The sequence below is a fragment of the Rattus norvegicus genome, chromosome 12, assembly GCF_021556685.1.
Source record: "Rattus norvegicus strain SHRSP/BbbUtx chromosome 12, alternate assembly SHRSP_T2T, whole genome shotgun sequence".
In the NCBI taxonomy this organism is placed as follows: Eukaryota; Metazoa; Chordata; class Mammalia; order Rodentia; family Muridae; genus Rattus; species Rattus norvegicus.
The window spans coordinates 2,481,465-2,553,553 of NC_141545.1; the positions used below are offsets into that span (position 1 = coordinate 2,481,465).

General features: G+C 42.4%; 1 protein-coding gene across 1 annotated transcript; it reads right to left on the minus strand.

Moving 5' to 3' along the window:
* Nucleotides 1-32,043: 32,043 nt before the first annotated feature.
* Nucleotides 32,044-33,159, minus strand: LOC148001944 (igE-binding protein-like). The gene has a single exon (XM_087579479.1). The coding sequence runs from the start codon at nt 33,157-33,159 to the stop codon at nt 32,044-32,046; it is 1,116 nt and encodes a 371-aa protein (XP_087435605.1).
* Nucleotides 33,160-72,089: the final 38,930 nt, after the last annotated feature.

Genomic DNA, 72,089 nt, shown 5'->3' on the forward strand with positions numbered 1-72,089 from the left:
ATGACACATAGTATAACACATCTGCTAAACAAAATTCACCCCCAAGAAGTTCATTAAAAGATCTACATAAGGGATTTGTTAGTGTGATACCCAATTTAATACATGAGGTTGAAGCAAAATACATTAAGGGAGTATTACTTACTGCAGACGCATGCCAAGATGTGCTCTTGAGAAATGAGTACATGCAAGAGATCAGGGGTAAGAAGGTGTGTGTGGGGGTGAGGGCCTGGAGACTGGGTAGAAGCAGGCAGACAAGAGCAGAGCCATGAGGGCAGAGAAGGGAAGACAAGGTCAGAGGACAGAAAACACTGGCATTCTTAATGCAACACTTAACTGTACTATACAACACCAAGATTACCAGATCCTGGCATGTCTCAAGCTTCCAGCCTAGGGACTAACTAGTCAGCTAGTTAAGTCATTGTTGGATCAAAAGAGGCACAAAGTTAAATTTTTCTAGGTACAAGTTAGACCACCACTGTATTAACTTTCAGAAATTAATGCAACATTTACATTGCGTTCTGTAATTCTCTAAGATTATATCAAAGACTATTATATGAAGCCTTCACTATCAAAGTCAAACTAGCTTTGTTAAGATTTATAAGAATCTTTAACACTTAAAACATATTTTATCCACACACATGACTCCTACTTTTTGAAATGCCTTTTGATTTGGTTTCTCTTTCTGACATTTGTATTAACGACATATTATATACATGAAAAACGGCTAAAGACACACGGACGTTGTCAGCTAAGTACTAGGAGTGAGAAAGACAATTTAAATGTTTTAGGGGCATATGTAAAAGGCCCTGAGAATAAATTACTAATTCTGTGGACTTTCCTCTTAAATTTGCTCTTGGCAGGTACCAGGGTGTTCCATGGCGTGTTCCTTATGAAGCCCAGAATTGCCAGATGTATCTCATAAATTCTCCTTTAGAGGCTTATTTGCTAGTCTTCATTCCTTAAGAACCAAAGAAATTTCTATTGCATAATGATTGGTTTAAATAAACTCTGAATCTATACAAATACTTTTAACAGCAAATGACTTGAACATTCTGCTAATGTGTATGTGGCAGTCATTAAATGTAACAACATGAAGTCATATGCATGAGAATGTCCTCACAGACTCCGATATTGAGACACTTAGCTGGTGGTGCTGTTTGGAAGGGATTAACAGGTATGGCCTTGCTGGAAGAAGCATGTTCCAGGAGGGAATCTTTGAGAGGTAAAGAATGTTGTATATCCCGTCTGCTCTTTCTGCTTCTGCTCACCACCATGCTTCCCATCAAGATGTCTATTAAACTATAAACAAAGTTATTTCCTCATGGGAAAAGCAACAGGAAGGTCTCTTCCTCAGGTTTGCAGCTTACTTGGCAGAGCACCAGGATTCTCTGCTTGAGAAAGTCTGCTTCCTTGGACTCAGTTTGCTTAGAATGACAAAGACCCTAGGTTGCCTGCAAGCTGGCAAGCTGGGAACAGTCTCCTCGTGGCATTTCTCTACAAATAATAAAATATATATTCAAACTTAAAGCCAGGTATGGTGTATTACACCTTTAATTTCAGTGTCTGGGAGGTGCAATGAGGAGAATCAGAAGTTCAAGGCTAGCCCCTATCTATATAATGAGCTCAGGACCAACCTCAACTACAGAACCCTAGTCTCAGTTCTTAAAAAAAAAAATCAATAAAAGAAAAATAAGTGAGAAATAAAAATAATAACAATTCATTTGATTATTCATTTAAGAGCACGGTATGCTCACCAAAGTTTCTGCTGTGAAAAGCCGCTGAGAAAATCCTTATTGATGGTGTAACAAGGAGGGTATCAATCAAGTCTGACACTGAGAAAGATGCTAAGGCTATGGATACGCATCAGGGGTGCAGCACTCGCCTGTCATGGAAGAGGCTGTGGGTTTGGTGTCAATAATTAAGGAAAAATGCAAACCCAAGCAGGCCCCACAAGAAACTAAAACTATGTTTTCTATAAAAAATTGTCCCAAGGCAAAGTCAGTTCCCAAGTAGTGGACATTAGAGAAATAAATATCTGAAGAGAACAAAATTTACAAATACCTGCTACTTCTCCCAAATGGGATTCTTTCCTCTCTGAGAATAATCTGTCAACTCCAGAGGAGTGGCTGAAGAGCAGCCATAATTTTAACAAATACCACACGAAAGGAATGAGAACTGGAGTTGAAGAATCTTCCAAAAATACTGATCTCTATATCGCCAATAAGAACTGAGGCTGGAGAGATGTCTCAGAGGGTAAGAGCCCTGACTGCTCTTCCAGAGTTCCTGAGTTCAATTCCCAGCAACCACATAGTAGCTCAGATCAGCTCTGTAAGGAGATCTGATGACCTCTTCTGGTGTGTCTGAAGAGAGTGACAGTATACAAACATACATAAGATAAATAAATTAATTTATAAAAAAGAAATAAGAACAAACTAGAAGTAAACAAATCAAGTTTTCTGGAAATTAAACCCCCGACAACTTCTACTAAAAGGCCAAATACAAGGCAAGTGATACATTTCTCCACACTTGCATTGATAATCATTGCCATAGTTAGGGTTATTATCACTGTGATGAAACACTGAAGCAAGTTGCAGAGGAAAGAGTGTATTTGCCTTACACTTCCACTTGGTAATCCATCACTGAAGCAACTTGGGACAGGAACCCAAACATGGTAGCAACCTAGAAGCAGGAACTGGTACAGTGGTCAACCAGTGGTGCTGCTTACAGTCTTCCTCAGCTTGCTTTCTTATACAGCCCAGGACCACCAGGCCAGGGGTGGCCACACCCACAACAGCCTCGGCCCTTCTGTATGAATCACTGAGATAACACCCTATAAGCTTGATTACAACCTGATCTTATGGGGAAGCATTTTCTTAATCCAGGTTCCCTCCTTTATGATGACTATAGCCTAGATTGAGCTTACATAAACACGGAGAGCATATTCATATGTACAAGTTCATATTTCACTGAAACCAACAAGAATCTTGATTCACATACTCATATATTATCATGAAAATATATTAAATTGCCATTAACTGTACATGTGGTTGGGTAGCAAAGAGTGTTTCAGGTCACCCAGGACTACATAATGTTGGGGTAGAAATCTCATTTCATTTCTAGACAAACCACAACGGGACAACAAGTTTCCATGTGGAAATGTTTAATGAGAGAAGAGTAGAAGAGGAGAGGAGTAAAGACCGGTCATGAGCATGTGGAGGGAAGGGGGGAGGAGAATGGGGAGAGAAGGGACAAAGGGGAAGAGGGGAAGCAGGGCAAGAACAAGAAGCAAGAAAGGAAGAGAGTAAGAGAATGAGGAGGGGACAAGCAGCCCCTTTTATAGTGCCAGGCATACCTGGCTGTTACCAAGTAACTGTGGGAGTGGAGCTTAGACAGAAAACTAACACATAGTGAGAACCTGTTACCAAGAAAAAAAAAAAAAACAAAAACAAAAAACAAACAAGCAAAATGAACAAAAAAGTTTTTTCCAGGACTCAAGAGATGCTTCAGTAGAGAAGAGAACATAATACTCTTGCAGAGGATCAGAGTTTGGCCAAAGCAAACACATCTAGCAGCTCACAACCACCTGACTCAGCTCCAAGAGCTCAGATGCACTCTATGATGCCAGCACCTTCATTCCCATGTGTGCATACCCACCATCACCACCAAGCAGCTACTACACACACATGCATATTATTAAAATAAAATAAAACATTTTTATAGAAAAACTTCTGAAAATTCAGACTCAAACTCTGAACATATAGATCACAAATTCTCTCCTAAAAGTAGTATAGGGAAAAACTCCAGCATTTGGACCTCATTGATAGCAACAAGAACCATGTAGTATGTGGAAAATTACTACAAATCATTTAATAGGATTATAATCTATGAGGTGTCATATTATAAAAGCATAAATTTCTGCTAATCCATAACGATCACCAGAAAATTAATAGTTTATCGATGTGTCTGTGGTCTAACTATAGAGAGGTTCTCCACTCCCCAACACTTGTCTGTTTATTTAAATAAGACTTTGTCTAAAGTGAAGAGGGCAAGGGATTAGGATACAAATAACATGATGAGGAATAGTTCAAAAAGTGAGTTGTTTTCTTCCTGTTCCAAGCAACTTTTGCAATTACAATGTGTCCTCTTTACTATGCTAACTCATTAGGAAGCAATGGTTCTGTATTGACAAGTCATCAATTATAAAGCAAGACTTGTAGGTAAAAACCACCTTGTTTGAGGTGATTGGGTTTCCAAAGCTAATTGTATGGTGTTTGCTCATCTCAGGTGAGCATCAGTGAGAAACAGTGTCTAAAATACAATGCACAAAACAAATCAGCCCATAACTTCTCTGTATTCTGCAACATTAACAGAGAAACTATCAATGATGATGTCAAAAACTTAAGCTTAAAAGTAAATTAGTCATGAACTCAAATATCTACAACACATTATGCCCATCATTGGGGAATGTCCTAAAAACACTTTAGTGATTTATCAAAGGATTCTATTCTGCCAGTGCAGAACAAAAATCATACTGGAACAGACTTAGAATCCCTTTGAAAACTATACAAAACATAAAGTTACTTAAAGGTACCATCCAACCGCTGCAGAGAGACACAATGGAAAGGATTTACTAGTGAAATACCTCAGCTCAGATCTTAGTCAAAGGACTGCCACCTTAGCTATTATACAGGGTATATTCAAGAGCAGTGAGCCTCAGATGTCTTCACCTATTAACGAGAATTGTGACTCACTAGTGGTCAGAAAATCCCCATGTGGGGCCATATGTGGATATTAGGTAGAGATGTGACCAGAGTAAAGAGAACTGAACGTAAATATGTCAAGCAAAGAGGGTTCCATTGTTTAATCCTGTCTTTAGCAGTCCTTTTCTTATTTAAGTTCTAGATTTAAGTTCTGAATAGAGTCTCCTCAAGGTTTAAAAGTAAAACAGTTTTGAACAGATGAGACTGATTTAAACTAGTCAGCTAAACATAGCGTAAAATTCCTCAGTGTACGGTTGCATGGGTCCCATGTCCACTCTGCCACAGGGCAAGGCTGCAATAGGCGGGATGTGGGAGATGACTGCACTTATTCCATCGACCAGTGGTTGTATGGGAAGTCAAGGGACACTGCTCTGGGGGGGATGAAATGTAGTCTGAGGCACAGGACCACTGGAGCTGCCTGAGGGATTGGGGAGGTTCCTTGGGCCTGCAACAAAGCACGGGCTGTCTGGTTCTTATGCTCTTAGTCATCCAGGTGCCCCTGAATGCCACAGAAGAGTTGAGAATGGAGTTGGGGCCCATGGAACTGGATCTAGTCCAGGGCTGAAGGGGAAAGAAGGGGGCCTCTAGCTGGTCCTTTGAGGAGAGGCTTTGGATTTTTGATGGGGGGCTTGGTTTGGCTTGGCTGTGGTGGTTGCTGTGGCTGGGAGAGCATGGAGGCCTTCTGCAGGAGATTAGATACCGGCTCTGTAATCTAAGGCCTTCTCTGTGGCTCACCATGGCGAATCCCAATAAAAAGAGGCAGTCCATGGTTTTACGATATTTATCGGCATGGTGAAAAGTGAATGATTAAATCCGTACCCCACGTCTTAGGGTGAACTTGTGATTAAGTACCTTTTGAAGGGTTAAATATCTAGGAAGGAAAGGTTATTGGCTAAGCTTCCAGGCCTTTGGTACCTCATTAAAATGGAGATCTGTCTTGAGTCTGTGAGACCACAGGCCATTTCCTCTACCTGTGGAGGGACTTGAGGCATTACCCTTATGTGACTGATGGCCATGAATCTATGGAGGGCTGTGAGCTTGTGATCTGCCTAGTTTCCCAGGAGTCAGGAGAAATGCCTACTGTCTCTTCAGTGTCACCGGGATTTCTAGCCTTAGTTCAACCAGAAACCAGGCTGTCTTTCATGGTACCACACAGTTCTTACTTCTTGTTTTCATATGACTCTATGAAAGTTGCCCAAAGTGCCGCAATCACTGAAAGGTTCTGTAAGCTAAAACTGTAAAGAAATATTAAGGCAAAAATAATAAAGGTCAGCCAATCAGTGGCTATAAAGTATATTTATGCCCTGTTCCATTCAACATACCACAACATTCAGCCAGCTGGCTTCCCTTCTGTGGAAGGGGAATGGTAGAGCAGCATGGATTTAGAATGTTTACAATAGGCTTCTTGACTTACAGGATTACTAAAGCATGTGTCCTCCTTGCTGGGCACAGCAGTAGCAGCTCATTCTTGACTTCAATGTACATGTTAAGAGGACTCTCACACCCCATCAAAAAACTTCCTTTTTTCTGCTTAAGTGGGCATTGGTAAGCTTTACTTAATTTTGCTTATTTTTTGTTTTTTCTGACATAGGGTCTCTATAGCCCAGGATGGCCTAGAACTCAAAGTTATCCTACTGACTCAGACTGTGTCTTGGCATACACTACCACATTTGATTCTTAATTTTAATATTTGTCGAAGGAACTATCTTCATTAGGAACAATCAGGTTTTGCAAAAGTGGCATTTCACATATTTACTAAGAAAATTACTTATACAATAAATAATAAAGAGCTCATTTATCACACCCTGACAAAATGCTCCCAAATACAGCTAATGGCATTTGTAACTCCTAAAGATATGAAGTATTAATGAAAGAAACTGAAGCTTGCCTGCCCCCTACGTCCCCGTAATTTCAACACTCAGAAGACTGAGGCCGAACAGTTATGGCTGGTTTGGGCTACCTAGGAGTGGTAATGGCGATGTTGTGGGGAGGAGACATAGGAAGAACAAGCCAGGTACAGTAAGTCACACCTGTAATCCCAGAACATAGGAAGAAGCTAAGGCAAGAGGATTCTGAGTCCAAGCCAACAGAGGCTAGATAGCTATGTAGTTAGATCCTATCTCAAGCAAACCAATAAGCAAAACAAGTAAGTGCAACTGCCTTTGAGTGACCTTATTCAGTCTCAATGCTGTGGTCATATACATATACAAAGTGCTACCCTACCCTCACTTAATAGTTACTAGAAATATTTGTTAACTAAAACAAATGTACAATGAGTTCAATGTTGTGCCCATTTTAGTCATATGACATAACACATAATGTGCCAGAAATGTAGAGAAAGCAACCTGGGGCCACTCTTAGACAAGGCGAGATAAGCTGGGTTTGGGCCCACACATATCTCTCTTCTCAGTACCTTTCCCCCTTACCTTAGCCATCAGTTTCCTACTTAGGCAGTTACTTACAACTGAGGACCTTAAGGTATAGTGCAATCCAGGGACATCTGTATTTAAAGGGGCTTCTCCATAAGAAATCAATGGGACAGTCTTTTAAATGAAGAGAGTGAAACTGGGATATCACATGCAAAAGAAGATGGACCATTAGCTTACACTATATATAAATATTAATTCACAATAGATTTTAAAATGGACTTAAACATAAGACCAAAACTACTGAACTCTAGAAAAAGAAAATAGGTAAATATTTTGACAGTGGATTTGTTAATGATTTCTTGGATATGATATAAACATATACTCACAACAAAGTAGATAAACTAGAAAATACTCAGACATAATACTGTGAAAGCAGAAGGGGGTCCATGACAAGAATAAATCCCATGATTTTGTGTGCCAACTAAAACTCTTAACTAAACTTTTGGGGAGAAAAAGTAAAAACTGGAGTTGAAGAGATGGTTCAGCACTTGAGAACACTTGCTTCTATTGCATAGGACTAAGGTTTAGTATTCAGCGCACACAAGGCAACTTGGAACCATCTGTAACTGCAGTTTCAGGATATGCAACATTTTCTTGCCTCTACATGCATGCTGTAAGCATACAAACATGTAGTCAAATATTCGTATGTTGAATTAGTAATTATCAGCACTCAAATGCTGCCGCCGGTAGCAACAGCACACAATCACAATCCTCACCACCCGCCAAAATGCTCTAGATTCACAAATGAAACACACACACACACACACACACACAAAGACACACACACAGACAGACACACACACACCACATATACACACACACAGACACACAGACACAAACACACACACACCACACACACACACTGACACACACACCCAAACACATACACACACAGACACACACACACAAACACACACACACACTGACACACACACCAAACACACACAGACACACACACAGAAACACACACACAAACACACAGACACACACACACACCTAGAGCCTTCTATTTAATATACTTTATACATCGAAATGTCTGGACCCATCCAAACATCCCAGCAACTAAAACATTCTCCCCTCCCATATGCTTTAATTATTTCTTACTAAAGCCTATATTCAATACTGGCAGCCACAGACCCAAGCCTGCAGCCATCATGCGCCATGATTTCCAACTCTTACATGTTTTCAGTGTCTCTGTGTCTTTGTCTCCCTGTCCTACATTTCTTAGGCCAGGACCTTCTCTTTCCCTGGCAATGGTGATTCCCAAGTCCCGCCTCTGTCTCCCTGCCTAGCCATTGGCCACCAGCAACTTTATTACCAATCAGAGCCAACTGGGAGGAAGGACTCTCAGAGTCTTACAGGCAGACATGTGGTTCCCATGTGCTTTTGGGAGCCAAATGAACACAAATAGCATTACAACCAATCCACAACACTCATACACAATAAGAAAATAAATATTTAAGGTAAACCTGCATCAAATCACACAGCAGTGAAAAGGCAACTTACAAAATGGAAGAAAGTATGTGAAATTATATTCAATAAGACATAAAGATAGGAGAAGCCGTGGCAGGACAAAATGGCAGGTGATGTTAAGATTCTGCTCTGTGTATTTTCAGGTTGTTATTAATGTTCTCAAGAGATGGATAGTACCATGGTTTGTATGTTTAAGTGAGCAATTGTATCTTACCAATTGGATCTAAGATTATTGTGTTGTGTGTTTTTTTATGTGACGGTTTGAGAGTAGGAAAGTGTGCGGCTGGGCTGTGTTTACACCAAGATATCTGCTAGATATCTTGGGGCACCGCAGTGAGGACCTAGCAGGGTAAAGACAATTACTCTTTTTATTTTTATATTTTTACAACAACAGATGGCACGCCAAGGTGATGGGCAAGAATCCATTAGTAATCCTGAGAGTTGAGAGAAAGTTTTTATTTTCTAAGTAAGAGGAGGCCGGCGCCATGTTAAGTCATGTGATATCTTAAGCATGGGAATTCAAACAAAGAAAGTTGAAGCCACCTGGGCTGGCAGGCTCTAGGTCACCTGCTGTGTGATAAGTAATGGCAGATCAGAGAGTCAGAGATTAAAAGCTGCTTTTTAAAGAAAGTTGTTTAGAAAGTCTTTCAGGATACTCACATTCTTTTTAATGTGGGCTCCACGTGAATTTTGGGTTGAAATCCTAGTTAGACAAGCTACTTCTTAATTACAGGTATTGTTAAAAGGTGATTGAGTTTGTTTTTAGAAAGAAGAGAGTAAAGAGATTACCTGAATCAGGTGGGGATTTTCATCCAGGATTCAGAACTTAAATAGGGAAAAATTAGTCACTAACTCGAAGTAGAGAGTTGTGATGAAATGTCTGTAACACCAAGGAGAGTGAATGCAGGCATATATTTTAGAAGTTATTAAGGTTAAAGAAAAATCTGTGGCTCCGGGTAGAGAGCTTAACAGGTGGATATATTTTGGGTTAAATTCCCGAGTTTTAAGTTGTTTATTGGTATTAGAATTGATAGAAGGTGTTTAAGTTTGTTTTAAGGGGAGTAAAGAGATTACCCGAATCACAAGGAGATTTTCATCTATGGTTCGGAACTTAGATAGGGAAAAATTAGTCTCTAACTCCAAGTAGAGAGATGTGATTAATATCTGTAACACCAAGGAGAGTGAATGCAGGCATATATTTTAGAAGTTATTAAGGTTAAAGAAAAATCTGTGGCTCCGGGTAGAGAGCTTAGCAGATTGAGATATTTTGGACTAAAGTCCTGGTTTGATGTGTTGCTTATTGATACTGGAATTGATAAAAGGTATTTGGTTTGTTTTATGGATTACACCGCTAAAGGCCTTATGGCTCGTTGATGCCGGCTAGCGAGGGTTTGTGGTTACTTTTCATATATACCACAACAGGACGCTCGAATTCTCTTAACGTGGGCTCCACGGGAACTTTGGGTAATTTCCCGATATCACAGAGGACAAAAGCCTATCAGGCTCATTGTTTAGCTTACTTCCTTTTTTAAAAAATTGTTTAATATTCATGATGGGTGTGACTTTGAGTTTTATGGTTATATTATTAATCTGGGAGAGAGTGCAAGATACAAGCTTTTCTGGTTTCAGACTAAGGAACACAGTATTTTGGGAGAAAGATTTTGTCTTTGTGTTTTTAAAACCTGTGATTAGGCTCTGGAAACCTCACAGAGTCATACTGATCAGATTTGATAGAGGTAGACCACCTGAAATATTTATTCAGGAGAATCAAACAAAAAGGTATCTCGATTGTAAACTTTTTCTTGAGAGTTGTATTTTACAGAGCGTGCCTACCAACTTGGAATCCTGGTCTCAAGGACTTTCAGCTGGGTCCAGTCAGGACACATCCACTACAGCATTTGCTTCATTCTTCCTACCTCCTACCCCCAAGGATATCTCAACGCCCATGTACAGCTTGAAGAAGTTATGGAGGAGTCGTCGCCCCAATTCCCTGTACGTTGGGGGGCTGAAAGTGATATTGTTTTTATGAGGAATTTAAAATTGGTTGTAATTTAACAGGGAGGAATTAGCTAGATTGAATTGTACTGTCACAATCTCATTTGGTAACTAAGCTGAAATCATATCTTTGCTTTGGTATTAAATTTATTTTTCAAAAGAGTTTAAAGAGCCAGTCCTTCTATTGTTGTCATTACAAACTTCTGAGTTGATTACACCAGTGAGTTAAGATTCAAATAGCAGAGTCATGGCTCTGAGTTTGTGAGAGAACTTTCAAGATATTATTAAGATATAAAGACAACAGTCCAGATTGTCTTATATAGATAGGTGGTTTTCAAAAACGTCAGAAATCCACAAAATTTGAGATTTAAAGTTATTTATCTTTTGTTGAGACATATCTGCTCCTAACAGTTACCCTTTGGTAAATTTAATGAAGAATGTGAACATCTCTACCTCCAGGTGAGGCAATACTTTGTGGCTAGGCAGCCACTACACAAAACTGCCTGTTTCATCTGCAGACTAATACTGTCCGGAAAAGGACAAATTATACAGAATAGTTGACTGATAAACTCTGCCAATCAGGGTTATCAGCCCTTCAAAATCTGCATTTCAAGAGTCTGTCAGTTGATCTTGGGCCAGAAGGCTGAAGACTTGTGCTCACATGTTGCTAGCAGGGGACTGTGCTAGTGGAGATTTGTCTCTAAAACCTCTCAGTTCTGGAAGCCATGTTAGGCTTCCTATGTGTACAGATATTTGTCATTCCCAGATTTCTGATGGGGTTGAAGACATTATAGTCTCATAGCCTATCAGGCTGTGTAACTCTAAATATACATATTTTATTGGATAGTTATCAGATAGTATACAAGCTAGCCAAGATATAATGCAGATTTTAAGCCTTTCTTAAGCTGGAATGGATAACTAAATTTTCTCTTTAACTGATATAGTGTTGGATTGGGTGTTAGATATATTTTATGCTCTTAATTACAAAAAGATATTAGTTGTGCTCAGCTTATACTTGAGAGATAAGTTTTTTTTGTTTATTAGACAAAAAGGGTGAAATGTAGGATGATGTCTCAGGTGAGGCAGGTACAGGATAGAAGGAGGCCTGTCATTGGAGGAGAAGGAAGGATGGGCTGGAGAGAAGTTTGAAGGAAGAGGAACAGACTAGGGGAGAGAAGAGGAGACAGGGCGGAGGAGAGCAGACTGAGAAGCCGTGGCAGGACAAGATGGCAGGTGATGTTAAGATTCTGCTCTGTGTATTTACAGGTTGTTATTAATGTTCTCAAGAGATGGATAGTACCGGGCTTTGTATGTTTAAGTGAGCAATTATATCTTACCAATTGGATCTAAAAAAAAAAGAGAGATGAAAATATAGGCTACTTAAAACTAATTTTATCATCACTGAAAAAGTAATCTAACAGGTTTGATGTATGGATCGCCAATAAGCACAGGAAAATATGCTCCCAGTCACCAATCATACAAAACCACTAGGAGAGGCCTCCTCACACCCAAATGGATGGATACTGGGGTTCAGGGTGTTGGGCATAATCTAAGTATTGAATCAAGTGTCATGTGTGCCCTAAGCAAGTGCTCTAACACTTAACTCTTTCCTCAGCCCTTTTTTCCCTTGAGTCAGACTCTATGTAACCCAAATAGCCAGAATTCCTGATCCTCTTACTTTCATCTCCCAAGAGAGGAAATAGGCGAGAGGATATAATGATGCTCCTACTGTGGGAAAAAACATGGCAGAAATCGAAAGCATTACTACAGCACTACATTATCTATGTCCACTTTTGAGTATAGACCGAAACTCAAAGTAGATGTGGCCCTTGGTGAAAATGGGTTGAGTTCCTTCCCGGGGTCTCTGGTCTGGCAGGAAATGGGCAGAGTGTTAACAGCTCTTACAAGGAAAGCGGGGAGGTTTGGGAGGACAATACAGGAGAGCTATCCAGGGTCCTGGGTCTCCTCTGCTACTGTGGCAGTGCCAGTGCCAGTGCCAGTGCCAGGGTGGCATTAGCAGCAGTAGGCTTTGCTGATGGCAGGAGGCTGCGCCAGGTCCAGATGAAAGCTTCTGATGACAGCTTCTGGAGAGAAAGCTCTTCCCCAAGAGTTACAGCTCAGTAAAACAGACACTCTCCGATTACTCTAGGTAACGTAGCTTCTGTACTTTATTAAATGTGAATAGGAAATATACTTTTGGAGGAGTAGAGTGGGATCCAAGGGAAGATGCTTCCCACTGGATCAGTTTGAGAAGCTAGTGATGCTCTACTTGCATGGGGAAGGATTCCAGGTGTTTTTCCTATGTGACTAATAGTCCTGGTCTTCTCAGTGTGGTGTCCTGGTTACATGTTCTAGAGCAGCCAATGGCCTCATTCCTACCGTTATCAATTCTGAGATTCATGGTGTTTGAGATCACTAAACCTTCTGAGCTCTTCTGTCTGATGTCATGGTCCACTTGCTCACAGTGAAACCTTTATCTGTACACATGTATTCCCAACAGCAGCATTCATAGTAGCTAAAAGGTGAAAGCAATCCCAAATATACATTGATATACGATCAAAAAACAAAACATGCCACATACACATATGAAATATTGTTTAAATTTAGGAAATTTAGGATGTGCAACAGCATAGTCAGGAGAACAAGATGCTAAGAAAAGCAGTCATTTGTAAAGGTAAACTCCTCTACCATCCCACTCAGACCAGATACTTCAAGTATTTAGGAGATACTGAAAATAGGAGAGTGTGTTTTGGGACTGGGGTGATAAAAGGAGCATTCTAGGTCAAGATGAAAGGGACTTACTGACGAATGGTGGTAATGTCTGTTGCACACTGTATTTTTTTTTAGGTTTTTAATTTAATTTAATTTTATATATACATATATTTTTTTTATTAACTTGTGTATTTCTTATATACATTTCGAGTGTTATTCCCTTTCCCGGTTTCCGGGCAATCATCCCCCTCCCCCCTCTCCTTTTTTATGGGTGTTCCCCTCCCCGTCCTCCCCCCTCCTTGCCGCCCTCCCCCCAACAATCTTTTTCACTGGTGGTTCAGTCTTAGCAGGACCCAGGGCTTCCCCTTCCACTGGTGCTCTTACGAGGATATTCATTGCTACCTATGAGGTCAGAGTCCAGGGTCAGTCCATGTATAGTCTTTAGGTAGTGGCTTAGTCCCTGGAAGCTCTGGTTGCTTGGCATTGTTATACATATGGGGGTCTCGAGCCCCCTCAAGCTCCTCCAGTTCTTTCTCTCATTCCTTCAACGGGGGTCCCATTCTCAGTTCAGTGGTTTGCTGCTGGCATATGCCTCTGTGTTTGCTGTATTCTGGCTGTGTCTCTCGGGAGAGATCTACATCCGGCTCCTTTCGGCCTGCACTTCTTTGCTTCATCCATCTTGTCTAATTGGATGGCTGTATATGCATGGGCCACATGTGGGGCAGGCTCTGAATGGGTGTTCCTTCTGTGTCTGTTTTAATCTTTGCCTCTCTCTTTCCTGCCAAGGGTATTCTTGTTCCCCTTTTAAAGAAGGAGTGAAGCATTCACATTTTGATCATCCGTCTTGAGTTTCATTTGTTCTAGGCATCTAGGGTAATTCAAGCATTTGGGCTAATAGCCACTTATCAATGAGTGCATACCAAGTGCTTTTTTCTGTGATTGGGTTACCTCACTCAGGATGATATTTTCCAGTTCCCTTCATTTGCCTACGAATTTCATAAAGTCATTGTTTTTGATAGCTAAGTAATATTCCCTTGTGTAGATGTACCACATTTTCTGTATCCATTCCTCTGTTGAAGGGCTTCTGGGTTCTTTCCATTTTCTGGCTATTATAAATAAGGCTGCGATGAACATAGTGGAGCACGTGTCTTTTTTATACGTTGGGGCATCTTTTGGGTATATGCCCAAGAGAGGTATAGCTGGATCCTCAGGCAGTTCAATGTCCAATTTTCTGAGGAACCTCCAGACTGATTTCCAGAATGGTTGTACCAGTCTGCAATCCCACCAACAATGGGGGAGTGTTCCTCTTTCTCCGCATCCTCGCCAGCATTTGCTGTCACCTGAGTTTTTGATCTTAGCCATTCTCACTGGTGTGAGGTGAAATCTCAGGATTGTTTTGATTTGCATTTCCCTTATGACTAAAGATGTTGAACATTTCTTTAGGTGTTTCTCAGCCATTCGGCATTCCTCAGCTATGAATTCGTTGTTTAGCTCTGAACCCCATTTTTAATAGGGTTATTTGTCTCCCTGCGGTCTAATTTCTTGAGTTCTTTGTATATTTTGGATATAAGGCCTCTATCTCTTGTAGGATTGATAAAGATCTTTTCCCAATCTGTTGGTTGCCGTTTTGTCCTAACCACAGTGTCCTTTGCCTTACAGAAGCTTTGCAGTTTCATGAGATCCCATTTGTCGATTCTTGATCTTAGAGCATTAGCCATTGGTGTTTTGTTCAGGAAATTTTTTCCAGTGTTGCACACTGTATTAATGTTACTGAACAAGCCATGTAAAAATGGTTGGGACCAAAGAGATGGCTGAGCAGCCAAGGGCACTGGCTTCTCTCTCAGAGGACTATGGTGGGCTTACTGCCAGGACCCACATGGTGATTCACAGCTGTCTTTAACTCTAGTAGAGGAGTACCCAATGCTCTCCTCTAGCCTCGGTCATTACCAGGCAAGAATGTGGTGTAGAGACATACAAGGAAGCAAAAATACCTTTACACATAAAATGATAACTAAAAAAAGATCATCAAAATGTTACATTTTTATGTTTTCAGAAATTTAGCTCTTCACCACAGTTTGAAATGCTGTATTTAATGGCTTAAAGATAAAAATGTGGATCAGAGACTGGCCACTAAGAGAATACAGACCACTCAGGAATGTTCTTGAATCTCTGATCCTTTTGACCTGACTGACTTGTGCTGAGATAGTGGATGTGCAGCATCACACCCTACCCATTTGATGGGGATTTGACCGAGAGTACAGGCTAACCAGGCACTCTACTAGCTGAGCCACTGTCTTTCTGGTGACCTTAGTAAGGGTCGAAGGGCAAACTATTTAGACAACTGTTAAATAGTCTGTTTATTCACACCATCAGACTTCTCTTTAAATTTTTAAAATTGTGTTTATGCACATGGGTCATATGCCTACACACCGGTGCATGTAGTGCCCGTGGAATACCCTGGACCGGATTACCTACAGTTGTGAGCTGTCATGTGAGTGCTGGGAAATGAACATGGGTCCTCTGGAAGAAGAGCCAATGATCTCAACCAGGGAGCCATCCCTCTGCCCCCATCTCCTTACCTTCTTGCAGGAGTGTTTTATACTGTCTTCTCGACACAGTCCCACAGGGTAAGTACAGTAATTACTGTTTATATCACAGAAGAGAAAATAATTTCCAAATCTGCCTTAAGTGAGGCAAAGTCACCTTAGAAGACATACTTTTCCCCTTTCTTACACTTTTCATGCAAGACCCATTTTCTGTACACGAATCATATAAGTAGTTACAGTAACAATCACTGTGCTTTTTCTGAAGACATCTAATAAATAAGGTTAGCGTTTTAGTGTTCATTGTGGCTTTGGTGCTAGGACAGTTCTTGGAGCCATATTCAAAGGAAGAGTGAACTGGAGTGAAGTTGCTGTGAGGGATGCTTCTGATGATAACCTCACTTTGAAAGTACTGTTCTGCTGCTCCCAAGGAAAGTCCAGCTGAATTAGCTAGCCTCTTGCAACAGAAAAAACAAACAAACAAAAAAATTAGAGCAAGAAGGATTTGCACTGAGGCTCCGGGGTCTTGAGGCTGCGGTGGGTCCCAAGTGTTTTAGTGTTTATTTGACATGAAGGTTACAGCCCCAGAGAGATGAGTTTACTACTTAGGATTCTCATTTCATTAGCAACATTTCATTAGAAATAGTCTTTGACAGTTTCCTTTTGGTGTCCGTGCATGCGGTACCTGTGTCTCTGTGTGTGTCTGTACATGTGCGCACGTGCAGGCACACACCGACCTTCATGCATGGCTCACATTTGTGTGGAGATGCATGTGTGTGCAGACCAGAGAAGAACTTTGAGTGTCATTCCTTAGGCACTATCCACCTTTTAAAAATTATTTATTTGTTCTGCATACGTGTGCATGCTTTGACACTGTGGTAGTCACAGCACAACTTCAGAGCCAGCTCTCTGCTAATCCCCCTTCATGGGGTCTGGGAATTGAGCTCTGGTCATCAGGCTTCCGAGGTAAGTGCCTTTAACCTGCTGAGCACTCTATCCAGCTCCGTTTGAAATCATTTTCAGGCACACCTCCCTCTGACCCAGTAATCAGCAGCTAAGCCAGGATTCATTGCTGGGTGACGAGGCTTCCGGAGCTGCCTTCCTTCCTATGGGACTACAGATCTGGGACCGACAGACACCATGACTGTTTTTGTTCAGTGTGTATTCTAGGGATTAAACTCAGGTGCTCATGCTTGAATAGCAACTCCTCACACGGAACCATTTTCCCAGCTCTTCCTTCAATTTTGCAGTTCTGGGACTTGAACACAAGTCCTCAAGAAGGTTAGCTAAGTAAGTCCTTCATGAATGAGCAACACCCATAGGCACAGTAATTCTTTCATTACACCTTCCAGGTACTTGTGAAGTCAGGAACAAGGCAGAAAACACTTGCAGCAGTGGTCTTGGAAGACACAAGCCCTCAGTCTTCATTTTCTAAGCTGTAGATTAACATGGTAGTGCTGACTTTTTAGGGTTGTCATGAGAATTAACCAAGGCGATGTGTTGTTCCTGCCATGTAACGATCTTGTGGTAGAACTCATTTATGTAGGGACTTGGTTGTTTTGTTTCATGTTATTCTCTCTCTGTGTGTGTATGTATGTGTATGTATATGTTTACGTGCTACATGTGAATATGTATGTCTATTTATGGTGTGTGTGTATGTAAATAATCTATGTTTTTGCTGTATATGAAATTGTGTGTCTGCATGTTCATGATGTGTATGTATGTCTGCATTTGTGCATTATGTGTGTGTTTGTATATGTGTGTCTGTGTATGGTTTATGGGTATGATGTGTGTATGTGCATGATGTGTGTGCTTGTGTGTGTTTGTATGGTGTGTTTATATGCATATGGTGTGTGCATGTTGTGTGTGAGTGTGTGGTGTTTGTATAGTATGTGCATACTGCATTGAGGCCACTTGTGTGTGTGCATGATATATATGTGGGGTGTGTGTATGGTATGTGTGTAGGACAAGTATGGTATGTGGTTTTGTATGATTTATGTGTGCACGTAGCGGGGTGCACATGCAGAGATTGGGAGGAGATCCTCCCGGTACCAGTTCTCTCCTTTTACATGGGTTCCTGGAACTGAACTTGGATTTCAAGGCAAGGGATTTATTTACCTTTCGAGCCTTCTCTTGCCCTCTCTATAAGTACTTTTTAAACGGAGGGTTTTCCAAATTACTGTCTTGGTTTTTTTCCCTTTGTTTTTCTTATCTTTTTGTAGGGGAATTTGGTGGGGAAAATTCTGTAGCTTTCTTGTTTTTTAACTTTTCCAAACATCCATATTGTTCTTCAGATATTGCCATAGGCTGAATGGGCTTCAGGATTTGTTCCGTTCGATGAGGTTTTGAGCACAAAATGTGTTTTCAATTACTCCTGTGGAAGGCTCTTCTGAATACTTTGAAGACCCTCGGATTGAACTCTTGCTTTGATAGATTTTGTTTTTTATTTTTGAGGTAGGTTTTAGCACACACCAATCTCCTTTGCCTGGAACATTCTGTGATCTCTACATAGTTTTCTTATATCTCATATAGTAATATTAATATTAGTCACTGGAAATGACAGCAGAGGAATAACATCTTTACAGTGTGAAATGTTTCTGCTCTCTTCATTCCCTCCAGATGTTCACATTGGGTGTGACAGAGTGTTCTACCTGGCATGCAAGAATGGCATGGTGCAACTACATTACAAAAATGAACAAATAAAGTGTTTGTTCATTTAGTTAATCTGAGATTTCTTAAACTGTCACTTCATAGAGCAAAGAGGTTATGGCCGGAAGATCTGAGTAATGATGGGTACCGTTTTTTGTTGTTGTTGTTGTGGTTGTTGTTGTTGTTGTTGTTGTGGTTGTGGTTGTTGTTGTTGTTGTTGTTGTTGTTGTGGTTCTTGTTGTTGTCATTGTTGTTGTTGCTCTATGTGTTTTTGGTGTCAGGGGAAGCCTGTTGTGTTCTCACTGGGGAGGAGGGTGTTATCTAGAACTGAGTTAGATAGTATGTCGAAAGTTTTTGTTGATGAGGAATTTCATTTGGGTTGGAAGGACCACAGGAATGGGAACCGAGGGTGAGTGGTAGGAGAGCTTGCCCTAGTCTGGGCTGCATCCTGGGAGAGGGATAGGAGCGTGGAAGTTGCTTCAGAAAAGGACGGAAACATTGTATCTGTAGCCAGGAAGCAGAGAAAGATGGGTGTTGTTTCTAAGCTTTCTTTCTTCTTTGTATGCAGTGCAAGCCTGAGCCCAGGGAATGGTAGTGTCTATATTTAGGGTGGATCTTCCCTCCTTAATTAATCTAATCAAGATACTTTATCAGTGACATGCCTGGTGCCTGTTTCCTGGATGGTTGTATATAGCGTCAGATTGACAGCTAATAGTATGCATCACAGCTGGTCCCTGGATGCTTTAACATGGAATGGTGGGTGTTGAGTTGGTGCAGAGGTGACAGTTGTTGATCAAGAACTTTGGATTTAGCTGGAGCTTTTAATTTATGGAGCTAGAGTCCACAGAAACGGTACGTGTGTAATTTACCACATGTCAGTGAAGACAGAGAGAATAGAGAATAACTAGATATATGAAAATGGGTTGAAGAAAACTGCGTAGGTGTCCTTGAAGACTACATATGTAGGAGGATACACTATGCCATCGTGAAAGCATTAGGCATTCTCTTAACTCTGCAGTACCAGGGTGAATTTGGAACACCCCAAGCACATCAGTGTCCCCACGGGAATGGGGAAAAAGTAACATACAAAGTGGTGGTTGGTGTTCACACCAAACATCAGAGGCCAGAATCAGTGGCCTTACATCTCCAGAGAATGTGTCCTTAAGGAAGACTGAGCATTGAACTTTGTCCGCCAGGAAGGAATCACCTCATTCCTTATTTTGTTATCATTTTGGTAAGGCTGAATAGACAAATCCCTTGTTGTAAAGTTGACATTCTGCTGGTTGATGTTTTACCCTTGTTGGATGGTATGTTTGAGAACCCTTCTGGTTTTCTGCCTGAACAGGAAACTGGAGACCTTGCAGCTGGGCAACTCTGACCTGATCCTCTTTGTACTGCTCTGCACCCTGTGGAGAGCTCCTCTCCTAGCTGGCACTCTCTCTTTCTCTTTGGGGAGTTTGGGAGGCAATGACTCTTGTACAGGTTTTGGCAGTGCAACTGAGGGCTTACCTTCAGAACCTGTGTGGAGGACTCTTGGAAAACTTGTCTCTGGGAATGTGAGGACCTTTCCCTTTGGAAAAGAGTCAGACAGAGGGTGTCTCTAAGGAGGGGCTCTTCAGAGCCTATGAAGTGACCTTTTAGCGATTCTGTGTGGAAGTCTGTAGCCCTGACAAGGGGTTCATGTGTGGCAGATTTCAAGCAGCTCAACTCTTCCGGAATGTACTTTGGGATCATAAACTATATTAAAAGGAAGTTTTTGTTGTTTTCTCCTCTGTTATTTGCCTCTTTTAGTGGGGATGAGGAAATTAAAAACTTGCCATCTGAAGTGAGTGCTTCGCCAAAAGGTGACACAGAAAAGACATAGAGCAAATAAGGCACTACATGTGCAGATCTCCAAGTTAAAAGACAGGCTCTCCCATCACAGCCTCCTCACTTCTTCCCAGACCTCCTCCCCACTGCCTTCTGATCTCCACATATAGACAGCCCTTATCATATGGAATTTCTGTAAATTTAGAACCTTGGTTCTCCCTTATCTTGTGATGTTGATTGTGGCCACCATACCAGGAGCCTCCACAGTTGGTTATTTAAAGATGGGATTATTAGTTCGGCTTTTTATCTCCTACTTGAACTTTGTTGTGACTGAAATAAAGCTTTGGCAGCCTCTGGCCCTACCCTGACTGATGATGGATGATGCATGTTCTGTGTGTACCTGAGTTGGAAACTTAGGGGTTTTGACCTTTCTGGGGAGGGTCAAGCCCCGCTGATGACATACTTGAGGACTACAGCCGCAACAAATGTAGAATGTGGGGACTGAATTCATGAACTTTTTTTTGAAAAACAAGGAAGGTAAGCAGACTCTTCCATTTAGAGAATACAGAGGAGCTACAGAGGTTTTTTTTTTTCTTGAAACCATATTAATATCTGCATTTCTTTGTCTTATTACCCAAACCTCAAAGCTGTACTTTAGCATTATGTGTCAGGAAGGTAAAAGTAACATTTGAGATGTTCTAGAACAAGACAGAAAAAAACACAAGGACACATTCATTCCTTGTATTCAGTTTTGAGGTTCTTGCTGTGTCAGTTTGTCTTGTGTAGCAAAATGAAGAGGTAATGATACCAGTAAGTGATTTCTCTTCCTTCTTGTCATCCACCTTCTTTATAAATCGATTATTTGTAAGAGAAATGTCTCCCCAGCACCCTATTAAATTGTAAAGCATAAATGATCTAGTGAGAGAAGCCAACTACAGAGTCTAAGACAATGGAGCATCCCTTAACTAATTCTTTGGTGGAAGAAGGTGGTAATGGCACAAAAGGTCCCTTTGAAAGTGATTAAATGAAATATCAGGGAGTAATTTCACAGTCACCCTAGTGTTAATTCAGACTCCAACTCTCAACTAGGTCTGCTTTGGCTCCCACAGTGTTTATCTTCATTCTTTGGCTGCCACTGTGATGCTACCCTACCCACACTCTGATGTCCTGGACACCCCCCTTTTTCTGTGGCCTCTGCCACCAAGCCTGTCCCCAGTCACTCTCCTAAAATACCAGTCCTGGCTGTTTCTCTCTCCTATAATTCAGGCTCTTGGGGCATAGTTTTTTGGCTCTGTCCTGACTGCAGTATCAAACATAATGTTCATTTAGCGGGTACCTAACCCCGATGAATTAATATTCAGATGGGTTAGTGAGTGGAGGCCAAAGCCAAACCAGACAACCAACAGGAGCCAAATACATACTGGAAAACCAACATAGCGGGTGCTGAAGGATGGAAGGGTTTCCGCAGGGAATCACAGACCCCCAGGAGGAAGTGCTTGCTGGTTAGGATTTTCTTGGTGCAGGGAAATATGGACACAGCATCAAAGCACTTAGTAGGAGTGGGGACCCTTAAACACTGTGTGGAGGGCTTAGTGGAGCTGAGCCATGTAAGGGAGATTGGGTCAGAGCAGGTGTCCTGGAATGGCTTGTTTGGTAGAGTTCAGATGACTGTCTATTGCAGGGGATGAGCTGTTGGGTCTAGCTGGTTTCCACCATTAATCATTGCCCGACCTTAAGCAAGACCCTGGGTCTCTTTCTTCATCTGCCATGTGACAAGATAACTCATGTTGCAAAGAGATTGAAGAGGAAAGGGAGTTTGGCTGTGAGATCAGTAAGGATGTTCCTGACTGCTTCCTGACTGAGTGTTGCCAGCAGTAGGCAATGGGTGGATGCATAGATGGATGGATGCATGTCTTGCTGGATGCATGGACGTTGGATACATGGCTGGCTGGCTGGATGCATGGCTGGCTGGCTGGATGCATGCTGGATGGATGAATAGATTGATGGATGGATGGATGGATGGATGGATGGATGGATGGACGCATGGCTTGCTGGATGTATGGATGGATGGATGCATGGCTTGCTGTATGTATGTATGGATGGATGCATGGCTGGCTGGCTGGATGCATGCTGGCTGGATGCATAGATGGATGGATGCATGGCTTGCTGGATGCATGGATGGATGGATGCATGGTTGGCTGGCAGGATGCATGCTGGATAGATGCATAGATGGATGGATGCATGGATGCATAGATGGATGGATGCATGGCTTGCTGGATGCATGCTGAATGGATGCATAGATGGATGGATGGATAGATGGATGAATAGATGGATGGATGCATGGATGGTTGAATGGATGCATGGATGGATGGATGCATCGATGGATGATGCATGGGTGGGTGCATGCATGGATGCTAATATGATATATGGTTGTGAAAGACGTTCAGACACAAAATAAAAACTGAGGGTACAGGAATGAGCAAGTCAATTTTGTTCCTTGTCCAGAACTCTCAAAAGAGTTTGGACTGGAGAAGCGTACAACCTTAACACTTTTAAATAAACTGTTTTAATGTTAATTGTTGAGAATTTCATACATTGATACAGTATATTTTAGTATATCCACTTCACCCCCTGTATTTGCTCTAATAATCCCTTGAATACAGCGAAGCCTACTCATGGGTGAGGGGCCACCACTGCAGCATGGTCCACTCACTAGGGACCATACCCCTAAAGAAAACCCTCCCCTAGCAGTTCTCAACTGTCAGAATCTTCTCAGCTGCAGGCAGGGGCTTCAGTGCCCTACCACATCCGTGCTGGAATGTTGAGTGGTTTGCTCTTCTGCTGGACACCAACTGCACTGAGTTTGGGAGTTCAACGGCCATATCATGAGCACATGTCATCCAATTCCTTCCGACTTTTTTCTCTTAAACTCTTTCCACCTCTTTTCTTTCCAATATTCCCTGAGCCTTGAGGGAACTTGGTACGGTGGGAGCATCTGTGGCTGAGCTCTCCACAGAGAGTTCATTCTCAATAGTCGGACTAGTTATGAGTGTGTATTAACTACCATCCACTGTATGAAGATGCTCCCCCAATGACCACCGAGAGCTGTGTTAATCTATGAGCTTGTAACTGGTATAGTTTGATATTATATATCCATTTAAGAAAATAGTAGTTATGGTTCATTCCCAGGGCTTATGAGCCTCTCCGCCATGGTTTCTTGACCAGATTTACAATGCCAGGCAAAAGTTTCCTCTTGTAGTGCAGACCTTAAATACACCCAGAAAACGATTGGTGATCCTCATAATATTCCTGCCATTTGTGGCGCACCCATGAGTACATCTTGCCAGGGCTTTTGTTATGTAGCCCTGAGTAGTCACAGTGGAGTGAGAATAGTATGCATAGCATCTTCTAGCATCATAAAGGGTAGCTAGCAGGGGTGGAAGCTTCCTGCTAAGTACTGTGCAGGAAGGTCTGTGTGATTTCTTCAAGTTCTTTGACCTACTTGTGTGGTGTCATCAGCTATAGGATCTTACCATCACATTCTGATGGGTAGCCCTGAGCAACGAGAATTGACAACTCTGGTATCATCTCTGTGACATCCTCGACCAACAACTTGAGAGTGAGATGTCCTACATCTGGCTCTGGACTTTTTGAGAACTTGTAGCCAATGGAAGGAGAATTACCCACCTTGTAAGTCAATTCCCTTTAAACGTTCGTTGTAAGTTGGCAAGTAGCTTTTCATATAGCTTTTGTATTTTAATGTCCGTGGACATTTCACCTACTTGTATGTCTGTGTGAGGCTGTCAGAAGTACTGGAACTGAAGTTACAAGCAGGGGTGAGTTACCATGGGCGAGTAGGTGGTGGGATTGAACCCAGGACCTGTGGAAGAGCAGCCTGTAACTGTCTGTCTCTCTGGCCCTTCATATGGCTTTTTCAAATATCCTTAGTGTTAGTTAGTTCTTCTTCATCCTCTTCCCTGCAATCCTAAAGATTTTAAACTAGTGTTTCATTTATGTATTATTTAACTATTGATCTAAATTGGTAGAAAAGATTAAAAAAAACACATGGTTTACAAAATTATATTTGTAATTTGACAAGGGGATTCAAGATTATGTTCAAAACCAACATGGGGAAATCCTAAAAAGGATCTGGCCTCCGCCCCCTTGTTGGAACACCTTACGTGTGTTCTGATTTTCTTCTTTTGTTTATTTCTTTGTTTAAGGGTGTCTGCAATTCCTTTTTGTCCACAGCTGAACACTTTCCAGGCCGTTCTGGCATCCGATGAATGTGATTCCTATGCCCTCTTTCTCTATCCTGCCAATGGTCTTCAGTTTTTGAAACTCACCCCAAAGAATCCTACAGTGTCCACCTGCAGCTTCCTCCTAAGGTGGGCTTCTGCCAGGGGGAAGCAGATGACGTGAAGAGAAAAGCCCTGTATTTCAGCCTGACTAACAGTGAGCAGTCGGTGAAGAATCTCTACCAGTGAGTAATGTGGAGTGTGTGACTGTGCTATGCACTGGAAGGACATTTAGGAGGGACACTATCTCTAGTGGCAAGAAACCATTTGATAATAACCTTTGGTGGCTTCTAAGAAAGGCGCTGGTTCAAAACCAAGAGCTAAGCTGGACCTCTGGAGCTTCAGGCTGAACAAGATTAAAAGATTCTTTCTTTTTCCTTCACTATCTGTCAGGCATAGAAACCAGCACCAGCAGTGATCATATGTTTTTGCAGAACTACTGGGGATTGCTGTGAAAAACATTGTTCTTGGGGCTACATAAAAATATCCAGTCATAACTAACTGCCTCAGTGGAAGCTTTTCAGTTTAATGATTTCTGGAGAGGAGGCATCATGATTCAGTCTTTCAAACAGGTATTGTTAAGGATTAAATTATGAGTACTATAATGGGGGGGGGAGGTAGATGAGGCTTTTAGTCGCCTCAGGTTTCTCCTGGCACCATCACCAGAAATCATGCTGACTGGTTTACCCACAGTGTTGCCAGAGACAAATCCATTTCTTAGTCTCCCCAGTGGGTTATTCTGCTAGTGGTGCAATAGGCTATTCTTCAGGTGTCTGTCCAGTTGGTGCTCCTATGAGACTATTGACTTCATGTGGGCTCTTTTGTCTTTGTATTTTGCAATACCAGCTTAGCCCACAGTAGTTACTTTGTGGCTTCCCATAGTTGCTTCTCAGTCAAACTAGATCGTGGGCAGATAGAGTGACAGAGCAAAAATTTGCTGATCACTTTATCTGCAGAGCATTGTGATAAAACACTTGCAGATATTATCTTAATTAAAACTCTCTCAACTTATAGGCGGTAAGTATAATTATCTTCCCAGTTTTACCAATAGTCTTACCGAAATTATGAAAGGTGCTTATGTCAGAGTTAAATGGCCGAGCCATAGTCAATACTGCTCTGAAGTATGGATACAGGGGTGATCTCTTATGCAGAGTAGATAGGGTGTTTCTTACTTGGATTTCATGTTACCTGGTTGTTTGTATTTGGTTCATTTTATCAGTCACTCCGGTTACAGCTCACTCTGCCCCTCTCCTGCAATTTTGATATTTCTAGAAAGCATCAAAGGAGACAGTGAACAACTGGAGTGAATGGATGACTGTCGCGCCCACCTCGACCGGCAAGGAAGACGCAACAACGTTGGATCCTTCTCAATCAGCCTTTATTGCAGGAACACCTAATTGATAGTACGGGGACCCCGGGGAACAAAGGCACTTGCCTTAAGTACAAAACAGACAGCATGGCTAAGGACTTGTCCTCGGGGGATTGGTGGAGTAAAGACATCTTATTAACATGCTTATCAACTATGACCTAGTAAAGATGTCAGAAGAAAGCTAAAGGTGGTAGTAATACAAGCGACCACTAGATGTCAGTGCTATAGATAAATGCTCTCAACATCTCCCTCTTTTTTGTTTTATTAAAAGATGAGTCCATTAGGTGGAGGTAGTGGTCTGAGAGAGATCAGACATGCCTCACAGAGTGCCCAGCTCGGCCATGACGAGCCACTCCTGCAGTTAGGACTGCACCCCAATGGCTAGAGATGACTGAAATGTACAACACACCGTTCTGGGCTATTGGTGTGCTAATAATAGGGGAGAGACAGAGCAGAGGGGCATGGGACCAGCCCGAATGTACAAACAGGGCGGGGCCACCTCTGTTCATGACTGGTCTAGATCTGGGTGTCACGTCAATACACGTCATTGCTCCTGTCTTAGGTCGTTCCTCTCAAAACTCGGCCTTACCCGTCACTGGAAATTAACCCTATCGCCACCGGGCTCCTGGCTTAGGTTGGTCCGAGCCTGAGGAAAGTTGCCCGTCTCTGGATACAATGACCTCACATGACAGTGACAAAATATGATCTAGGGCGAACTCTCAATCTTTTAGAGAGGCCAGCCACACACTGGGAGAAGCACCGCTCTCAATGGCCGCCATAGCCTGGTAAACAATCGCTTTGTGTCTAGCATGTTCTCGTTTTAAACGGCAAAAAAGCCATAGGCATACTCCACATCCCAAGAGGACAATGGCCCCCCAGGCAAACATGCCAGCCCATTCTTTGAAAAATGAGAAAGCATTGGTGATCCACGAGGTGAAATCCCCAATCGAGATGGGTTCCATTCTGGTGTTGTTAAGGACAGCAATCTGCATCAGCAATTGTCTTGATAATTGTTCCGCTTCCATGGACCAGTTTCCTTTCAAATAGTTAGAGATTTCTTTGCTCTGTTGAGAATACTGAGAAAAGTTAGCTTGCAATGGAGTAACACATAAGCCTCTAAAGGAGGAAACGCAGGACAGCTGCGTCATATGATATAATGCCTCAATTTGTTCTTGAAGCAGATCTATTCGTTGGTTAGCTAATAGAAAGCCAGATGCCAAGTGGGTATTGAATTCTTCTTGTATCTCCAATGCTACTGTGGTTCTTTCTACAATCTTATTGATAGTCTCAGCCGTCTGTATTTGATTAGTCATAGCAATCGCGGCTGTTGTAGCTGCAGCGGCTGATAATACAATGGCTGAAATTATAGCTGCCGTAATACCAAAATCCCTTTTAGTTCTTAATAAATGAAGTATGGGAAAATTATCTGGATTTGCTACTACAGGGATAGGCACAAAAGAGGGAATCTTTACAATCACTGCGGTATCATTGGTGCCATCCCAGCATTCAGCTAAATAACAAACTACGTCAGAGCTATTGCAATTTAAAGCATAATCACTTGCATTAGCGCTTATCAGAAAAAAGAAAGGTGGTCTAACACATACTGGAGCGCCAACAGCGGCATCATTAGCTATTAGGCTATTAATCTTGACACCTACTAAACTTGTATTGTTATTGGTTCTAATGGCTGAAATGTTATATAATGTAAATTCTTCACCTAATAATCGAGCAAAAGGAGTTAGAGATGTGTATGCTCCCTGCTCATTAGATAATACCCATTGATACCAGGGCCAAAAATTACGTTTGCCAGTCTTATTTCTCTTCCTATCATGTTGGGCATTGCTAAGAGGAGGGGAAAATTCAAATCCCGGTAGGAATTGTTTAGGTCTATGGAACGGACTCTGACATGGGGTAAATTTAGGTAGAAAGGCTTTATACGGGGGGCAAGTAGGTAGGACTCTACGACAGGTAGAGTTAACCAGTGTGCGAATGCCTTGCCCCGGGAGTGATGGAAAGCTACCATTATGCATCATAATCAAAGTTGTAATGTACGAATTAGCAGAATTATCAATTGATGTATCTCCATTGCCTGAAGAGGCCCCTTGTGTAATTTTACTCAGAGCAGCCTGGATGGCTCCAGTGCCCATAGCACGGTTGCTCACAGGATCTAACCAGTTTGCCAAAGTGGTCCTTCGCAGCCATATACAAGGCTGGGAGGAATTTCTAAGAGTGAAACATAAAGTATGTAACAGTGAAAGATTAGTGGCAGTATATCGTTGAGGCAATTCTCCACTAGGCACTATACAAGGAACATCACGCAAACAGGATGTGGAGAAAAAGGTTGGCAAAACAGTAGAATTGCTATGAACTGGCATAAGTACTGGCCAGGATCTGGCGATAGCACACAGCGTAAGTGAATCAACCTGGATCATCATTTCCAGTAGTAGTAGTAGTATTCGTAGTCTCATCTTCACGAATAGCAGGAGTCAGTTTGCGAGTCAAACGTTCAGGCACCCAGATTGGAGTGTCTTGATTCTGTGGAAAAACACAAACAGCTCCCCTAGATCTCGAAATTACGGGATCTGGGCCACACCATTCACCAGTTAAGACATCTTTCCACTTTACATCTGCATAAGTCATGGGTTTCGTGGCTGCATGGCGATCTGCAGCAGAGCGGCCATGCGCATCCAAAATTAAAAAATTTAGAGTAAAGAGAGCTAAAGACAACTGTTCTTTTGGTGTCCTGGCATAGGCAATTCCCCCTTTTTGTTTTTGTAAGAGCTCTTTTAAAGTACGGTGTGCTCTTTCCACAATTCCTTGACCTTGGGGATTGTATGGCAATCCGGTAGTATATTTGACCTGCATTGTTTGGCAAAATGTCTGAAAAGACTTTGCGTTGTAGGCAGGTCCGCTGTCTGTCTTGAGGCTGTCAGGCTTTCCCCAGGCTGCCCACGCCTCTAAGCAATGACTAATGGCGTTACGAGCCTTCTCACCAGTCATTAGAGTGGCATGTATAATGCCAGAGCAGGTATCAACAGAAACATGTGCATATTTTAAATTTCCAAACTGAGATATATGTGTAACATCCATCTGCCAGAGCTTTAATGGAATCAGACCACGAGGGTTAATTCCCACCTGAGGAGGGTGGTGAAATTGAACACAATTCTGGCAACGTAATACTACATCACGAGCTACAGCTCTAGAGATTTTAAATTTTTGTTGAAGAGTGAAAGCAGGAACATGAAACTTTTGATGAAATTCTCTAGCGAGATCAACTGGAGCTGTATGAAAAATGAATTCTCTGCGAGTCCTAGCATCCACCAAAGCATTATTACTGGCCATGGGACCAGGCAAATTAGTATGAGCTCGAATATGTTGTATGAAAAACTTATTTTTTCTGGCCCAAATTAATTTTTGCAATTCTAAAAGAATTTGACATACTGTACTAGTCGACCTAATTGCCCCTGCAATTTCAAGAGAGCGCACAGCGTTAACTACATAAGCAAATCAGAAATTAAATTAAAAGGATCATGAAATCTTTTGAAAACCTCCAATACAATTTTGCATTCTGTAATTTGGGGGGTGCCTGGATTGAATTGAATTAAGACTGGTTCTTGAGAATTAACCATATAGGCACCTACACCTGTTTTGGAGCCATCTGTATAAATATCTAATGCTCCAGACAAAGGCTCTGAGGCAGTGACCTTAGGAAAAATTACTGGATGCTCAGTAAAAAATTGCAACAAAGGATCCTTAGGATAATGATTGTCAAACTCTCCATCAAAACTACAGCGTAATATAGCCCAATCATCTATCAAGGCACACAATGTTTCTACCTGAGTTGCAGTATATGGTACAATAATCCTCTTTGGTAAGATGCCAAAATGTTGAATGCAAGATTTAACACCTAACATAGCAAGCTGCACAACAGCAGAAGGATAGTATTCAAGGGTCTTATTAGGAGAAATATGAGGATAAATCCACAGAAGTGGTCCCTGTTGCCATAGCACCCCTGTAGGCTGACGAAAAGTTCTCAGTATACACAAAAAAAAGATCCTCATTTTCCTTGTATCTTCTCAGCATTGCTTTTTCTAGTCTTTTCTCCACTTTCCTTAGAGACATTCGTGCTTCCTCAGTTAAAGCACGGGGTGAAGTAAGCTGAGAATCCCCTTTAAGGATCTCATAGAGTGGTTGTAAATCTGCATTAGGCATGTTTATATAGGGTCGAATCCAATTAATACTTCCCAGCAACTTTTGAAAATCATTTAATGTTTTTAAATGATCTTTTTGTAATTCAATTTTCTGAGGGGAAACATTATGAGGAGTAATCTTTGCTCCTAAATATTCTCCCTTTTTGCCCATTTGAACCTTCTCTGGTGCTATAAACAATTGATTACTTTCAAGCGTCCTTATCACTTCAGCATAGGCCGTTTCTAGGGTACTACAGTCTTTAGCAGAAAGCAATATATCATCCATAAAATGTATTATTCTCAATTTTGGGAATTGATCACGTATAAGCTGTAAGGCTTTTCCCACATACAGCTGACACATAGTAGGGCTATTAGCCATACCTTGAGGTAAGACTACCCACTGATAGCGCTTATCGGGTTCTTCATTGTTCATAGAGGGTAAGGTAAATGCAAATCGCACGCTATCTTATGGGGCAAGAGGGATGGAAAAAAAGCAATCCTTTATGTCAATAATAATAATAGGCCAATTATCGGGAATACTGGAGAGCAATGGTAAACCCCTCTGTATGGGGCCCATTATTTGCATCTGAGAATTGATAGCTCTTAAATCATGCAACAATCGCCACTTGTCTGATTTTTTCTTAATGACAAATATAGGTGTATTCCAGGGCGACGGGGATGGCTGTATATGTCCCAATTCTAGCTGTTCAGACACTAATTCAGTAGCAGCAGTTAATTTCTCAGAGGATAAAGGCCATTGAGGAATCCACACATGTTCCTCTGAAATCCATGTAATGGGTATGCTTCCCTCAATGGCCCCTAGGAAAAACCCAGACCTGTTCTGTCTTTTTTAGATTCCAGTAGCACTGGGTCAACTCGTCCTTGTAAATTTTTTCCCAAACCTTTTTTGGGCATGTAGCCCATTTTAATCATCATGTCCTTGGCCTGTGGAGAGTACTCATTAGTCAGCCTTAAGTCCAGATTTATTAAGACATCTCTGCCCCACAGTGTCACAGGAATGTCTATGATATAGGGAGTAAACCTTCCTGACCTTCCTTCTGAATCCTCCCATGTCAATTCCTTTAAGCTAATTAGAGGAGCCATTTCGTACCCAAGGCCGCGTAGGGCCTGAGAAGATTTTTGTGTAGGCCACCTGGATGGCCAGTCATGTACAGAGATAATGCTACTATCTGCTCCAGTGTCTAATAAGCCGAGAAAAGAGCGTCCTTCCACAGTCAAGGTTAACATTGGACGATTGCCAAGCTCTAATGAGATGAAAGCAAATCGGGAGCCTGTAGATCCCAAGCCCCTATCTCCTCAAATTCTATTATCAGCAGGAAAATGTTTATGCAGGCTGGGCAGAAGCAGCAGCTGGGCAATTCTGTCTCCAGGGGAAATAGCAGAAATTCCCTGGGGAGAGGCTACCAGGATTTTTACTGTGCCCAAATAATCAGGATCAATTATTCCAGGTACAATGTGTAAGCCTTTCAGGGCAGAAGAGGAGCGCCCCAACAACAGCCCAACTGTATCTTTAGGGAGAGGTCCCTTAAAATCTGTGTCTATAGGCTGTACTCCCATTTGGGGGGTCAATACGAGTCTGGTGGTGGAGTGGAGGTCCAGTCCTGCGGAGCCCTTAGTGGCTCTCCTAGGTCCTTCGGGTGGTGAAGAGAAGGCCAGGACCTCCGTCTGCTCTGTCCCTGCCTGTCGTTCTGTAGAGCCCCATATATTTGAGGGCCCTGGGGACGTGGGCCCCGTCGTCCGTTTTTTGGCCATGCACTATCATCTCCTGTCACCAGAGGTCGGCCTTTCAAGTCCTTTACAGATCGACATTCACTTGCCAATGGTTCCCTTTTTTACAGCGAGGGCACAAGTTAGGTCTTTGATGTTTTTTAATACTCTGTTCCTTATTATTTTCAGGGCATTGCCTTCTGTAATGCCCTTTGTGGCCACATTTGTAGCAGGTATCTACAGAACCCTTTCCTTTTAATTGCATCATTGCCGCTGCTAGTCCAACATTAGTTAATGGCCCGCCTATCTCCCTGCAGACCTTCATCCAGACTTCCAAACCTTTATGTTTGTACGGCGTTATAGCAGACCTACACTCCTTAGTACACTGTTCATACACTAGTTGTTTAATAAGAGGCATAGCTGTATCAGGGTCTCCGAAAATCTTAGTAGCGGACTCCACCATGCAGGCTACAAGGTCTGAAAATGGCTCAGTGGGTCCTTGCAGAACCTTGGTAAGGTTCCCAGAGACTGCGCCTCTATTAGGCAATGCTTTCCAGGCTTTAATTGCTATATCATTAATTTGAGTATAGACCTGATCTGGATAACCGGTCTGGTCCAAAGCAAATCTGCCTATTCCCAATAGCATGTCAGCGTCCCAATGTCTCTGAGGGTCGGCTCCTGAAGCCAAGTTGATTGCAGCCTGAGCGTTAGCATTTTCATAAAGAAAAGATTTCCAGTCCAGATATTGACCCGGAGAGAGACAAGCTCTGGCTAAAGTCCCCCAGTCTCCAGGGGTGAGACAGTATCTGCCAAGAGTCTCAATTTGAGCCATAACAAAGGCTGCGCTGACTCCATAGGTTTTGACTGACTCTGCTAATTGTTTTATTGTCTTAAAGTCAACAGGTTCATGATGTCGCTGCCCCTTTGCATCCAGAAAAACTGGAAAACTCAGTCCTAACTCTTTCCACACTTCTGGGCAAAAAGAAGTACCTCTTGCAGACTTCACCATTGTTTTCCTTTGAAAGTTATACGATGGTGCAGGAGGTGCTGTTGGCATAATTGCCTTCTTATCTAAGTCCTTGGCTTGTTTCTGCACAGCATAAGTGTTTGGCCAGTCAGAATGATAAATCTCTTTCTCATAATGAGCTACCTCCTCCTCAAGGTCAGCTAGGTCACTATCACTAAACTCTGAATCACTAGACATCTCCAAGTTCAATGCTTTTAATGAGGGTTAAATTTTCTTTATTCCTTGATCTTGATTACTTTTCCCGCCTTTGTCTGTCCTCTCCTTGATCTTTTCTGTCTTTTCTCTTACCTCTTTTCCTCCTTTTCCTTTCTTTCCTTCCTTCAAAACTTTCTCTCCTTCTGACATACTCTCCTGTTGTTCTGTAAGGATTCTCTGACCTGTCCTAACAGCTTCTTCACATCTTTTATCTTCCAAGCAGGCACGGATGATACGCCAAAGCGGCTTTGTCCCTGGTTTAAGCTTGCCCACTGTAGTCTCCTTATCCAGATCTTTTCCCAGCCTCTCCCATGCTCTCAAAGTGAGCGACCCTGACACTATAAACCACGGGGCACAATGGTTACACTCATCAAGAAAACTCAGCAGGATTTTCTTTTCAATTTTAAGCTTACGCTGACCAAGAAGCTCCTGAAGAGCTGACAGGAGCGGGGTGGAGTGTGAGCTTCCCATGCTTTTACGACCTTATTTACGATCGATTTACGAGCAAGGCGAGCTGGCGTGTTTATTTACACATGATCTTGTGGCTCATCAGTGGACTCTTCCCAACAAATGCATTCGTGCCCTGGGCGGTGGCAATTCATACAGAAGCAACACCACAACACAAAAAGAGTATAAGGCAAAAGTGCTTGTCCAACTCACAAAGGATCAAATGGAAAAGACAACATTACCGTGCTCCACAAACCCCTTTTGCCTCTAAATCAAGGCTATCATTGTCTCTGCTTTTCCAGAGAACTTTATTGTCCTACTAGGGAAGTTTTACAATCCCTTATCCCAGAGCTTTACAGTCCCAATTCTAGGAACTTTACCATTCCACTTCTAGGAACTCTATTGTCCCAATTCCGGCAACTAATTGCCCCTACTGGGAACTTACGAGCGCCGACCGTCCTGAGTCTGAAAAAGTTCTGGATCCAGACGAGAAAAGATAATTTTCTCGGGTCTCCGTACAAGCCACCAGTTGTCGCGCCCACCTCGACCGGCAAGGAAGACGCAACACCGTTGGATCCTTCTCAATCAGCCTTTATTGCAGGAACACCTAATTGATAGTACGGGGACCCCGGGGAACAAAGGCACTTGCCTTAAGTACAAAACAGACAGCATGGCTAAGGACTTGTCCTCGGGGGATTGGTGGAGTAAAGACATCTTATTAACATGCTTATCAACTATGACCTAGTAAAGATGTCAGAAGAAAGCTAAGGTGGTAGTAATACAAGCGACCACTAGATGTCAGTGCTATAGATAAATGCTCCCAACAGATGACAGTGTGTGTGTGTGTGTGTGTGTGTGTGTGTGTGTGTGTGTGTGCACGCACGCATGCACACACGTGTATGAAGGCCTTTATGGGTCTAATAGGGAAACACAACTTTCTCCTCACATGCTTTTTGCACAGACACACGGGCACACACATGCACATGCACAGCAGCTTCTTATGGCTATGCAGGTAACAATTCTCATTCTAATATTCTGTGATTGTTGGTCCTTCCCAGATGCTGTTGGTGTCCAGGGGCTCTGCCTTTAAAAATCATAGTATTTCAAGCACTCTGCCCTATTTCCAAGGGTTCTACATACAAGTGTCCCCTCCTGTTCTGCGATCCGTACCGGGTCTTGGTCTCCATCTCACCCGCTGTGTAGTCTAGACTCTAGAACAGACTTAGCATTTGGCCTCTATCCTTTCTCCTCTAACCTCTTACCCTCTAGCTTAAAGACTCTCTCTCCCCAGGTTGTACCTAGGGCCCCTTGGAAGGAGGGCTGAGTGCTCGAAATACTATGATTTTTAAGACACAGGCATGTGCCAAAAAGGAGCAGTGTGAGACATGACCAGAGTGATTAACAGATTTGGTGTGCCTCATGCTTAATAAAATGAGACAAACTACAGACAATGGAATAACATAAAAATGCAAGTCAGAATTATCCTACCACTACTCTGAGTGACAACTCTGCTACCTCCCCTTTCAGCGTGGGCTTTGCCTCCCATTCCAGTGTTTCCATACTTAACACTGTCTCCTAGGCTTCTTTCCTCCAGATTCTGTCAGTATCGTTGTCTTAAGGGTTGAAACATTGCATCACACATGCCCAGTATTGAGGACAACATTTGTAAACTAAAGTATCTCAGGATCATGGTCCTAGCTCCCTCTGGATGCTTTGCTGTACCCCTCCAAGGAGAAGAACATTTTCCTAGTCCTGGAATCTCTTCCTCCAGCAGAGGTCATACATTATTCATGTTTGCAGGCCTCTTCTGAAACATATGCATATTCAGGTAGAGAAGAGAGTAGTTCCTGGGAAGGGATTAGTCACAGGCAGGCCAGCATAGCTGTTCTGTTTTGTGATACAGTTTTTCTTTCTAGGAGACAAATTCTATCTGTGAGCATTCAAACCTACCTCAGTGTGGAGGGTAAATTAACTGTTTAGATTCCCACCAGGCACTGTGGCAAACGCCAGGATATTGATTTATGTCTCATTAGAAGGCATTTATTTAGCTCCACTCTGGCATGATTTGTATTTTCTTACTCTTTGAAGCTTTGAAGCTGTCCACTTCCAAATTCAAGAGGTTTCCCAGCTGCAATACCCCTGCTGTGGGATGGGCTGGGGCTCTAGGGTCTCTTCTTACTGATTGGTTTCAGTTTTTAAAATTACATTACTGTGTGGGAGTTGGGGGTTGGAGGCAGCTGGTGGGGAGGTGTCTGGGTCGGAATCCAGTTTGTCAGCGTTTGTGTTCTCCCCCTACCACGTGGATTCTGGGTTTGCTCTAAGCTCTTGTAGGGAAGTGGCTTTCCCTGCTGAGTCATTTTTTCAGCCTGGAGTTTTGTCTTCTGTGGTGTGTTTTATTTGCAACCATAATTTCTATAAGCACCAACTGAGGGCAAGAGTTGAAGCTCTGCTGGTAGAACACTTGCCTTGGGGACACAAAGCCCAGAGTTTTGACCTTGGTGCCATACAAACAGGGTTTAGTATCACACCTGGTATCCCAATGTTTGGGAGGTGCAGGCGGGAGGAATAGAAGCTCAAGGTTATCCTCAGCTGCATGAGACTGTGTCTCAAAAAATGAAAAGAAACCTTAGCAATTGAATATAACAAGTCACAGAAGGGACGAACACTGACCAGACTCGGGGAGGAGAGGGTTTATTTGGTTTACTGTCTTGGGTCACACAGAGCATTAGGGGAGCCAAGGCAGGAACTAAAGCAAGACAGGAACCTAGAAGGAGGTAGGAACTGGAGCAGAAGCTGTGGAGGAACATTATTATTGGCTTGGTTCCTCTGTCTTACTCAGCCTGATTTCTTATACAACCAGAGATGGTACCCTAGGGTGGTATCACCCATAGTGAACTGCTCTTCCTCCCACCAATCATTAACCAAGAAAACGCCCCTCCCCCAGACTTGCCTTCAGGCCTGTGTGATTGAGGCAATCACTTCTCTGGTCTGCATCAGGGTGACGAAATCCAGCCAGTACAGCAGAGTATCACGAATACACTTGGGTACAGGTAGTGGCTAGTGGACAGTGCACAGAATGAGAGAGAGATAGAGAACTGAAGAAAATCTCAAATCTCTTCATTATTGCAGTAGAAACCTAGACTAGAATGATGAATACTTGCCCCAGTGAACAAAGATCTTGTTATATGATTCAGTGGATCTTAATACTTCTTTTTAGCCATTCCCTCTTATTCTTGATTGTTGACTTTTGAGGAAATTACATAGTCTGGGAGAATTTGAGCTTAGGTATTTCGTGCAAACACAGGATTGATATCATTGGGTAGGTCCCACTTGCCAGAGTCATTTTTTTCTCCATCTTTATTAAATTGGGTATTTTTTATTTGCATTTCAATTGATATTCCCTTTCCTGGTTTCCAGGCCAACATCCCCCTAACACCTTTCCCCTCCTACTCTATATGGGTGTTCCCCTCCCCATCCTCCCTCCATTACCCCCCTCCCCCCAACAATCACGTTCACTGGAGGTTGATGAATGTGGCAGGATGCAGGGCTTCCCCTTCCACTGGTGCCCTTACTGGGCTATTCATTGTTACCTATGCAGTTGGAGCGCAGGGTCAGTCTTTGGGTAGTGACTTAGTCACCTGAAGCTCTGGTTGGTTGGCATTGTTTTTCATATGGGGTCTCAAGCCCCTTCAAGCTCTTTCAATCCTTTCTCTGATTCATTCAATCGGGAGGTCCCGTTCTCGGTTCAGTGGTTTGCTGCTGGCATTCACCTATGCATTTGCCATATTCTGGCTGTGTCTCTCAGGAGAGATCTACATCCAGTTCCTGTCAGCCTGCACTTCCTTGTTTCATCCAACTTATCTAGTTCGGTGGGTGTATATATATGGTCCACATGTAGGGCAGGCTCTGAATGGGCGTTCCTTCAGCCTTCCAGAGCCTTCCTATCACGAGCTTTCTCTTAGGGTTAGGAGTCGTCTTACACATGGCTGTCCTCTTCACAGCACGCATACATTGACACTGAGATAGTAGGTGACTGAGCTGGCAAGAGTAGTGCCACATCCCAGCAGAAGATCTTGAGTTTCAGGATAGCTGGGACTATCTGGTGAGACTACTCTGAGAACAGAGATGCTTGGGAACTAAGAGGGGTTCATGGTCTACAGAGAAAATGAAGATCTGTTCCCAAATACCGAGCCTCATTTTGATTAATACATTTGTATCTTACCATGGTGAACTTTTGCTCAAAAATTGTTTTAGACTTGGTCAATAAAAAGTACTGATAGATCTGTCATCCTCTGTCATTAATACATTAGTCCATGTGAATCAGAGTACACAGAGATGTTTGGAAGATAAAGTTTCTTGTTAGCATGAAATTCTTGCCCTGGCTTTGCCAACTTTTGGCTGTATGATCTGAAGACTAGCTAACCTCTCAAAACCAACTTTTTCCTCACTAAGATCTAGCACAGCTACCACCCCTATCTTGCAGAGCACAGTGAAGACTGATAAGCACTGGTGTAGGCACGGCTTGTAGAAATCAGTACTATTTAAGTGTTTTAGGAATTTTAAGCTTAAGTAAGCTTGAGTCCGATATAAGTTTTCATTCACGTCGAGAAAGCATAAAATATTCTTTCATTCCATGTTTGCTCTCAAGACAGTCAGGTTTTGACAGAATATTTGATTTGGGCTTCTGGAGGAGACATATAACCTGATGGCTTAGTGTTCCATACACAATGCCAGACAAAAGGCAGCTTATAACAAAGTTCCTGTATGGTATTTATCTCAGTTACTTAGAAGCTTTGCCTCTGTTTGACACAGCAGGGAAAGTTTGACCTTGATCGTTAAAGTCTTTTGATTTCAAAATAAATTCTGAAGGAGGATCAATGGACTGGTTAAAATCCACTCTTTCCTCTGTTCTTAGACTAAGCAACCTGGGGATTCCTGGGGCGTGGGCTTTTCACATCAGCACCAGGCTGTCCCTGGAAAATGTCTGGCCAGCCATGGTCAGAGGTGACCATTCCACAGCCTGCTCCTCAGCGCTGGAGCACTCCTTCAACCATGCTGCAGCCCTGGAGATCTGTACTGAGGACAGTTGCAATTATCACAATGAGAATGGAGAGCATGTAGAATACCCACCAATTGAACCAGGGGAGGCCCTGGAAGGCCACAGCAGAATCGATGTATTGATGTGTCTTTCAAATGAAAGGTTAATCCAAGCTTTGTGGATGTTGGCACCACATCTACGGATTCTGATCACGCTTCTCCTTTGCCACACCCAGCACCTGGTAACTGGCCATCCTACCAGGAAACAGAATTGGCTTATTTGGTCCATCAAATCAAACAGGGGCCACCTATGGGAGAGGTAGAGGTTCTGGAATTCAAGGACCCAGCATTGCTTTTGGATCCAATGGGCACCAGAACCCCAGCTCCTCCACAGGCAGATGCAGTTTTCCTAACTCCAGACAGGAAAGACCTGGGGAACAGAACCACCCAGTCCTATTCAGAGGCATGGCCAGTGCCTTCAGAGCCAGATGCTCCCGTTGCTCCTTTGGAAGGAGAAATCCTTCCTAATTACCCCGAGTCTGGTCACATGCCACCCCTGAGTGGAGGGAGATATGTGGTAGGACTCTATGACCATGTGAGTTCTAAACCTCAAGGCAAGTGCATTGAAAAACTTGGCATTTGAGGTTTTGTGTAAGAAAATAATAGCAGAGTTGACAAACTAGGCATGGACATTCACCTGGGCCCATCCCTGTACCGGGCAGGCTGGGGCAGGCTGGGGCAGGTTGGGGCAGGCTGGGGCAGGCTGGGGCAGGCTGGGGCAGGCTGGGGCAGGCTGAGACAGAAAGATTGTCTAGGTTCAAGAGTATCCTGGGCCATATAGAGAATTCTAGGCCAGCCTGGATTATACAGCCAGCTCTCCTCCCAAGTTTAATGAAAAATTTCGGTTTGCAAGTTCAGAGAAGGTGAGCCATATCGAGGCTTCTTAGGCATTGCAGGATGGAGGGTACAGCCATTTAGCTTTGATGGTGGTAGTTAGCTGTGCAGGCTTAGGCAAACATGCTGAAGAGCCTTAGGGAGAGAATATGGTATAGACACCTGTGTCTGCTATTAGTTCTGGTTCTTGTCCCCACAGCTGTGGCCTTCACCTCCCCTGAACCACCTTATCCTGGTTCTGTGACTCACTAGCACTAAAGGTAGCAGGAAGAAGGCAGGGGAATGCCCAGAGGGAACAACTTTTCATCCACCCTGATGGACTGGGAAACTGGTCCTAGATTCATCCTCCCCCACACCTATCTCCTCCTCTCCCTGCTCAATGATCTCTGCCAGGAGGAAGTGTCAGAGGTCACACCTCTCTCCACAGCATTTCAACTTCACAGTTTTTCTGTCAGTGTTTTGACAAAAACATTAACCTAGCAAAGAGGACCTTCTGGTTCTGCTGGGACATTTTCTGCAGGTTCAGGAGTTGTTTAGAGAAATAGTTCAGGAGGGAAGAAAACACTTTGTGTTTAACAGGTATAGAGTAATAGTTAGGTTAGGACTGTTGTTGTGAAGTTTGAATCTTGGCCATGCTAAGGCAACTTATTTCACCCTCAAGTTTCTGATTTTCATTTATACATGTATTGCCAGGATTTGTTGTTAGTATATGTTATGTTTTGAGTGCCTGGATTAGTCTGTTTCTTAGAAGACAGTGACGGCCATCATTACTAATCTTTAGAGGATTTAAAACATAGCAAACTGGAGGATGGTGGGGGGGAGTGAACAGCTGGGCTGGAAAACAGAGAGACTGAAAACAGAAAGTTTCATTAAAAAGCTTTTACCTCCTGCCTCCTTTTCTGCTTGATGAAGTTTGATGAACATTTGTTTTTGTAAAGCCAAAGGCATGGATTACTTTTAAACGTTCTAGAACTTTCAAATTCTTCTAACAATATCCTAAAATATTCAGTGTGAGTTCTCTCTATCTAAAGAGATTTAAAGGCACGAATCAAAAGTTTCCTCAAAGAGATTTTGTATTACAGATGTGTTTCTGAGTGGCCTTTTTTTGGGGGTTGTATTTTCCTGGCCCAGGAAGAGCACACAGTTATTGGAAAGTGGGTCTATGTACAGTTTGAAACCTGAGGAGTGGGCTATGGCCCAGCACAAAACTGTAAACTGATCTAAAACCTTCAGAGAGTTTTCTTTTGCAACTCAGTCATGGTTCTTGAAGCGTGAACTTTGTAGATGACAATGTGTCACAGTGTCAAAGGTTGTGCGTGGCTGTTAAGAGCTCAGAGAGGCCTGAAATGGAACCAGTCACTGGGAACTGAGGGTAACAGCATAACCCAGGAGGGACATAATCTGTGGTATTTAATCAGCTGCCGAATGTAGTCAATGCTGACATCTAAATGCTAGAATGTTTATGCAAAAGACATTCAGGGGGAGAATGTCCAACTGGAAGCTTTCAAGTCATAGAGGAGAAAAATACCTTTAAATTTTATTTAAAAAACATTTATGTGTGTTCATGTGTACAAGTTCATGTGTCGGAAAGCCTAGCCCTTAAGAAAGAATGTTTGGTGAGCTGTGTGAAGCATAGAAACACGTAATTGTTATTATTTATGTTCAGAGGAAACCCTGGTGTCCCGGAGGTTTATCCAGCAGCTGTGGGCTTACTCTGGGCAGCTGTTGACATGGGGCTGAGACCTTCTAGTACCAGCTCAAGGTAGGAAACGCGTGGCTTCTGGTAGTGGATGGACTTGAGTTCCCCCACAGCTCTGTTGTGTAGTTTGAAGACAGATGTTGTTTGAACCTTATTTTCTGAATAGAGAGCACCCTTCCCAATAAATTTTAACTTCCCCTTTAGCATATAGTATTTGGTTGGCTGAGTCTGGGAATTAGGATTTTGTTAAAGGCTCAGAAAATTTCTCTTCTTTTTAGTATTGTTTTCATTAGGGTGTGTGTGTGTGTGTGTGTGTGTGTGTGTGTGTGTGTGTGTGTGTGTGTTGTTTCCACCCCATGGGAATAGGAATAGGAGCAGTGCTCTGAAGTGGCCCCAGGGCAGCTTATGCAGCATGATGGTATAGACAGGTTCCATGCTGCCACCCTGAGCAGTGTTTCTTTGTCCTGAGAGCTGGCTGCAGCCCTGCTCATATTGGGAGCTTTCAATTCCAGGCTGCAGTAGGTTTTTGGTTGTCACAGCAAAGAGTATCTGCATTCTCACCGCCAGGGAGATGGACTCCATTTGCAGAGAGAGAGATTCATGGGGAAAGACTGTTAGTCTCAGCAGATTGAGCAGCTGTGAACTTTCCCTTCACTAAGGCCATCCCTAACCCTTGGGAACTGTTCCCTACAGCTTTTACTCTGGATTGAGCTCACCCTCCCTGTTGCCTGCCCTGATCCTCAGCTTCCACCTGGTTCCTGGCAGCTACACACACAGACCAGTTCTTTTAGTCTTGGGCAGGGATTTTGTTGCAGCTTTCAACCTGGAGTAGCAAGCGCTGCTGAGGTGCTGGGGTCCTCATAGCTGGGAGAACTGAAGTAGAGGAGGACGGTGAGGCTCAAGGTCGCAAGCTCTGGGCCAGGATGTGGTGGTCTCACAGATGGCCATTTCTGAGCACCATCTCCACTGCTGTTTCTAACCCCCTGGCTTCTGATACCTGAAGGCCTTTCTGACTTTCCCATAGCGACGAAGGATGGGGAGGGGTCTGTGGGCAGCAAGTAGACACACCACCCAACCCGGATCAGGTGACCCAAGGGTGTCTGTTAGCCCCGCCTTCGCCTTCTCCCCCATGTCCCACCCCCAGACTGCGGCCAAGCTGCTCAAGTGGTTCTAGCTGTTGGCGGGGTCCTGCAGCTGTGATAGGCTCCTCCTCTCTGGCCCCTCCTCCCCACCCACCTCTCAGGCCCTCCTGGGATAGCTGTTGTCCTCTGGGGCCCTGCACTTGCTCCCAGCATGGTGGCTAGGCTCACTGCTCTCCTCCTTTACCTATTTTTTCCTTGGCCATCCTGGTCCCGACAGGTAAGGTGAGTGAGGGCTGGGGCACCGGGGGAACCTGCCCTGGTGCCTGGGGGTCGATCTGTGCATGAGCAACTTTGTCTCAACCTGGCTGGCCTGAGGTGTGGCGTCTGGATAGGAATAGGGAGACCTGGCTGCTCTGGGCCTAGGGATGAGGGTCTAAGATTTTCTGGAACTGAACCAACTGTGAATTGAAGATGAGGGATGGGACCTTTTTAGGGCTGGTATGAAAACACTAGGATGTTAAAATCCTAGCCAAGTATTAGTGATAACAGCTGTCCCGAGCAGTGTACCTTGGGAAAACCGTGGAAAAAGCAGTTATTTTGAAAATTGAGGCCACCTGCAACAAAAGCATCTAGAGAGCTTCCCAGGAGACTCTCTGGCCACTTTCATCAGGAACTCAGAGGGTCAGTAGAGAGACAAAGGGAAATTAGGTTGGGGGTGACTTGTACTTCTTAATAGCATCCTACGTGCTTTTGGTGTCTGTCCCTACACTTCTAGAGACTCTGGTCATATTTTGTGGAGGAGGTGTACACAGAAATTGTGCTGAATCAAGGGAACGTTGCTTTCACCTTGTGCAACTCAATTTGTAGACCAGGCCTAAGTGGCATCACCTGGGGTCTAAGGTTAGAAATGCAGTAGCTCCTGAGTTACTGAGTCAGATCCAGTGATCTATTTAGAATAGTAATCAGATTCCCAGGAATTTGCAGGCACATTCAAGTCTGAGTAGTGTCTTCTTATGATAAATACAGTCTGTGATTCAGAATTGCATCTTAAGCATGGACCAGCAGAGTCTTCTTTCATTTATTATGTCCTGTCTCCACATCAGGAGGGGAAAAATGGCTTCAAAAAAACACTGCAATTGTATTTGATTCAAAGCAGCATTATGCTTTGAGCTTTCTAAAAATGAAGGCAAACCCAACCAGTGAAAAGCATAGGCTTAGGCAAACCAAACTTGGCCTTAGCACTGACTTCTAGCAAGGTTTATGTCACATATAGGGAACACTAGGAAAGAGAACTCCTTGCCCAGGTCATTATGATAAATGAATGAATGAATGAATGAATGAATGAATGAATGTAGAAATGGTTTTACTAAGGTAATTCTGTTGGTGTTGGTACAAGAACCTTTCAGTGAGCTACAGAGAGATGGCCAGTCTGGGTTCTGGTTTCCAGGAACTGATGCTGCAGAGGGTGAAGACAGCCAACACTTGTATCTCTGCAATGACAATACGGTAGAGGAAGAAACCCAGCATAAAGGTCAGATCTATGTCATGGACTGCTACGGAGGGAAGGAAGCAAACAATCACAGGGATAAATAGTGGCTCATGATTTTAGTCTCCCATTGGGGATAAAATTTTTATTGTCTAGTGTCCTTTTGTAGAGAAAAGTATGCAGTAGCACAACTGAACCTTGACCTTTGTGTCCCAAACACTGCAGGAGATGAATGAGACAGTAAATGTCAATTGTTTTTCCTTTGCTGAGTTGAAATGTGAAGCCCTGTGCATGGTAGATAATTGCATCTTATACAATGGAGGTTTGGAAACTAGACTGTGAATGCCCTTAGGTTTTTCCTGCTTTGAAGTAAGAGAGATGAGGGAAGCTGGTAGAGGGGAAGTCATACAGTGATTAATTGACAGCCATGGTTTGCTCCCAGGCTTCTGTGACTCCACAGTCACCATCTTAAAACACGTGGCATAATTCATTTAGACCTGGAGACTGCCCCACTTCTAACCTTCTGTGGCTTTCTGAAAATGAGTTCTCGAAACCCGTTCAATCAGTCCATATAATGACTCATAATCGCAAAAGATGTCTCTGTTCCAGGAATGTGTCCATCTTAGATCAAGTACTACTCCCTGGTGTTTTTGTGCCCATCTTATGTCTTCCATCCTTGTTTGCTTGCTTTCTTTTTTTAAAAGTTAGAGTCTCAAAGTTGCTATGTGTTCAAAGCTGGCCTTGAACTCTTGATCCTCCTGCCTCTGCTTCCTGAGAACTAGGCTTAGATTCCTGATTCTCTTGCCTCTCCCACCTGAGACTTGGAGTTACACTTATGTGCCACCATGTCTGACATGCATCTTGTTTTGAATCAACACTACAACTCTTTAGGTTAGATATCCTCACTTCCAAGTAAGGGGACTGTGGCTACACGTCAGAAAGAATGGCAGGGTTCAACCAGATAAGAACGCCACTCTGTGACCTTTTTGTTTTGTTTCGTTTGACCTAAGAATACTGAACCAGAAGTATCTTTGCTTTAAAGGTAGGGACCTAATTTTTCTGCAGCAGGGTCCAGGGAGCTCTGCCCCAGTGTCCCTTTATTCTTGTTCTTGGTCCTCAGAAATGTTCAGGTTGTACCTGAACAACCCTAGAAGGCATGCAAAAGGTTCCAGAAGCACTTTGGATCTCCTGGAGGGTTCCAATGTCCCTCCAGGCGCTAGGAAGTAGCAACACATTTTAGCTCTCAAAAGTTGAAAGGGTGATTAAAACGTCACTCTAGAGACCAAGGGGCGTTAATGTTCATGTGTTCTACCGCTTCTGAGACATCTTTTGAGGGCAGGTGCATCACACACATGTATGCCATGCACCAACCTGGGAAGGTTGCACAGTTATCTGCTCCAACACTCAACGTACATAGTGACTTGTTTCAAACTGCTTTGCAATTCTATCTTGCCATAGTCAGGACCATCCAATCAGATAGACAGCTCTCAATGGACAAACTATAAATGGCTAATAAATATTTGAGGAAATGTTCAATATCCTAGGTCTTTGGGGAAATGCAAATTAAAATTTCTTGAGCTTAGAATGGTGTTGAAGAGGATGGGGTGGGGGCGGCTTACTCAACATTGGTGCAGCCATTGTGGAAATTAGTATGTGGTTCCTCAAAATCTGTGAATAGAACTCCCATATGATTCAGCTTCACCACTCCTGTGCATGTACCTAAAGGACCTTAAGTCAACAGACCATGAAGATAGCTGTGCACCATGTTTGTGATTATTCCCAATAGCCAGGGTATGGAATCAGTCTAGACTCCCATCAGTTGACAGGTAGCTAATGACAATGTGGTACATACATGTACATAGTGGAGTTTTGAGACGATTATCATTATCATTTTTTTTATTATTATTTTACTATTGGGGTATATATGTCTAGCCACACTGCAGGGTACATATGGAAGTCAAAGGACAAGTTTCTTTAGTTAATTGTCTTCTTCCACCCTACAGGTCCCAGGGATCAAACTCAGGTTATCAGGCTTGATGGCAAGTGTCTCTACCTACTGAACCATTTTACCAGCCTCACAATCGATTTCATTCATCTGTGAACAAAAAAAGTTATATTCCTTGCTGGAAAATGGATAGAACTGGATATAATCGTGGATAGAACTGGATGTGATCATGTTAAGTAAAATACATCACCCCGAAAAACAAATACCCAAGTTTTTCCTCTCATGTGCTAAGTCTATATGTGTATCCATGTATATATTTATATTCATAAGACATGAAGATAAAGCAGAACTGTTGAGAAGAGATAAAGGAGTAGTAATATGGCAAGAAAAAGAGGAGGTTAATAGGGAAAAGATAAATAGACCCTTTTTCTCAGATGTGAAATCAGAAGGGAGACTAAGTAATGGATAATAGGGACGGTGAGCATGAGTGAAGTATGAAATGTTACTTAGGTTTGCCTGTTTCTAGATGCAGACAGCAGAGCAGTTCCTTAGCACCAGGCCTTTGAATTTTAGCCTGGAAGTTGTATGCAGGTTGGGGTAGCATAGTGTGAGAAACCTGTCTAGCATATACGAGGTTCTGGGTTCCAGGAAGTAGTGGTGGGGCAATAACAGGAAAAGGAAAGTTGGTTGATTGATAGTAGATATCTTGTAAGCAAGGGATACGTGGGTGCTGTCCTGTGTGGTGTAAGATGTTTGGCACATAATCTCTTGCCTTTACCCAGCAGGTACAGCACCCTGCTCACTTGCCGTGCAACCTGAAGACGACTACAGAGAGCGTCCAGTGTGTGCCGAGCAGTAGATTTCTACTGGTGGAGCACCAGTGATATTGACAAAGATGTCTATCTCATGACTCTTGAGATATCTCTGTATGCGTGTGGTTCTAGGGCTGGGAAAGAGGAGAGACTAGTACATATCACAGAGATGCTCTACTACTGCCAAGACACAGCCTACACCTTGGCAGAGTTTTTCAGAACAGGATCTCTTTTTTTACTTCAGGCTAGTCTTGAACTTATAAGCCCCTCCTGCTTCTGCTCTGAAATGCAAGGATAAAGGTTTCAGACAGTTTGCAGATGTGGTTTTGTTGTTGCTTTTTTTTTTTTTTTTTATAGTTCCCTCTCTTGATTTCAATATACTCAAACACCCAAGTTTTCTGTTTTCCTTGCTGCCTCAGTACAAATGTGTTGGAAGAAATGAGGTCAGGGGCCATCTTTGTGGGTTTGTGTCAGCTCCACTCATCTCAGATCTAACCTGGACTCTGGTGAGCTTTGGCTGTCCTAACTGTATAGCAAGTCACTGAGATGGGTAGATTTTAGGTCTCGCCAGTCTCAGTGCCTGATGACTTTTATTTTATTTTTGGTTTTGTTGTTGTTTGTTTGTTCTTTAATTTGAAAATCTTTTATAACAAAAGTTTTAAAAAAATGTGCTTTGATGGCTAGTGGAAGATGCACTATGGCTTATGCCTTAAAAATCTATTTTAACCTGTCATATGAGAAATATAGTCAGAAACCATATTTAAAAAGCACAGGAAGGTCTTCAAGTGTTTTAGCATCTAGAGTTGTAAGACCAAAAAGTTTGATGCTTCCTTTGGCAAAATTATAATCAGAATTGTTTCTGCTGTGCACAGTGTTTATCACTTTATTGTTATGAAGTGATACCTTACTATCTCCTGAAGTGGCTGTTTTGGTTCTGGCCACCAGCCATGTACTAAAGAAACCATTGTGTAATGGCCTTGCCAGCACTTGTCAACTTTATCATGAACTAAACCCACAAGATTTACACTTTTATTATACAATTATATTATAATTATATATTTGTAATTATATTTAATTTAAATGCTTCCGATTACTGCAGGGTTGTCTAAGATAGCTTCTTCTTTAATGAATTGCCTGGTCAAGCCTTTGGCTCAGATCCTTGTGTATATTTTCTCCTGGTTCCTGCTAACAATGCTCTTTTTTCCTGTTTTCTTTGCTGTATTTTTTTCATTATCATTACAATATCTATCTGTTGATATGTCTGTCTGTCTATCTGTGCAAGTCATTCCCATTGTTTGCCCTAATCTTAAGTAGTATATGAAAGGACTGATAATTTCCTTATTGACTTATTTGAAAAAGTCAGTATCTTTTGTTTATCAAGTCATGTACTTTGTGTTAACAGACAAGGATGTAAAATATTCTTCTTTGCTCTCAGTTTATAATCTAGTACAACAAAACCAAGAGAATATAATATAAACAAGGGATTGAACCTAGCATAGTCGCTTACTAGCCAAATGCTTTTGAGCTCTATGCACAGCTCCAACCTTGTCTTTCTAAAATTATGCTTTGTTTTTGAGATCTACTTACCTGCAAGTTTCTGCCACTTACAGCTGAGAATAAAATTTTCAAGGTTTTAAATGCTATTAGGATTCCTCCCCACTACCATTGATTTTTTATTTTTTAGAGAAGATCTTCCTGTGTAGCTCAGTCTGCCATGAAATCTCAATCCTCCGCCTTAGTGTTTACAGTGCTGCCACTAGAGGCCTGCCCCACTATTCCTGGCCTACCTTGGGCTTTAAAATATTGTTTTAGATTTATTGTTTACTATTTTATCACTAGAAATATTTTTCCTACATGCATGGATGTGTATCATGTGGTGCTTTGCGCCCTCAGAGGTCAGGAAGGTGTTCGATCCCCTGGCACTGGAGTTACAGATATAAGCAGCCATGCAGATGCTGGAAATCAGTTGCCAGCACCCCGGTCAGGTCACTTACAACCACCATAGCTCCAGGTGCAGAGTATCTAAGGCCCTCTCTGTAGGGACTGCACTAATACAGATTTAACCCCTCGGCCCCTGTATGCATAATTTAAAAAATCTTAAAAGATGTAATTTTCTTTTACATTATTGATATTTCCCATTCAAATGTCATCTATACAATTCTTTTAACTTTGGGTTTGTTTTCATAATCTTATTCATTTTCATTTCTCACAGGGCTGTTGCCAAGCATTGTATAGTATAGCTTCCTGTTATGAATAGGATCTTTTCCTCCTCCTCCATTTCTCTAACTCATGAATATTGTTGCCTGAGAAAACTTAAGATTTTTTTCATATATCTGAAATTAGCAGCAACACCCTTAACTACTTTCTAAAGTTTTGTGTGTGCATGTATAACATGAACAGCTTCTGATGATGGACCATAGTCTCTAGTCTATACACGCATGCACACACACACACACACACACACACACACACACACACACACACACACACACATGAGAAAGAGAGAGCTAGAGAGGCAGAAAGATAGAGACAAAGATAGAGAGACAAAGACAGAGAGACAGAAAGACACAGAGTCAGAGACAGAGATAGACAGAGATGGAGAGAGGGAGACAGGGAACACTTCACTGACTGAGCTACATTCCTCCACCCATGTTTTGTTTTGCTGTGTAGCCTAGGAATGTGCCAGGATGCTTGGTTTTGACCAAGTTTTTGAAATGTATAGTTACAGAATATTATCCATTAAGTCCAGTTGAATATATTATTCGTACACAAACAGGATTTTTGGTCTGTTTTATTTAATGTTATATCCCTAGGATGTTCAAGAGGGTAGGTGTTTTTCAGTTCAATGGAAGGAAGAACAGATAAATACCAAATTTCCCATTCACAAGCACAAAGCTATAGTGATTTTGTTTTGAACCAGGCATAGTGGGGAAGTTGAAGTAAGAAGATGGTCTGTGTGTCTTCTTATTCTGATTCCTTTTATATGGTAGCTCTCTCCCTCACCAGGCTTCTTATTCATGAATTTTCATAACAGCTTTATTTGAAATTGCCTGATACTGGAATGAACGCATATGTCCCAGACAATGGAATGAACTGTAACAATCACTTGGTGCACTCCATTGGGAGAGATGGCTTCACAGTTGGGGTGAATGGACTCAGAGAGTGGTAAACACTTCAAGCAGTATGATGCCACAAGTATGACTTTGCTGGAATTACCTCACTGTGGAGGCAAAAAACAAATTAGTGGTCATTAGGGGTCTGAGGTGGGTAGTGGATGGAGACCTAGGAGAGTTAGAGACAAGTATGTGTGTTAATCGTAGGTGAGAAGGGGCCATTATAGTGATGTAACTGTTCTTTGCCTGGACTGTGGAGTGGTCACATGACTCATTTGACAAAAGTATGGATGAGCAAACATTCTCGAATGATCGAAGATAAAACAGCGGAAGTCTAAACCCAGTGTATGGTTGTGTGAATTTCAGTATATTTATTGTGATGATAGACTATGTCTTGCCATAATGTGACTTTTGGAGGAAACTGAGCAAAGCACAAGAAACCTCTTATGTTGCTTTTTACAACTCTGTGAACCTGTAGTTATGTTGTTAAACTTTTGAGATCATGTGGTTCAGTAATTCTGAAGACATCTGCATACATGTCATGGGTAGAGGGCAACACCATGTGTCTTCAATTGTTCTCTACTTTTAAAAATATATTTATTTATTTGCCCTTTTGTGTCTGTTTTGGCTGCTCATTCGTAAGTGCATCACTCGAATGCAGAGGGCGCCAGATCTCCTTGAACTGGAGTGCGGGTGGTTGTAAGCCAGATAACACATACCCAGTGCTAGATTTACAGTCGAGCAACCACCACATCCGGCCTTTACATGGCTGCTGCACACCTGAACTCAGGCTCTTATGCTTGTGCAGCAGTAACGTTACTCAGAGGTCTCCCTAACCCTGTTTGACTGTTTGAAATAGAATAGGTTTTTTCTGACATTGGAATCATAGCACCCAGTTCCTCATGCTCATCTGCACAGCTGGTTTCGTGCTTGGGCAGTCAGGCTTAGGTTTTGGTTGGAAGCCAGGTATATTTATGGTCCTTAAGACATAAGACCTCCCTCTCTCCATCTCACACCCTGAATACTTGGCCATTTCTCATCCTTCTTCTCAGCACACATTATACAGGGCATCACTGCTGCAGATGGGAGCTGCAGAACTCCTGATCCACTAAGATGTGAGACATGTCATCTGCTGACTCCTCTGGTCCCTTACCGAGCCACTCTGTTAGGCTTCCCTCACCATGATGCACTTTATCCTCTAAGACTCGAGTCAGTGTGAGGCCTTCCTCTGTAAGTTGCTTCTGTCAAGTGTTTGTCCCAGCCACAAGACTAGAAGTCAGAAAGTGGAGAGATGGGCTGGGCTGTTCCTCACTTGGTTCAGAACTTGCTTGGTCCCTACCATCAGATAATCCCAGGCACAGAGACTGCAGTTACACACGCTGTCAAGGTGCATTCTAGCTGCAGCATGGCTCAGGACTCTGTGCCTTTGCACCTGACTGATAGCCCACTGAGTAGCTGGACTGCATCATAGGAGATGACCTTCCTCACCTTTCTCTAGTTTTACTTCTCTCTTCTTTCTTTCTCCTCTCTCCCCACCCTGTTTCTTCTTGTATTCCTTTCAGCAGACTGGACTGCCCCAGTGAACCTGCACTTCTGCTTGTCATGCAATGGAAGATGGCTGTGTTGCTGTCTGTTCAGTAGTGTTACAAGTGATATATGATTGGCCAGCATCACCCTTTTTATTGTTCTTGGGTAATTGTCTGTATTCCACGTGTTTCTCCTGAAAATAGGTGTTTGAGTTACTTTGTTTTTTATTACAAATGAAACATGTCCGAGAGGCCAAGGAGGGCATTCCTGACTAATGGAGCACATATATGTCTCATGTCTTAAGAAACTTCTCTAAAGTGTTCCTACCATGTTCTACTCTCAGCAGCAACGCATGGCACATTCCATTCTTCCTCAGAGTAAGAGGAACTTCCAGAGGAACAGAAGTGGCTTAAATCAGAAAAACAAATTCACTCAAGAAGAACTTTGAATCACTAATAAATGTTGACTGAAACACAGAAAAATGGTAGAACTACTTTGGAATGCCTCCTGTGTCTAGCTAGTGTCTGTGGACACCCATGTGCTCTTTTTTTTTTTTTTTTTTTTTTTTTTTACTGTTTCCCAGGTGTTTGGACAGACCAAGAATACAGATATGCATGCCTGAGGACATAATGTTTTAATTATACAGATGTGTGTGGCATCCAGCTTGAAGTTCTCTGTAAACAGGGCCAGCTGTTCCTGACATTTTCCTCTTCTCTGCTTTTTCTCTGTATAGAGGCAGATAATGAAAAATGATGATTTCTATTCCCTCTGATCAAAGACTGTTAACCTTTCAGCTATAGCCTTATCACAAAGCCAAGAACTACTCATTGAATGGGGGAAATGGGCCTGTTGACATTTTACAGGATTTTTTGCAATTATAAAGATCTTTTTGAGGGTGGGGCCAAGGGCACAAACACCTGTAATGTGTGCACTGTCCTGAGTGTCCTTACATTCTCAGGAAACAGGCGGCTACTGCTTTGTCTGTACTCTTGGAACAAACACATACCCTCCTGAAAGGACCAGAGTTTGTTGTGCTGATAGAGGGGGCACGTGGTAGACTGGGCTGAGGCCTTCACAGCCTCTGTTGAGGGAGTAGTACTGGAGAGGGGAGCCTTTCTGTCTGGTATCATTAAACAATGCTTGTCATCTTAGGCCACGACATGGCAGGACACTTCCATAGAGCAGGACACACAGAGCAGATTCATATGGTACAAAAGTGGCAGGAAAGCAGTTTCCTAAGGGAGAAGGTCTTGGTTTTTTTTCATTTAAGAATTTAAGAGGAGGGCTCAAAACCTGTGCACTCTGTAATTTTGGTCAATCGTCATTGGCTATCTGTTAGTCTGGCAGGCAGGCATGAGTTTTAAAAACACGAAAACAGTATTGGAAAAGGATGTTCTGGCTCAGGGGGAAACCCAGGCTTTGGCAACCTGACTTTAAACATCTTTTTTCATAGAACTTAGCACAGCTAGTTATGCTGGGGGTGGGGTGGGCAGTGTAGGGAAGAAACTTAATTATGCAAATTTTGATCTTAAAGCTTTATTCGTATGTTTCCTGGCAGGCTGTTCTTTAATCTCTAGAGCAAGATTGCTCAGAATTACCATATATTCTCATTAATTTCATTAAAATTATAGCAAAGGTTGTATTTGCTATAAGCAAGAGTGATATTGATTAATACTTAGGAAATCAAACCCCTCGCCAGCAGTGGGAATGAGAACAACCTTCTCAGTCAGTCGTCCTTTCTCTTCCTTCTCTCCCCTTCTTGCAGAAGGCCAAAGATACAAATGCACCAGAGGGATTTTTAAGAGTCTGTTTGCTTTTGCAGATAGTTCTAAGGCAATCACTCCAAAATGGAGTCCATTTTCCTCTCTCTTGAGTGTGAAGAAAGAACACACAAGTGCACACCAGCCTGCCTTGGCTGGCAACAAACAGTGTCAGGAGCACACACCCTCTCTTACAGGCTGACTGTTAAGTCAGCAGAGAATGCTGGGAAAATCTAGAAGATGAAGAAGGTAACATACCCATGTACCCATGTAAAGAGGACATGAAAATTGCAGACAGGTATTAGATAAAAACTAAGGACCAGTCGAAGATGATCTATCTTTGCTTTTAGAAACCATACCTATTGAGGCATCCCACATTATAACTTGCTCTGACTTCAAAGCATAGTTTGACACGTGTGTTTTTGTGCTTATGATCTGTTCATGAGCGTTCATTAGTACACTGTGTACAGTGTGAGGTGGAGCAGGTCATTGAGGGAGAAAAAGACACTGGAAAGATAGTCATTTGACACGCTATAGTTTCTAATGTTTCAACCACACCCTTCTCCATTTTCCCTCCCTTCTTTCCATTCTTTCGAGTACTGAGGCTGGAAACCATGACCTTGTGTGTGTTAGACAAACACTCTATCAATGATTCTCTGTTGCCTCCTTATTGATTTGTGTAATAATTTTTGATCACAGGATAGGTGTAAAGTAGTGTATCTTCACTATCTCCTCCTTCAAGGAGTGCTCAGTACTCTAATGTCTTTTTCCTTGCCCACCTGTATGGTTCCTGATTTTAGGAAAAAGTGGGGCCAGCTTACAGGTTCAGGGGTTCAGTCCGTTATCCTCAGGGCGGGGGCAGGGCAGTGTCTACACAGATGTGGGGCTGGAGAAGCTGAGAGTTCAACATCTTCCAAGGGCAGATAGGAGAAGACTGGGTTGCAGGCAGCTTTTAGGAAGTCTTGTCAGACTATTTCTTATGTTTGGACACTGTAGGTATCTGTGTTGCACTGCTTTCTTAAAGCTACTGGGACACAGTGGAGTTAAAGTACTACATTAACAACTGGCCACACAGCAACATTTGATCCATTAAAGACTGAATACATGACAGTATGTATTATTTACTTCTTTATTGCTTTGAAAGACACCATGGCCAAAGCAAATTAAAAATAAAATTAGGATGATGTTTCCAGAAGGTTAGAGTCCATGACGGCAGACAGAAGCCATGGTGTCAGGAGCAGCTGAGAGCTTATATTTTGGGTAATTTAGTGTGAGCATGAGTGAGTGTGTGTGTGCGTGTGTGTGTGTGTGTGTGTGTGTGTGTGTGTGTGCGTGCTCTTGCATGCGCAAGAGTGTGTACATTAATGTGTATGTGTATGTATATGTGTAAGAAGAGAGAGAGAGATAGAGAGACAGAGAGACACACACACACACAAAAAGAGATTGATATGTACCATGGTGCCTGTGGAAGTCCAAGAAAAGTTATGGAGTTGATAATCTCTCACCTCTACATCGGTTGAAGGAATCGAGTTCAGGTTATCAGGGTTTCTGCTTTTTATGCAGAAGAAAACTGTACAATAAACTGGATAACTTAAAATTTGAAAAGAAATCATAATTTTTTTTCCAATTCCCCACAGTAGAATTCCCCAGAGCTCAAAATATCAGCAGAGCCATGCTCCTGAGTGTTCCTGGATTTCAATGGAATCCTTCCTTCCTCCCCTCGCCCCATTCTTAACTACTTTGTATCTCACTAAAATATAAGAACAGCTAACCAGTTTCCTGTGGATAGATGTGGTGTCTTGGAAGCCTTTCTTCTGGATTTAGATTAGTGTGGGCAAAGGATGTGTCCCTCAGGTGAGTGGAATGCCATTCTTTGTCATCTCAGCTTTCACAAGTCCTTTGTAATCACAGTATTTGCAAGAAGCTGTGCAGATGAGAGGGCCATGGTACAATGTTCACAAATGCCAATGTGTAGCAAAGGCTTAATAATGCACTAGGTGTGAATGATGAACCTCAATTAAGGCCTTTGCCAGTCATATTGCCCAGTTAGAATATACATAATTGTAAGTAGGACTCCATTTTTTTTTACAAAAAGAATATTTTCTTGTTAAAAGTGTGACATTCAAGAGGTAGCTTAATAGGATGTGGAGAGATTTCCCAATAAATGCTGCAGACCTCAGAAGAACAAAGGCGAGCACGTGGTTTATTTTAAACAGATGTCACCTGCTGTGGAAACTTCTTTCAGGCGAAGAATACAATGTTCTTACTGTTCTCCAGGCCTGTGATGGATTGTTATATAGATAGGAGAAAGGGGGAAATAGTCTCTCTATTTCTGCTTTGAACTTAGATGCCGAAAGCTACACAAATCCATCCATTTACATTTTGGTTATTAGGTGGCTGAAAGATTCCCACTAGAATAAAGTTCAGCTTTAGCAGCGTTGTCCTCCTCTGAAGGCTCTAGTTTCTTTGCCTTTCCTGAGTTTGTTCTCATTGTTTGTTCTGTTTCTTTTTGTTTTGTGAAATGTGTCTTCATCTCATGGATCATGGCTCCTTCCCCTGATCCACTGACCACATGTTGTCTGATTATCACTCTTCTTTCCTTATCATGACCCTAGAATTCACTTTGAGCCTGTTCAGATAATACAAGATAATAACTGTATCTCCAATATCTAAGAAGCTAGCTTAGTTACATTTTGTAGTGATTTCTGCCTCACAAAATATCAACTGTGTATGCCCTGACACTCGAAATGAGAACACCCCTGAGGGATTGCATGCATTACAGGAAATTGAACATTATATCATTAGCATTGTGTCATGATGTCACAGTTTTTATTTTACATAAAACCACAATAGATTCTCAGAAAAGATCATATCTAGACAACTTCCATATATGGTTTTAAAAAACAGTGTAAGATCTTCTGAAAACCATAAATGAAAATTCAACAATATGTGTGTTAAGCGAGGGGACAGCTGAAATGACTCAGACCCATTGCAGGGGACTAAGTACTTTTTTGTTCCACTAAGTGGTGGTTAATGAGCACACAGTAAGCTAAGTGGACTGTGCATGCAGTCTTCTTCTTGTGTAGCATGGGTTCTGCTATTTTGCACAGGTCTGGTATTCATGTTTTTGCATGTGTCTCATTTGGTAATATCTATGTTACTCACAATGCAAGTCTAGGTGTGACAAACATGTTGAGTGTACAGTGGGGTTGTGTCTCAGCGGCTCTACCAAAGGTGTCTTGCCTCAGGCCTCTTGGGCTTTCTTTGTGCAGAAATGTTAGAACTCATCTACCCAGTGATCCCACAGGGATGTGGGGTGATAGCCAGGACATAATGTTTCTCTGGTTGGGGCGCGGAAGGGACATGATACTTTAAGTGTGTCTTAAAAATTATCACTTTTACTTTTGAAATTATAACATAATCCCAACATTTCTCCATTCCCTCCATTTCTCCTTCCACCAAACATTTCCATGTGGGCTGGAGAGATGGCTCAGTATTTGGAAGTGTATTTTACTCTTCCAGAAGAACTGAGTTTGGTGCCTAGCACCCTTGGCAGATGGCTCACAACTGCCTGGAGTTCTAGCTCACAGGCTCTGATGCCTCTGTTTGCCTTGGGCATTCATACATACACAGGATGAAAATAAAATAAAATAAAATTAAATTAAATTAAATGTTAAAATGACTATCTACTCTTCCTTGCTCTCTTTCAAGTCCATGACCTCCTTTTTCATTAACTGTTGTTACATGCAACTATGTATAGATTTTCCTACATACATAAATATAACCTATTCAGCCTGTCTGATGTTGCTTCTATGTTTTGTTTTCAGTACTGACTACTTGGTATTGGGTAAAAATTGACCTGCTCTTCCCTAGGGAAGACTATCAAAGTCTGAGCATTTCTTAGTTGCATGTAGTTCTTTGTGTAGAGTTGAGGCTTCACCGGCTTTCATCCACTTTGGCGTGTCTATTAGCTTGATAAATCAATTAATTTATTGAGGCTTAGTTACTGAGAAGAAACTGTGTGACTGAAAGGCAGCCCCATCACCAAAGCTCACCGCAGAGGCTGGGGAGAGTGTTCAGTCAGTAAAGTGATTGCTGCATAAGCACAAGAGTCTGAGCTCAATACCGAACACCTACGTGATGAGCCAATGCTAGTGGCACACATGCTAGTGCGCTCATTGTTGGTGAAAGGGGGAGAGCAGATCCTTGCACTGAGTAGCAAGCTGACTTGACTTAATTGCTATGTTCTGTGTATGTATGAAAGATTTTGTCTCAAAAAAAGAAGGGCCTTCAAATACCCACAAAGGTGTGTGTGAACCCAAACCTAGAAACATACACACACACATCTGCACATACATCTACAAAGTTTGGTTTTGAAGTTCCACCCCTGCATGGGTGATGGCTCACCAAAGCTGTAGCCACAGAGCCCTCTGAACAATTTACAGGTAGCCCGAGGAACCAGAGGCATTTTGTTAAGTTTTATATGCCCTACGAGTCTACCTTCTCACTCTAGGAAGGGATTAGCAGTGACTGGCTTTATGGAGAACCATACTTTGAGCTGTTGGAAGGGACAAAAGTCCTTAAAGAAAACGGTGTGCAATAAAGAGCCACAGGGTAGTTTGTAGCTGGACTGAAACTAAAATCCTTGCCCTGCCTTGGCTAGAGCTGCTTTACTCCAGTCCGTTTCCATCTTCAAGAGGCCTCCTTCATGATATACCTTCCTCCTCCTCTTTGTAGGGTTTCAGCGTGTAGCACTGGCTGGCCAAGGACTTGACACGTACACCAAGGTGTACTTGAATTCGCTGTGAATACCAGGCTTGCCTTGTGCCTGTAGTACAACTTCTGCTGACTCCAAGTTCCTGGGAGTAGAGAGGCTCTCGAGAGGACCTGGATTCAGTTCCCAGCATCCACACGATAACTCGCAGATGCCTCTAAGTCCAGTTTTAGGGGATCCGATGCCCTCTTCTGATCTTCAAGTATTCTTGCACACTCATTGATTTTATGTGTGTGTGTGTGTGTGTGTATCAATAACATATATTAAATAAACAAAAAATATATATATTTCTTGCCTACATAGGTGCAGAGTATCACTCTGCGTTTGCTGAGGAAAGGTTTCCTCTTTCAAATTAGCTGCCCCTAAGCCATCATCCAGCTCACACACAAGTCTTGAATCTCCTTATGAGCAGCAGTAATTAGATGGACCAGAATATGAGAAGGGGAGCGGAGCAATAAAACAGGCGAAATAATTTCACATTATTTCCAGACTGGTATCTCAGGGAAAACTGCTTAATGGGCCGCTTGTTCTGTAAGTTGGATGAGCATTCAATGTGTGTTTCTGGGGTAGTGCTTTGGGCCCAGGGCTAGAGAGAGAACTGTCCATCTCTACTGGTTTATGGGACTGTTAGTGTCGGTCAAGAGGATAAGATCTCCGGTCTGAGTGGAGACTTGTTCGATCCCTTTAGTAAGGGATCACCATAGAAAGCTTGGCTCACCAGCTAAAACCTTACTAAAAAGATAGAATGGTTTTTAAAATGAGACACTGTATTTTTCTTTTCCACGATCCCCACCACCATTGTTCAGAAACTTACCAACCAGTCATGTAAAAGGTCCTAAGTCCTACCCTATGACCAAGTCAGAAAAGCATACATATTTTTCACATTTTCTATCTCTTTTCTAAGTGTTCTTTCCTTAGTACTGGGGTCTTTATCCCCAGCATTTTGGGCCTCCCTACTCTTTCCTTAAACCCTGTAACCCTACATGTGGCTGCTTGCTGGCCTAACCTCCATGGCAGCTTAAACAGCACGGCTTGGCCCTTCTCCTTTCTCGTCCTCTCGGAGCTGCTAGGGCTCTACAGCTTGCCAGTCCTGGGGTTCTTCTGAACTTTAATAAATCGTCCATGTGGTTCTTCGTGAGTCTGTTTTTAAGTCCTGTTGTCAGTGTGACTCGGAATCCCAGAGGGGACCTTGATCTCCCCTGTGTCACTGTGGGAGGAATATTATAAGAGGTGGACTTGAAAATACTGAATCCCATGTTCAGGATTTGGAAGTAATATGTAAAGGACTCTGAAAAGAAGCAAGACTTGGCTACTAGGCTGTAAGCTTTTGACTCAGAAACTTTTTTGGTGCATTTGTAGCTTGGCACTAGCAGTAATCGCCAGGTTGTAGAGAGGGACCACATGACCCTGTAGCTTTGTGCAGGTTGAGTATGATACACTGGGTGGTTCCATTTAAGTGGGGCTGACAGTGCTGTTTGGAGGGGTATATGGGAAGATTTGGAGGGAGGGAAGAGAGAAGTGTTGTAGTTACAATCTCAAAAATAAAGGGCCTTTTGCACACACCAAGTAAGTGTGCTATCACCAAGCCATTACCCTAGTCTAATAACGTTTTCTGTATTCATTTACCTATATAAAGTTTGAGTGAGTTTTTTTCCCCATACCTTGGCTACTGTGAGTAGTTGTGAACTGTGCGTGAGTGTGTAGATGCCTCTGATTTACCAACCTCAGTTCCCAAGCTTCATATAACTGGATTATAGGATAATTCTATGCTTACTTTTCAGGAGTGTCCATACCATTTTCCATGGGCTAGGATTAAAGCTAGCTTCATTGTCCTTGCAATTTCTGTTTCCTCAAAGATTAGAGTTGTCGTACATTATCTTTTAATTCATCGGTTGACCATAAACATCATTTTCTTTGTGGAAAATGTCACTTATTACATGGGTCATTCTTTAGCTGTGGTGAAGCATTTTGGTTGGATGGATGTTAGTCTCCTTGTTTTGTGGTGCTGGGAATTGAACCCAGGGCTTTCCACTTGTGGAGTGAGCCCTTGGCCTGTAAGCTCCGCCTCACTGCTGCAGTTTGCTCTTTTGCCTAGGCTTTGGGAATGCTCTTCAGGAAACCATAAGCCAGAACAATGCCTGCTACTTCTTTTAGTAGCTCTTCAGGATTGGGTATCACATTTAATAAATTGCAAATTAATTATGATTCAGTTACTGTATTGGAATAAAGGTCTAATTTTATTCTTTTGTGTTTTCCCACCTGTGATTCCTGAAGACACTATCCTCAACCCTTTGTGCATTGTCAACTCTCCGTAAGAGTTACGTTCAAGTTTATTTCTAGGTTGTGTATTTTACACTACTATTATTTTGCTTTTATTTTTGGCAGCTTTGTAGCATACAGGTCGAGTACCGCTTATACGGATTTTAGATCATTTTGTATTTTTGACTTTTTTTTTTTTTGGTTCTTTTTTTCGGAGCTGGGGACCGAACCCAGGGCCTTGCGCTTCCTAGGTAAGCGCTCTACCACTGAGCTAAATCCCCAGCCCCGTATTTTTGACTTTTATATTATTGCCAACTTGTAGTTCGTGCCTGTCACTGACCAATGTTGGCCCGGTCACTTTTCACACTGGCCACACAGGGCTTTCACTTATTCTGACCTGCGTCCTAGGATTTGTGATGTGTGATTTTATTTATTCTGTTCCTTGATTGCTTGTTTAAAATCTAGACTCAGACTTGAAAACTAGCTTAGTCATTAAGATTTTGGTTCCCAGCATCCATGGCGGGCTGCTAGCTCTACCTCCTAGGGAACTGACATTCACTTCTGGTTTCTAAGATCACCTGTACCTATGTCCACAGATACACACATATGTGTAATTTTTAAAAATTAAAAATAAATAAAAATTAAAATCTAGACTCTCCCATTTAAGACAAAGTGTGTGATATTCAGCTTTCTGAATTAATCCTTATATATAACCTCTTCTTCTGTGGGGTTCCAGAAATGACCCAGCAGTAAAGATTACTGACTGCTTTTCCACAGGACGTGGGTTTGTTTGATCCCTAACATCCACATGACAGACCACAGTCATCTGTACTCCAGTTGTAGACGACTTGACACCCTCTTCTGGCCTCTAAAGGCACTGCATGCATGCCATGCAGAAACATACATGGCACCCCAAAACATAAACACACACACACACACACACACACACACACACACACACACACACAAATAAATAAATTTCAATCGTTTCCTTTAGATTACCCACTTTGTTGTTTTTTAAAAATGCATTGTTCTGCTTGGCTTTCCCTTTGTTCTGCTTTCTAGCTTTCTGAGGTGTAGCATGAGGGCTGATGTATTGCAGGCTTCCGGTCAGGACTGCTTTCTGATTGATTGTATTGTGATCCCATTTGCCCTTGTCTCTGGATCCTGTTTGGTTTCCGTCTAGTAGGTTTTCGTTGACTTATGGATTGTTGAGAAGAGTGTTGTTTAATTTCTACGTATTTGTGAGCTGTCTCTCTCACCATTCAGTTTTACTTTCATGCTGTTGTAGTCAGAAAAGAGACTTGATATGATCCCACTCTTCCATAATCACTGCTGGAATGTGCTTCGTGTATTATCACATGATCTGTGATGTTCCCTATGTGTGCATTTGCAAAGAATACTTGTAAAACCCACTGTTTCTCCCCATGCTTAGGTCATCCATTTGCTGATGGAAGTTTCTTATTACTGTGTTACATTCTATGTTCATATGTATTAATGATTGTCCTATATGTTTGGGTGCCTGACAATGGACACACACACACACACACAGACACATACACAAACACACACACATATCTCAAATGCATTTGACTTGTTGCTGAACTAGCCCTTTTGCATTCTGTAATGATCTGTTTCTTTCTATCACAATGGAGTGTTTGACTTCTGCTCTATTTTTTCCTTGGCGTAAGTATAGCCACTTCGGATTTTCGTTTTCCATTTGCATTCACATCCCCTTATTTTTTTAAATGACAAACACCATGTCAAGAGTATATTTTAGCATCAGCCTCAGTGGTGAACACTTGCCTAGTACGTTCTAGGTCCTAGGTTCAGTTCTGAGAACCACAAATTATAATGATAAGGACAAAGAAAATATTACAATCTTTCCTTCAGTTTAAAAACTACCTAAACTTAAAATTGTCTTCTTCTTTGCAGGATATGGAGACTTTGATGATTTTAATCTGGAGCATGCACTGAAAGAAACTTCCTCAGTAAAGCGTGACTCAAACAAAAAAGTCCACCAAGCAAGCACAAGTGGTCGGCCGTGCACCACACCGACAATCTTGCCTTCAGAAAAGTACAGGCATATGAGACTAGCTGTTCCTCCATCCACCTGTTTGTTCTGTTGTGCAGGCTTGTGTCGTCTCATCATACGTGTGTCATCTTCCTTTTTCATTTACTTTATGTCGAGCCCACGAGAGAACGTGCATCTGCCTTACCCTTTTTTCTGCTGTACAAAAAGAGAACTCCGACCAGTTTCATTCCTCTCACTGTTTTGTTTTGAGACAGGGTCTCTTGATTTAGCCAGGGTTGTCCTGAAATTCTCTGTGCCGACAAGGCCGGCTTTGACTTGGGTCCAGTGCTAGAGCAACAGTGACTCTTTGTCACTGATGTGCATTTCTAGCTTCAGAACCCATGACTTTTTATGATGCTTCAGTGTGATCCCCTCAATGGCCTCGGGGACCGATACTGAGACCCTTCTCAGGATGTGACTTCTGTAAACCATTAAGCAGCCGCTGTGTTTTACAATCTGCTTCCTTTCGTCCTCCCTTCTCCCTTCAGAGAGCCACTTTAGCACCATGACTAGAAGGACAGGAACAACCAGAGCCCCATCAAATCCAGCAGGAAATGAGGTGTGGGAAGTGAGGAAGGCCAGACTCACCTGAGAAGGGACTCAAGGAGTGACTTGTTGGAACTCCATCTGGGACAGGGTCAAAAGGAGCCATGTAGAATTTTTAGCTGCACATATGAAAAGTTAGCAAAGGCACCCATGTGAATGTTAGATTTAATTCAACAGAATCCCATCTGGTTGGTCACTGTGCCTTACTTGAAAGCCATGCATTTCCACTTCCGTATTGCTTTGGGTGACGATGGCTGCCAGAATTCAGGTACAGGAGGCAGAAGGGGTGAGCTGGACTTGACTGAAGCCCCAGACTATCCCCATAGCTCCCAGGTTAAACATGAGTCATGCATAGTCGAGCAGAGTGGGGCAACCTGAGGCCTAAGGAGAAGTCTTCAACGAAGATATTCAGACGTTTTCTTGAAATTCTCTAAGTTTTTGAAGATCTCGGGAGAGTTTGTGTATGTGGGTCATATCTATAAATACTTCTCATCTGAGATCTTAGAACTAAAAACTGATATTAATCTGAGGAAAATAAAAAGCCATATGCATTCACATATGTGGTGGGTTTTTATGAGAAATAACTGTGCCTATAAGGTGACAACATAATTTAGAGTAATGAATGACATTATTTATAGTTTTCTGTAATGTCTGGCTTCAGTAGAATGCATCTGGATTCCTTGTGTGTGTGTGTGTGTGTGTGTGTGTGTGTGTGTGTGTGTTTGTGTGTGTGTGTGTGTGTGGGCACGTGTGTGTGTATGCGTGTGCATGTCTGTGTCTGTGTGCGCCTCTGTGTGTGTGTGTGTGCGTGCATGTCTGTGTGTGTGTATGTGTGTGTATGTTTGTGTGTCTGTGTGTGTGCATGTCTGTGTGTGTATGTGTGTGTGTATGTTTGTGTGTCTGTGTGTGTATGTGTGTGTGTGTATGTCTGTGTGTGCATATGTGTGTGTGTTTGTGTGTATGTTTGTGTCTGTTTGTGTATATGTGTCTGTGTGTTTGTGTTACAGTGAGACAGACCTAGGAGTCACTATGTAGACTACACTTTACTAGACAAACCAGACTGGCCTCAAATTCACAGAGATCTATCTATCTGCCTCCACCTTCCCACCCCCCAACCCCTGTGCTGGGACTACAGATGTGTGTTACCACTCCACCTGGATTTTTAATATCTGCATCTGGACTGAACAGTTATAAGTTCCTGAGGTTCAGTACAACATGCAGAGAAAATCCAGACTCATGCAGATGTGTAGCAGAAAAGGGGAAAGAACTGAATGTGCTTTTTTTCTTTAGTATTTTCTTATTTATTTATTTACTCCCTTTTTGTCCAAATTGCTGCCAGTTTCCGTGCTCCCTTACACCGTCTCTCCCTCTATCTCTCCCCTTCTCTTCAGAGAGGGTGGTGCCCCCAGGGTATCCTCCCCCACTCCCCAACCCCCACACCTAGCTAACACATCTAGCCTCTTTGGGGATGAATTCATCCTCTTCCACTGAGGCTAGTAAGGTAGCCCAGCCAGGGAAACAGGATTCACAGGCAGGCAACAGCTTTAGGGACAGCCCCTGCTCCAGTTGTTTGTGGACCCACATGCCCAAGCTGCATATCCGCTACATATGTGTGGGGACCTAGGGCCAGATGTGCATGCTCCCTGGTTGGCGGTTCAGACCCTGCGAGCTCCAAGGGTCCAGGTTAGTTGACTCTGTCCATGGGCCTTTGCAGTCCGTGTCCTCTTCTCGTCCTTCAGTCCTTCCTCCAGCTCTTCCATTGGACTCTCCTATTCTTTGAATGGATCATTCACAGTTTGCTAGCACTGTGCACTGGTCACTTGGAAACACTGATACCCCAACCAATGCACAATGTAATATATTACAGAATCACACCAATTCCTGTTGCCACCTATCTCATTGAACAAAGCGTTCAGTAAGTCATACGGGGTAGCACCACCTGTAATCCCAGCACTGTGGAGGCAGAGGTGGGGAGAATACCAAAAGTTTGAGGATAATCCTGTTCTGTATGGCAAGTTCCAGGGTACTCAGGGTTACAACAGCAAGATTCTCTTGTCCAAAAACAAATAATCAAATAAATGATGAGTAAAACAATGATTTAAAAAAACATCTAGATATTGAAAAGCTGCTCATATCACAACCACCAGCAAGTTTTCGGAAAACTCTGTCTTAAATTCCAAGTTTCCTTACTGGCAGCAGATATGATCAGGGAGGCTGCAGGGATAGTTCAGTGGTACAAAGCACTAGTGCCTGTGTGGCAGCATTCCTCTTGGAGGCTCTGCGGGGGAGTGATTTCTCTCCTTTTGCCATCTACATTCTTTGGCTTATGACTACTTCATTCATCTTCAAACCCATGGATATGCCAGTGTTTCCTTTTTCAGTTTGTCTATTTCTCCGTATCTGTAGCCCAGGCTGATTTGAAACTTGTTATATAATTCAGGCGGCCCTCCAAGTCCTCCTCCTCCTGAGTCTGCCTGTCAGATTCTGGGATCATAAGTGGGCACCACCACACTTGGTTCTCGTGGATCTTCTGTGCATACAGTCCTGTCACCTACAGACCGTTTTCAATATCCTTTCCTCATTCTTGCTATGACTGCTGGTACTGCATTGAATAGAATTGGTAGATTGGACACGGTTGTCTTGTTCCTCGGGTTAGAAGGAAATCTTTCAGTGTTTCCCCCTTGACTGTGTACCCTGGTGCCTCATCCTATGTGGTCTTCATTCCGTTTGGTGACATTGCTTTCATCTTAGTTACTTTTCTAGTTGCTGTAAGAAAACACCAGGGTGGAAGCCGCTTAAGGGAGAGTTATTTTTGCCCAGTTTGAGCGATGATGGCGTACACTCAGCTCACTCCATCACCTGTGTACAGGCTAGGATCTCAGACCGAAGAACGATGTCATCTGCCGTAGGTGCTTCTTTTCAACACAGTTTACTGAGTCAAGATGATCTCCTACCATATTGCTGGAGGCCTCTCTCTCAGGAGGTTCTAGAACTCATTGAGTTGACAACTCCTGCTAACCACTCTAGCTTCTATGGCTGATATTTGTCATCAAAAAGTTTGAGGATAATCCTTGAGAATTGTCATCAAAAAGATGTTAAATTTTGTCAATTGTTCTTTCTATACCTACTGACATGATCACATGATTTTTATGCTTCATACTTTTAATGTTTAATGATTTAAGTTATGTTGAACAATCCTGTGTCCCGGGCATGAATCCAGTTTTGATTATAGGGTGCAATCTTTTAAATGTGCTGTTCATTCTCTTTGCTAATGAAATGTTTCCTTGATTTTTACCTCTATATATGTAGTTTTGCTTGTTTTTGGCATTGTCCTCTGGCTTTGCGTGAGGGTCATGCTGTTCTCATGAAGTGAATTTGAAATTAGTTCCTCCTCTTCAGATCTGCAAGGATTTGAGAAGGATTAGCTTTAACTTTTCTTTGAATTCATTTTTATAACCTTCTCCGACCTGGATATTTCTTTGTTGGGAGGTTGTTAATTATTCTAATTATAATTCATCCATTTATATTTTGATGTTTCATAATCACCTTAATAGTTTGTGTGCTTCTAGAACTCTATCCATTTCCTCTAGCGTGTCTGATTTGTTGCAATACATTATCCATTGTAGTTTCCTTTGTACCTATTTAGTATTATTTGTAATGCCTCCTCTCCCATTTATAACTTTGAGTCATTAGAACAAGTTTTGAATCTTGTTTTCTTTTCTCAAAAAGCCAATTCCAAATTTCCTTTCTTTCCTCTCCTCCCCCTTGTTTTTCCCTGTTTGTTCTGAGGAAAAACCTAGGACGTCTAAGTAAATGCATGCTTGCTTCTGAGCTACCCCACCAGCCCACAAGAACCTTATCTCCATTAAAGCTTCCTGATGGTTTTCTTCTCTAGAGTTCTTTGTCCTCCCTCCTTTCTACACATCCTATTCCTGTGACACTTCTTCCTCTTTCTCCCTCTTTTGAGACTGAATCTTACTATTTTGACAAGCAGTCCTAGTTGGTCTCAAATGCCAGGTCCTCCCACCACAGCTTCCTGGATCGTGGCCATGAACCAGGTGGCCTGCTCTTTCCAGCTTCGTTGTTACTTTTCCTCTTCTTTTTTTTAAATTTTTTTTATTAACTTGAGTATTTCTTATTTACATTTCGAGTGTTATTCCCTTTCGCAGTTTCCGGGCCAACATTCCCCTAACCCCTCCCCCTCCCATTCTTTCTGGGTGTTCCCCTCCCTGTCCTCCCCCCATTGCCATCCTCCAACCAACAATCACTTTCACTGGGGGTTCAGTCTTAGCAGGACCCAGGGCTTCCCCTTCCTCTTTTGATCTTACTAGGATATACATTGCTATCTATGAGGTCAGAGTCCAGGGTCAGTCCATGTATAGTCTTTAGGTAGTGGCTTAGTCCCTGGAAGCTTTCGTTGCTTGGCATTGTTGTACTTTTGGGGTCTCGAGCCCCTTCAAGCTCTTCTAGTTCTTTCTCTGATTCCTTCAACGGGGGTCCTGATCTCAGTTCAGTGGTTTGCTGCTGGCATTCGCCTCTGTATTTGCTGTACTCTGGCTGCGTCGCTCAGGAGAGATCTACATCCGACCTGTTGGCCTGCACTTCTTTGCTTCATCCACCTTGTCTAATTGGGTGGCTGTATATGTATGGGCCACATGTGGGGCAGGCTGTGAATGGGTGTTCCTTCTGTCTCTGTTTTAATCTTTGCTTCTCTATTCCCTGCCAAGGGTATTCTTGTTCCCCTTTTAAAGGAGTGAAGCATTTGCATTTTGATCATCCGTTTTGAGTTTCATGTGTTCTATGCATCTAGGGTAATTCAAGCATTTGGGCTAATAGCCACTTATCAATGAGTGCATACCATGTCTGTTTTTCTGTGATTGGGTTACTTCACACAGGATGATATTTTACAGTTCCCTTCATTTGCCTATGAATTTCATAAAGACATTGTTTTTGATAGCTGAGTAATATTCCATTGTGTAGATGTACCACATTTTCTGTATCCATTCCTCTGTTGAAGGGCATCTGGGTTCTTTCCAGCTTCTGGCTATTATAAATAAGGCTGCTATGAACATAGTGGAGCACGTGTCTTTTTTATATGTTGGGGCATCTTTTGGGTATAGGCCCAAGAGAGGTATAACTGGATCCTCAGGTAGTTCAATGTCCAATTTACTGAGGAACCTCCAGACTGATTTCCAGAATGATTGTACCAGTCTGCAATCCCACCAACAATGGAGGAGTGTTCCTATTTCTCCACAAACTCGCCAGCATTTGTTGTCACCAGAGTTTTTGATCTTAGCCATTCTCACAGGTGTGAGGTGAAATCTCAGGATTGTTTTGATTTCCATATCCCTTATGACTAAAGATATTGAACATTTCTTTAGGTGTTTCTCAGCCATTCAGCATTCCTTAGCTGTGAATTCTTTGTTTAGCTCTGAATCCCATTTTTGAATAGGGTTATTTGTCTCCCTGTTGTCTAACTTCTTGAGTTCTTTGTATATTATGGATATAAGGCCTCTATCTGTTGTAGGATTGGTAAAGATCTTTTCCCAATCTGTTGGTTGCCATTTTGTCCTAACCACAGTGTCCTTTGCCTTACAGAAGCTTTGCAGTTTTATGAGATCCCATTTGTCGATTCTTGATCTTAGAACATGAGCCATTGGTGTTTTGTTCAGGAAATTTTTTCCAGTGCCCATGTGTTAGAGATGCTGCCCTAGTTTTTCTTCTATTAGTTTGAGTGTATCTGGTTTGATGTGGAGGTCCTTGATCCACTTGGACTTAAGCTTTGTACAGTGTGATAAGCATGGATCAATCTGCATTCTTCTACATGTTGACCTCCAGTTGAACCAACACCATTTCTGAAAATGCTATCTTTTTTCCATTGGATCGTTTTGGCTCCTTTGTCAAAAATCAAGTGCCCATAGGTGTGTGGATTCATTTCTGGGTTTTCAATTCTGTTCCATTGGTCTATGTGTCTGTCTCTGTACCAGTACCATGCAGTTTTTATCACTATTGTTCTGTAATACTGCTTGAGTTCAGGGATAGTGATTCCCCCTGAAGTTCTTTTATTGTTGAGGATAGTTTTAGCTATCCTGGGCTTTTTGTTATTCCAGATGAAATTGCAGATTGTTCTGTCTAACTCTTTGAAGAAATGGATTGGTATTTTGAAGGGGATTGCATTGAATCTGTAGATTGCTTTTGGTAAAATGGCCATTTTTACTATATTAATCCTGCCAATCCATGAGCATGGGAGATCTTTCCATCTTCTGAGGTCTTCTTCAATTTCTTTGTCCAGAGTCTTGAAGTTCTTATTGTACAGATCTTTTACTTACTTGGTTAAAGTCACACTGAGGTACTTTATATTGTCCCTTATTTATATTGTCTATTATAATCTATTATGAAGGGTGTCATTTCGCTAATTTCTTTCTCGTCTTGTTTCTCTTTTGTGTAGAGGTAGGCTACTGATTTATTTGAGTTAAATTTATACCCAGCCACTTTGCTGAAGTTGTTTATCAGCTTTAGTAGTTCTCTTCTGGAACTTTTCGGATCACTTAAATATACTACCATATCATCTGCAAATAGTGATATTTTGACATCTTCTTTTCCGATCTGTATCCCCTTGACCTCCTTTTGTTGTGTGATTGCTCTGGCTAGAACTTTTAGAACTATATTGAATAAGTAGGGAGAGAGCGGGCAGAATTGTCTAGTCCCTGATTTTAGTGGGATTGCTTCGATTTTCTCTCCATTAAGTTTAATGTTAGCAACTGGTATGCTGTATATGGCTTTTACTACGTGTAGATATGGGCCTTGAATTCCTATTCTTTCCAGGACTTTTATCATGAAGGGGTGTTGAATTTTTTCAAATGCTTTCTCGCCATCTAATGAAATGATCATGTGGTTTTGTTCTTTCAGTTTGTTTATATAATTGATGACGTTGATGTTTTTCCGTATATTAAACCATCCCTGCATGCCTGGGATGAAGCCTACTTGATCATGGTGGATGATTGTTTTGATGTGCTCTTGGATTCGGTTTGCCAGAATTTTATTGAGTATTTTTGCGTCGATATTCATAAGGGAAATTGATCTGAAGTTCTCTTTCTTTGTTGGGTCTTTGTGTGGTTTAGGTATAAGAGTAATTGTGGCTTCATAGAAGGAATTCGGTAGTGCTTCATCTGTTTCAATTTTATGGAATAGTTTGGATAGTATTGGTATGAGGTCTTCTATGAAGGTCTGATAGAATTCTGCACTAAACCCGTCTGGACCAGGGCTCTTTTTGGTTGGGAGACATTTAATGACTGCTTCTATTTCCTTAGGAGTTATGGGGTTGTTTATCTGGTTTATCTGTTCCTGATTTAACTTCGGTACGTGGTATCTGTCTAGGAAATTGTCCATTTCCTCCAGATTTTCAAGTTTTGTTGAATATAGGCTTTTATACTAAGGCAGCGTCCCGTCCATCACTTACAAAATACCATAGTAGTTCTCCTTTACTTTTAACCTGGGCCCAATATGATCCCACTGCTCACGTTGGAGTGACACGCAGGAAGCACAGAGATAGAGACAGGAAGTGGACTAGTAAAACTTACATGTCACCTTCCAGTGACGTATTCCCAACAATTGGCCTGTAGGGTCATTTCACGTTTGACTACAACACCCATTTGTTTTTTGTTCTGTGACCGTGCAAGTGAGTTGTTTGGAAATCCTAGTTGTTTTTTCTTTTCATTTCTTTCTCTTTTTGTTTTGTTTTTTTTTGTTTTTGTTTTTTTTTTTGTTGTTGTTGTTGTTGTTGTTGTTGTTGTTTCTTTAATGCAGGTTGTCTCTTGGCTGTCCTGGAACTCACTCTGTGGACCAGGCTGTTTTCAATTTCAGAGATCCTCTTGCCTCTGTTCCTTGGAGAGCTGTGATTAAAAGAGTGCATCGCCATAGATCACATGAAACTCAAGAAGGATGAGCAAAATGGGGATGCCCCACTCCTTCTTTAAAAGGGGAACAAAAGTAACCTTAGAAGGGGATAGGGAGGCAAAGTTCAGAGCAGAGTCTGAAGGAATGGCCATTCAGAGCCTACCCCACATGTGGCCCATACATATGCAGCCACCAAACTAGATAAGATGGATGAAGCAAAGAAGTGCAGGCTGACAGGAACCAGATATATATTTTTTCCAAAATGTTTTCTGCTGAGTATTTAGAAACTAGCTTTTTAGATCTTTGATCCATTTTAGTTGATTTTAATGTACAGTATAGCATGATGGTCAAATTTGCTTCTTTAACCACTTTCAGTTTGTAAACCAGTACTCTGTACATCACATAATTGCTAGCTTATAAAACAATTCTTTGCACATTACAGACAACACCAGCTCATTCTTCTCTGGGCATCGTAATCTGCTGTTCAGTTCTTGCACTAACAGTGGAGGAAACCATAGCTCAAAGGTCTCGGGGATCGTCTAGAATTCCCTATTTCATGTGTGCAGCAGATCTGGACTCATGTTCTAGCTCTGGTCAAGTGGTGAGATGTGGGTCTCTCGGTCCCCAACCTATGAAGAATGGTTAGAATCTACCTCACTTAAACCTGTTCCATCTCTTGCCATCTTTTTCCAGGTAGTCATGAGTTTGTATAGGAGCTTTAATAAGTACTAAGGATGGTCTACTCACGGTGTGACTTCCTTAAACTATGATGTAGGTATACATTTTATTATTATTTATTTTTTATTGCTGTTTTCCCTCCTACTTTCAGAGAGAGGGGACCACATCACCACTACTACAACAAGAAGGCCAGGAACAACTAGAGCACTGTCAAATCCTATGGGTAAGACAAGCTCTCAGAGTTAAAAAGGAAGAAAGGATTTTCCACATCAGCTACCTGTCTCAGTGGGTATCCTATTTTGTGATTCTACAGTGATAATTAAACACCCTGATCAAAACCAACATAGAAAAGAAAGGGTTTATTTTATTTGGCTTATGACCACCAGCATAGAGATGGTACCATCCAGAGTGTACCGTGTCCTTCCCCACTGACCGATCACTGAGAAAATGCCTAACAGCCTGAGCTTATGGAGGCCTTTTCCTAAGCACAGTTCCCTCCTTGTAGATGGCTCTAGCTCATGCCGACATAAAAACTACCCAGTACAGCAGTGATTATCTCTTTTGTTCTGTGGTCCCCAGAACTTGATGGGTTTGACTTGGAAGATGCCTTGGATGATCGGACCGATCTAGATGGCCCCAAAAAGAAAAGTACAGGAGAGGGAGGAGGTAAGTTCTAGATGCTCAACATCACAGGCCAGTGCTATAGTTCCTGGTATGGTTTGCCTTATACCTGCAATGGCATTCTGAGACGTCCAGAGTACTGTAGATCTGGGCCAGATCTGGGCCACCTCTAGCTGTAGGAGAACCCCACAACAGTAGTACTGATATATTTTGGTCTTAGGATTCTCCGAATTATTGGGAATCTCAATAACTATTGTCTGTG

What these genes read in the sequence shown, in the direction of transcription:
- LOC148001944 (XM_087579479.1), bottom strand. Translation starts at nt 33,159, where the DNA reads ATGTCTAGTGATTCAGAGTTTAGTGATAGTGACCTAGCTGACCTTGAG.